Source organism: Cannabis sativa, chromosome 9, assembly GCF_029168945.1.
Source record: "Cannabis sativa cultivar Pink pepper isolate KNU-18-1 chromosome 9, ASM2916894v1, whole genome shotgun sequence".
NCBI classification, from domain to species: Eukaryota; Viridiplantae; Streptophyta; class Magnoliopsida; order Rosales; family Cannabaceae; genus Cannabis; species Cannabis sativa.
In genome coordinates, this window is record NC_083609.1 from 32,562,391 (window position 1) to 32,634,479 (window position 72,089).

A 72,089-nucleotide genomic window follows, 5' to 3' on the forward strand; every position below is an offset into this window, starting at 1 on the left:
ATTCAACATGACTCTCGCATGCACGTTGTTTCTCGTGCAAGAAAGATCACAGGGGGTACAATACGTCTTCCACCCTCCTTCCCGGACATGGAAGGACTGCTTGAAGTCTATCTTACTCCTCGTGATGCTTTCCCTTTAATATTTTCAAGGGAAGTCTAAGCTTGAATTTTTATACAACTTTAGCCTTCCTTCCCGGAAGCTGAAGCTTATTGCATAAAAATTCATATGACTCTTGCATGCATGTTGTTTCTCGTGCAATAAAGATCACTGGGGTACGATACATCTTCAACCCTCCTTCTGAGACTTGGAAGGACTGCTTGAAGTCTATCCCACACCTCATGATGCTTTCTCCCTTGATCCTTTTATGCAAAGTCCAGGCTTGAACTTTTAGGGGACTTTAGCCTTCCTACCCAGAGCTGAAGCCTGCCTCACAAAAGTATAGCATGACTCCTGTGAACCTAACAATACTTCACCCTTTGGTGTTTACTAGCAAAATCGATGTCCCAGCTCACACACACTTTCTGCCTTTCTTAGTGAAAGCCAAAAGCCTACTGCCACGAGACTCGACATGATTTTTGCTGAAATAAACCCCTACGCAAGGACGATTGTTTATGGGTGCAAGCCCAGCTTTCCCCTGGGAAATCAACAGCTGGCCTAGAGTCTCCCTTACAAGATTGCGCCATAGAAAGGGTTGTTGGGATATACAATCAGGTTCTCACCCTGAACTTATCTTGTACCTTCCCAGAAGGATGGTGCGAAGCAAAGATATACCTGGTACTCCTCTTCGGAAATTGGAAAGAGACACAGTCAGACTCAAAGCAAATGACCGAGAATCTGAGCCCCAGAATTTCCAACTCATTTGGGGGTATGATATGTCTGATTGTAAATAGCTACAACATCCTACTTCCATTTGCCAAAATCATTCGGCCCAACATGTAAGAAAAAAAATCAAGGAACGTACTCAACTAAAGTCTCCTCAAAGAGAAATACGCTTGAGTTCTTCCCTCAAAAGCTAAGCTCAAAAGCAAACGTAGAGATAAGAAGTACATTTGATTAAATTTTTTCAAAATCAAATAAACACGCATGAGTCCCTTCTTACACATCTCCACGGGCTCCACGAGGAGTTTAGCCCAGCAAGTTGCATAAAAGCTCAAAATGAGAAGTTGGCAAGGACCAAAGTAAGGAGAATACTTAAGGAAGTCGCAAACAAGGCTCTCGAAGCTTGACTTTGTGAAGACCATACCCAAAAGGGGACAGTGGAAGACCTCGTTTCATGGATAGAGGTCATTTCCTGGCCAGTTTTGAATAAGAAACCTTCTTGGAAGAGAGCCAAAAAAACATCGCGACCCCTAGAAATGAAGGGCCAAATCAAAAATCGTTCCTGAGGTCAACCTGAAGACAACCAAGGCTAAGGGAAAAAGGTTGAAACATTGGCTGTTGGAACCAAATATTTCAAAAAATATAACCAGCCCCTAGACAGTCTATCATAGCAAGTCTCTAAGAAAGGAACAACAAAAAATATCCTACCCAGCTATTAAAAAGCCCCCAGCGGGTAGGGTAAAGTTAACTGTCTCTGCAGCTAAAAAAGTTTAGTTAAGGAGAAGGATATACAAAAAAGAAAAAAAAATAAACAAACTTAATAAAAGATCGGCTGGAGGCTCATGGCTGAGCACCACCTGATGGAGAGGAAGGACCCGCGTTGGACATCTGCTCCACAGCTTCCATATAAAGGTCGTGAACGGACTTCATGTTCTTGATGAAGCAGGCTTGGCAGGCACTCTCCTCCTTCAACTGTTTATTGGCCTATAGCAGGCCCTTAATCTGGAACTTGGTGTTCGTGAGCTCATCCTGGAAGGTGTCCTTGGCAGCGCCCAGGTCACGGTTTGATGCCCTGACCCGCTCTAATTCTGTCACCCGCGCGCCAACCTCCATGGTGGCCCTTTCTGCCAGCAAGGCTGCCTGATAAGAAATAAAGCCAAGTTAATAGGTTGAAACACCAAAATGGAGGATAGAGAAAAATAAAAATCAAGCCTTCTGAAGACTTAGCCCAATGGCTTGACGTTTTGCGAAATGAGCCAGCGCAAAAGCATTCGTGCTGTTGTAGGCTGCCCAGGTCTTTGTGGGCAGTTCAAAGGCACTCCTGGCCACTTGGTCCAAGAGGTCTGTGACGAAGGGAGTGGCCTCTTGCCCTAGCTTGTAGGTCAGCCGGCTCTCCTGGGCCTTAACCTCTACAATTTGCCCCGTCGGGGGCATGAGATGCATATCCTCCGTAAGCTCCACCTTGTGGACTGTTGACATCACGGTTGCCTGCCTGTGGATTTGTAGCCTCTTCGTCTCCAGACGCCCTCTTAGGGCCCGATTTGCCTCTTTCTCCCTCTACATTTCAAGAGGGTTGAAGGGAACCGCCCTCCTAGGGAAGGCAAACCCCACAATAGGCATTCTAGATGGAGTCGTGGGGAGGGCCCTGGGCTAGCCCAACCTCAGTTAGGCGTAAGGGGGCCAAGGGTGATCCCCCAATCCCCCCATGCCAAAGTCTATTACCACGAGTTTTTGCCTCTACCTGGTAGAGGAACTGCGTTCTGCCGCCTTAAAGGGACCAACCTATTTAGGAGAAGACATGGTGTACCTGTCCACGGATTAGCACAACAAAAAGAGAAGGGTCACTGCTTAACCCGATCATTCCCAAGAATGACGCCACTGGGAATCAGTGTCCCAAAGTGAATACACCATTGTGGTTCCCTCAAAAACTTTCAAGTAAACAAAGAACTTACCAGTTGATGAGGTAGGCAATTTCAGTGTGGCGTCCTTGGCAAAAAACCAGTGTCCAATGACCGCAACATTTGAATGTGACTAGGAAAAAGGGAACTTGGATGGTTATGACTTGATGGGCAAGAACAGTGAAAAATGGGTTGACTGTTGTAAATATTTATGGGACGATGCGAAGGGGCACATTTCACACAAAGTAGACGCTTCGGTTTGCCCCAAGAGATGTCCAATGATCGGATGTGAGAAATTGAAAGAATACCTCACTTCCCAACAGACGGCTCCTATCATTACATGCATCGTAGAAAACGCTCGAAGAAAAAACTACCGAAGTCCAATCGCTGCCATTTTGAGTTTCCCAGAGATACGCACCCAGCACGCGTGAAGGAGTCCAAAAGTCAGCATTTAAAACTCTGACAAAAAAATGGGAGGAATCATGCCTCCCACATAATGACGCTTCGATTTGACGGCTGCTGACATAGGCTTGTCAAAAAATCCACGTGCGCGAAAGATCTCCCAGAAGAAGATACTATAAGCTCCCGGACCATGGCATGTCTCGGAAGCTCGGGGGGAAATGCTATCCGCATTTTTGCCAGCATGACATGTGGAAATTAATCAAGAAAAAGTCAAGAAATCATTAAGGTTGCCCAAGTGCCTCGGTCCGTGCTCTGAGAAGGTACGAGCCCTAATATCGCGGAACAAATTCCCGCACGAGAAGCTTTCCCAGATGCGAGCCCCATGGAAGACGCCTGTGAGCCAGAGACTCACTCGACTATAGAAGCTGGGACCCTATGCTCCTGCAAGGAGAATGGATCTTCAACCAAGGAATGCTAGCCCGGGATACACCTTAAACCCGCAGAAGCTTCGCGCAGGCATCACAGACTAATGACCCAATGGCAGAGCTCTTTTTGGTATGATGTCAGAAGTTATCCCCCACGCCATGCCACCATGCAAAGCATGCGTGTCCTTGTGTACTATGCGATACGATCCAACGACTAGGGACTAAGGTAATCCGAATGAGAATATCCCTAGAGTGACATGCGTCCAAAGCACCGCCAGTATAGCCAATACAATCTTACATCGGTAAAGGCCACATGGATAATATACCACCTACCTGTTGGAAATATTTTACCAGGATCTACATTTACTACCAAGTATGTTTTATTAACATCCTAATATGAATTCTAAAACAATGAAAATAAACACATAAGAGTTTAAGAAAACCTTACATTGGGTGCAGCAGAATATTATGACTCATTCCATTCAGATCTCTAGCCCTTGATTCCTTTCTGTAGCAAAGCATAATCAAGATCTAAATCTGGATCTCTTTCTCTCCTTCTTTGATGCTGATTTTCCATAGTCTTACATACTATGATTGAGGTACCACTTGATGTGTGTGGGCACTACTCATTCACTCAAGGGATTTCGAAATTTAGAGAAGAAAAGAGAGAGGAAAGTGGCGCTCAGGAATTCTCTCTGAAAAGAATGAGATGCAATTGTGCGTTGTTTCCTGAAGCCATTACTTTCTATTTATAGAATGCCCTCTAGGTTTAGGTTAGAATTGTGTGGCATTAAAATAATGGAAAAATAAAATGGTAAAAGCCTATGCATAGTGGGCAGCCCATAAAAGGAAATTGGGCCTCACTTTGCAACTTTCCCATTTTGTTATTTCTCATTCCCATTTTCTCAAAAATGCCAATTTTCCAATTTAACCTTTTAAATGCCAATTCTAATTATTTAATAACTTAAAAAAATAATTATTAAATAATATTTCCATTTAATATATTTATTAATTTAGACATATAAAGTATCTTAATTAATAAATAAACCTAGAATCTCTTTTCTTTACAATTTCGCCATTGCTTAGAGAAAATTCATAAAGTATGGTCTCAACTAGTATGGGGACCATGAGTCTATATAATCGAGCTTCCAATAAGTCGAATCGAATTTACCAAGTAAATTCTCTAACTTATTAATTCCTTATTGAATCCACTCTTAGAACTTGGAATTGCACTCTCAGTCATATAGAACGCTCTATATGTTCCACGATATAGACACGTCATTAGTTATCCATTGTTATAATCCTAATGTGATCAATGATCCTCTATATAGATGATTTACACTGTAAATTATCGTAACACCCTACAATGTATTTTATCCTTGAAACACTTAACCTTGTATAAATGATATTTCAGCTAAGTGAAATGAGTACTCCACCATTTATCTTCGTTTGGTTAAGCTCGAAGGAAATCATCCTTTACTTTCTATTCGCCAAATAGAAGCTATAGATTCCATATTTATGTTAGCGCTCCCACTCAATTGCACTACCGTGTTCCCAAAATGTACGTATCACCCTAACCCAAAAGTAGGCTTTACTAACAAATCAAAGAACACGAATAACACTCTTTTGAACCTAATCATATCAGGATTAAGATCATTTGATCTAGGATCAACAGGTGATATTGAATTGAATAGATATTACGGTAAATTTAATATATCTAATCAAAGTTCAATATCGGTCCCTTCCGATATATACTCCATACATCCGATACTGGTAAACTTTGCCAATGTCCTGGAAAGGACATAACACTTTTCCAAGGTGTAAGAATACCTATCTTTGATTATACCATGTCAGTCTAAATCCAGTGTTCTGACAAATAAGGGAATAAACTTTCGAACATATTGTTAAGATTATATTCCACTGTGCTGACAACACTATAATCATTAACAAATTCATATGTTTTGGACTTAAATAGAATTCATACATTATATATATAATCATGAAATAAATAATGTGAACCATGCAACATAAAATGTTATTTCTGATCTTTATTAATAAGTAAATCTAATTATATTGAAATGGGTTTTATTTAGGGCACAAAACCCAACACTACCAATCCAACGGTGGGGGTTCATCCTTGAGAAAATCCACCCAAGATGGCCCATGCAAGGGGATCGACCTATAATTATACCTGAAGGCACACAGGGCAAGGGATTCGGATTCCAATCCTTGACTTCTTCTTTTTCGAATTTTCTCCTAAAAACTAAAGGGGTATTCTCTGTAAACACATTACTGTAACTCCATTATCAACTCTAGAATATTCCTACTAAGCTTGTTCTTCTTCAAGAGGAACATAGTAAAGTGGAGTTAAGTCCATCTCGTTGTATTTGTATGCACAATCACCAGCCTAAGAGCCTAATAAAATGGACTCGTGGACTAAGGATAATTAACGCGTAAACCACGTAAAAATGTCTTGTTTGTTATTTTTTTATTTACACCTTCATTGCTTTATTAAGCTCTAATATTATTTTGTTGCTAAAAAACTTGATAAACAATGTCTAATAGTTTGTTCAATTTAGTGGTTTTTGGTCATGTGTCTGATATAGACTAGTGGTTAGTCCGATGTGAATACAATGTGTTATTATTTTATATTTATATTTTTGTTCATTTTTTGTTATTTTCTTATAATTGTGTGTTTATTTTTTTTGTGGATGACAGGGTCAACTATCTTTAATGTATAATGGTGTTTGGCAGCGTGAAGGTAGATATTGGAGTTTTAATGGAGTAGAAAATTTGACATTCAAGATTTATACGAACATAAATTACTCACATTTGGTTGAGCTTTTGTATAAATAACTCGAGGTTGAAAAAGTATAGTATGACTTGAAATTAGAAGTGAATGTCACTCAGCCATGAGATTGACAATGTCACTCATCCTTGAGAGTGACAATGTCAGCTGACCATTACATTAAGAAGTCACTCGGCAACGACATTGAGAAGTCACGCGGCTTTCATGCTTGAGAAGTCACTTGACATGCACCCTTGAGAAGTCACTCGACCATGCTTGCATGCAAAGTCACTGGCCATGTTTTCATGCAAAGTCACTCGACCATGTTTGTATGCAAAGTCACTCAGCCATGCTTGCATGCAAAGTCACTCATCCTTGTTTGCTTGAAAAGTCCCTTGGCCATGTTGGTATGCAAAGTCACTCGGCCATGCATGCATGCAAAGTTACTCGGCCATGCTTACATCCAAAGTCACTCGGCCATGCTTGCATCCAAAGTCACTCGACCATGCTTGCATCCAAAATCACTTGGCACACATCCATGAATATCACTCGGCAAGGTCATTCACAATGTCACTTGGCAAGGAAATTCACAGAGTCACTCGACAAGGACATTGTGAATGTCACTTGGCATGCATTCACAATGTCACTCAACGTGCACTCTTGATAAGTCACTCGAAATGCACCCTCGAGAAGTCACTCTACCATACCCTTCTCGAGGTCACTCGGCCATGCCCTTCCCAGATGTCACTAAGCCATGACCTTCCCAAGGTCACTTGGCCATGCCTTTCCTGAATGTCACTATACCATGGCTTTGCTAAACTTAGTGGAATTTCCTCAAGTAAGAGGAAGGTGAAGCAACAAAGGTACAGTCACAAGGATAAGGTACGCACGCGAGGAATGCACGACCACACCTTTTGCAAGCTTTGAAATCTAAAGGGAACAAGTAGTTGGAGCATCATTTCAGCATAACCTTGAAATCCAAGCAAGGGTACACTGCAACCACTACCCTGTAACCCGGGACACCTAACACATGACAAAGGTACAGGGCATGAGGATTCCACCTGCAACCTCCAGCTCTTGTTTGCCAATTTGTTCCTTGGAACCACCGTGTACTCTAGGCCATTAGAGCCTATAAATACCCCTTCCTTAGATGTGAGAAGGGGTTGGAAAATTATTCTTGTAACCACCATATTGCGAGTAATAGAAGGTTTTCATTTTCTCTCTACATTGAGAAATCCACTTGAATTTATATTTCATATTTTTCCCTCATCTTAGTTCTGAGCTTAAAGTAGAGTTTGATTTTTTGTCGAACAAGTTAGTTAACGAGTTCTCACCATCAACAATTTGGCACCATCTATGGAACGATAAGCTTAGGCCAAGTCATTCATTTATACTCTATTACCTTAACATGTCTGGGCGCCCCCATCCTCTTTAAGATACGAAAGTTCATCTTGACATGGTTAGCGAGGTCCTCCAACACCCTTTGCTGGAGAAGAAGGTTTCTCTGGTCAAAGAGCACGGGTGTAGGAAGGGAATCTTCATCTTGAAGGACCCCTAGGGGGGCCTACAACAAAGTGGATCCACCACATCCATTGTACTAGAGGGTCAAGGCGAGTTGAGGCTAGATAAACCATCACCAATAAGGTACCCTACACCACCTGGGAGGAGGGAAAGAGCCGAGAGAAACCTGGATAAATATTTTCAATACCATGTGGGTATCACACGTCTCACAAAAGAATGTGAGCATCTTAAGACCAAGATTGAAAAGTTAGTGCATCATGTATACTTGGAAAATGCGTACAAGAGGATCAGAGACCTAATGAGTATGTGAAGGAGAAGTACACAATGAGGCACCTAGAGAGGTGAGAGACATTAGATCCATTATTGGGGGACTTGGCATAGAAGGCAAAAATTGCAAGGGGAGAGATAGGTATGCTCATGAAGCAAGGCGAGATCCTCAAGTCTTAAGCTTAGAACAAGAGCCGCCAAGGAGCTTCAAGGAAAAGAATGACTCAATCACTTTCACAAGGGAAGATGCAAGGGGTGTGCATATTCCCCACAATGATCCTCTGATACTTCAATGTTTTAATGAATGTCGACAGTTACCCATGATTATAGTAATTGATTCATAAGCCTAAAGTGCTAGTTCATGTGTTGGTGAGTTTATCAAGTTGATCATACCACACGTCCAGATTATATCTGTACCTGAAAAAATTTTAGAGGTCACCATGGCTACATGATAACAAGGCACCTACATTAGATTGACTAAAAAAACTAAACTATAAAAATAAAATAGAGGATAACCAAGTCCTAAGAAGCTATCAACTATCTGTGTCAAAAATGGCATCGACTGTAGCCTCAGTCTCTCCTAGTTATTTTTGCACACTTCAATTAGTATTTTTACAATTGCATAAATTTTTGTGGTCACCTGTGATTTTTGTGATCGAGTTTATAAATCTATAGTGCTAGTGCTAGTGCAATTGGCCCTCCATGCAGTACACAAATCAAAAATAAAAGAAACACATCAATCATAGAAAACTCTTTGGAATCAAGACACTGCATCCACCAGAGTTTTTCTCCATGATCGCAGGAATCCTTCTAGGAGTGGGATGTTGCCCAAGTTGTGGTCTTCCTTTGGTTGCTATACTCCTCCTAAGTATGGGACATTGTATTTGGCACATGTTTACCCTAATCCATTATATCTAATCCAAAAATTAAAGATTTGATTATGTAATTCTTTCCAAGCTTCATCATCAAGAGGAGTTAGACAAGATTATGGACTTTCAAGTAAGTCTATCAAAAAAATTATAGGGATTGATTAAAGTTCTATGTAGACCATGTTGAGCATCATCAAAGATAGGGATCGATTCAAGTTCTGTGCACTGCCTGATGCTGCAATTTTCCCTGTGGTTATGGAGTTTTATGCCAATACAATCAATCATGTCAAATAGAAAGTCAAGGTCTAGGGTAAGAAATTGTCCTTTTCATGTGAAGAGATAAATATATTCTGTGACATTAAAGACATTGATAATGTTGAGTATAGCCAAATAGTTCAATAGCCTTATTATGATTTTATCATCCAATGTCTTTGCAAGCTAGGTACTCAATAGGTTCATGGTGATGATGGGGAGTTAAAATATTTTTTCTAGCATGATATGGAATATGAGTCCCGTGTTAGGCTTCAATTTATTGGTGCTAAGCACCTTCCCACAAAGCATTTTTCTACTATTGATACAACTTCTACCAAACTCCTTTATGATATACTTCATGAAAAGTCAATTGATGTCGGCAGAGTCATACAACATTCCATCATGGACCATGTTCAAAATGTCAGGAAAGGGTTTGCTCATCCAAATTTGGTTATGGCACTTTGTGTTAAAACTGGAGTAATGTAATCTAAATCGAAAGAAACTTTGCAACCTCAACATATCTTTGATAAAAATATTATTCTCCGATTTGATGACACCAAAAAGAAGAAGAAGACAGTGGTATCATAATCTAGGGAAGAGGGTAAGAAGATGAGTATGTCAGAGCAAATGGAGTTAATGGAAAATGAGTTGGCTATTGATACTCAAGAAATGAAGCAACACCTTAAAGAGATGATGTGGTGGGCTATGTATCAAGATGCATGTGCCGAAATGAATGACATGAGTTTTGGGATTGACGTGTCCACTTATCCTCAACCACCAATGTGGATGCAACAACCTAATCCATATACAACACAAAAAGATGATGAGGATGCTACAGTTAACATGGATGATGAGCAAGGCACTCAAGTTCTTAACGATGAAGATGGCATGGATGAATGTCAAGGAGGTGCGATGGGGTGATGGAGTGCATGTGTTTAGGGAGTTTTTCTTTTCTTTTCATTTTTTTTGTTCAATAGATTTTATTTGGACAAGGTCATGTTTAAGTGTGGGGGGTGGTGTGAACTCCTTTTGTTTTTTTTTTTCCTATTTTGTTATGTCTCTTATATTTATGTATGTTGTATTTGGTATTTGTAGTAGTTATATTTAACTGTTATGTCTAGATGTGTTTTAAATAATAGTTAAGTTAACAGTGATGGTCGATGATGAGACTTCTAATTTTAATGGAGATAATACTAGGAAGGTGATGAACTCTACAGTGTACTTAACTTTAAGGTAATGACTTCTCAAGCTTGATTTTTAAATTTTTGCACAACAATTGAATCATTATATTTGCTAATATTTGAAAGATAATTCATGTTTGATTGTTGATATTTGATCTCAACCGCTCTAGAACTTATTTGAAAATTATTTTAGGCAAAATTGATAAATTACACATGATTTTGTGATATGATATAGGCAATTTCCTTAGATCGATTAAGCTTTTCAAGCCTACCCTGTTTGTAAATTCTCTAATTTTACCCAATTTGAGCCTAAAATATTGAAATCTTATTTTTCTTTTGACCCTATAGGATAACCTTTTGAGCCTTAACAAAGAAATTTCCTTCTTCACACCATAGTACACTGATGTTTATGTTTGTGTAAAGGTGTGAGAGTTTTATTGACGTGAAAATATTGATGGGTATGTATAAGTTGTGAAAAAATACTATTCCCTTAGAATATATATTTGTAAGTTGCAAGTATTTCATTAAAAAACTAACTAAAAAAATAAAAAATTCCTTGAGAAATATATGAATACTTGCAACAATTTAAGTGTGGCAGAATAGTAAGTTTCATGCTGAAAGGAAAAAAATAAGATACGAGATTGAATTGTTAAAAGAAGTGATCGGAGAATATAAACAAGAATTATTTGAGATAATATGTTGTATATGTATGCTATGTGTGTGATTTGAGCCTAAAGTAACCTTCTGATCTATCTTTCACCCTAGCATTACATTATAAGTCTTATTAATTTTTGGATGGTGTGTAATTATATTAGTGGAGAGTATTTTGATATCTAAGCTTATGGAGTTTATTTTCATTCTAAATACACATTTATTTTGAGATAAGTATTGATTGTTGACATGCATGAGTTGATTTAAATATTAGTAATAAGATGAATTAATTGAGCACAAACACACAAAAAAATTGAATTTGAAAAGTTATTATGTTGAGTTGAAATTCTAAAGATTGTGGAATTAAGAATCTTTATAGTATTATCTGTTTGACCAATTTTTGAGACTAAAATTACTGTCGATGAAACCATTATTTGATTTATTTGTTTGTTTGGTTGTTTATTTGTATGTTGAATTTAATTAGTATTTTTGCTAAGGGACTAGAAAAATTTAAGTGTGGGGGAATTTGATAAGAGCACTTTAGGCTATAAAATTGTTGATCTCTTCATATTTAGAGGGTGGTGTTTCTTAACATTAGTGTTTTTCATCATTTTATGAATTTTTTGAGTTTTGAAAGTAAATTGAATTTTATGAGAGAAAATTAATGAATTTGTTGTTTTAATGACTATGTGATGTTAGAGGATTGAAAGACTCATCAAAATAATATTTTCTTAGAGTATGAAAATCCATGAAGACCCAAAACCCTAGCTTTGGGGTTGTAGCGAAGGTTAGAGTTTCGTCGTAGCAAACAAATGAAAATTGTGCTTGCAGGGGGTCGTGGCCACGACAAAGGGAGAAGCTTGCTGCAGCTAGGACTCGATTCCATCTTTTTAAATTTTTATCTTTTTTTTTTAAATTGCTAATTTTTGAGGGGATATATATAGGACCTTTAGGGTTTGATTTTGAGCACTTTTGAACTATGTTTTTGAAAGAGAAGTCCAAAAGAGAAAGAGAAGAAGAAGGAGATTGCAACACCAATTGTTCATCATCATTGTTTCTTTTTCTTCTCCTTAATCTCGTACTTTTTATTATGATTTTTATTAAAATATCTAGTTTAAAGTAGTTTCTATTTAGTTAAGGGTTATTTCAAAACCCAAGACATGAATTCCTAATTTCTATGATGAATGTTATTAGTTTCCAATATAATGAGTTTCTTCTATTTTTCTATTTTCAATGCCATGGTTATTGTTTTAACCTTGTTTAGATGATCACTAAATTAGGTTTTACTTTAATCTATTATCATCTTAGGATTAATATTCACCTAATAGTCTATGATTCTAAGTGTATGTGATTAATTACAATTTTTATTATTATCAAAAGTATTTTTAATTGTGATGAAGAATAGAACTTAGGTTAAATGAATTATATGCTCCATTAATTTATTGTCTAGATTAATCTATCTCCATTGAATTCAAAGCTTTAAATAAGTCAAATAAATTATATGCTTCATAATTAGATAAAAAGTTAATTATAGAGTGCTTCGCCTTGATTACTTGCAATAGATAGATTAGAATAATTGACTGCTTTAGCATTTTTTGCAAGATTAATAATTTGATTGAAAAATTGAAATAACATTCGTTATAAGAAATTAAGGATGATTATTGAGGGTAGATATTAACCCTTAACTATTTCTTTAATATCATAGTATAACATTTTATTTTCCTTCTAGTTTATGTTATTTAATCTTTATATTACAAACCCCCTTTTTAATTCTTGTTACTAATTTTTGAATAATCGGATAATATAGTCCTCGCGGGATCGACCCTTACTTGCTTTTATACTAAAATAATTTTAAGTATTAGAATCAAAATAATTAGTAAATTTGATACGACACACGACATACATCAGGAATATATTTTAGCACCATATTTTTGAAGTTGATCCTCTATCATTTTGAACTTTCGTTCCATAAAATTATTATGGCACTGCCTTTGTTTTGTTGCCATCCTATAAAAATTAGATTTTTTAAGTTTGATACCTAAACCCGTCTCTTCAACAATAGAAGAAAAATGAAGGTCCAAAAACACCCTTGTAAACTGAACTTCGTCCACCCTTAGAACGTTTCACTTAAGTACCCCTCTCAAAACCAAACTCAGATTGCGGAGAAAACACAACAAGGAAAATGTTGGTACCTCTCTCAAAATAAAACTCTAATGGTGGGGTAACAATCCCCAACGTTTTTTACTAGCCATACCCACAACACCGACCACCTAACACCACCACATGCATTGTTCTTTGGATAGACTTGAAAGTAGCAAATTTTCTACTGAGCATTCACTGTGGCATTGGTCGAAGATCTTGAGAACTAGAACTACTTAGGCAAATCCTATAAGTGGAGATCGATATGCATCTAGCTCTAGGCTTGGGTCTCAAATGGTAAACCCAGGGGTTGAATTAAAAACTGGGCCGTTGTAATGATTGAGTGATGGGCCCAATTTATTATTTAATTAAACTGCCCCATGGATCAAGTCGAAGGAAAGAAAACCTATGCTTAGGGCCCAAAATGGATTAAGTAGAGAAAAAGACCCATGTGTGGGGGACCCATAACCATAGGAGATGAGTGGGACCATTTTTTTAATTGATTGGGTCTGTAATGACCGCATAGTTAGATTATGGATTAGTAAAGGTAATTTGAATTAGCTATTGGCATTTTATGATTATATACGATTGTATAATTATTGTGGATCCCACTTTTAGAAATGGGCATAAGAGTTGTAATTTCTCAGTTTTATAGATTTTATTAAACTGTAAGTGTACCATTTATGTCATATGCAAATTTTCAATTTAATGATTTTTCCTTTGTGACGATGGAAAATGCAACGAATGGCCAATTTAATCACATGGGTTAGCTTAGAACTTTTATATTTAGCGGGGTATTCATAAGTTGATATTTGAAATTTCAGTATTAGGCGGTATTATGGTGTTGGACCATTTTACCCCTAAGCAACTTTATTAAATAAGCTTTGATGTGAGTGTATTTTAGACATTTTGACTTTGTAGATAGGTGGATTGTCCATTCAGTGGCTGGCCACTAAGGAGATAAGAAAATTTAGATTTATCTTTGTGTTTAGGAAAATTAAGAAATAATCAAAGAAAAAGACAAATTTGAAAATTCATATTCTCTCTCTCTATCTCTCTCTCTCTCTCTCTCTCTCTCTCTCTCTCTCTCTCTCTCTCTCTCTCTCTCTCTCTCTCTCTCTCTCTCTCTCTCTCTCTCTCTCTCTCTCTCTCTTGCTTCAGCTCAACCAAAATTAGGGGAGAACTTAGCTTTCTTTCATCAATTCTGCAGTTTTTAGCAAGATTCCAAGTAGTGAAAACCTAAGGTAACAACCCTAATACTTTTCCCTTTTGTTTTTGGTAGTTTCTCTTTGGTTCAAACCCTAGCTGTTCTTGGACTATGTTCTGAGTTAATTTTGATGTTTCATAAGCTTTTTTGAAGTTATTTGATTGGTTAATTCTTGAGTTGGGCAAGTTTGAGTTCAAGAACTCAAACTTTGCCCATTAATGGTGGATTGTGTATTTTTGTGTGATACTTGGTTTTACCACTTGGAAATGGTTCATAATGATGATTTTACATATTCTAGAGCTTATGGTAAAGTTTGGGGTAGTTTTGAGTTGAATTGGAGACTCTTTGTTTTTCTACAGTAAAAAATGGTACACTGTTTCTATACAATTTTTACTGGTGCAAACCCAGAAAAACAGCCTGCCATTTTCAGGTAGTTTCCCTATTTTGTTGATTTTCTCGTGTTTCCTCAATAATTAAGGCTTTGCTATGCTATTTATCGATAGAGAAACTTTTAATTTCAAGTTTAGACCCCAAAAAGGTTTTAGAAAGTTGTTTACCGATTTACGTGATTGTGGCATAGGGCCTTCATTCAGCATGTAATTTTCCATTCAAGTTAACCAGCACACTTGAATTTGGAAATGAGATAAGACTAGCATAGAATGTATATGTATATGTGTATGTATTTTATATGCATGCTATTATATGATTCATACGCTACCAACACTAGTACGGTAGCGGTATGGAGTGCATGTGGTGTAGCATATGATGTTTAAGAGTACATTCTGGTGTTACTAACACTAGTACAGTTAGGTACGTGGTGCATGTGGTACAACACTCAGTGGTACTCAGAGTACAGTTCAAACCCTACCAACCCTAGTACAGTAGCATTACGTAGTGCATGTAGTATAGAGATCGTACCTTTGTTAAGAACGTTCTTAATCATCTTGCAAGTCCTGTGGATAGGTGTATGGGCGCCTAAATGCAACTCGGTAATATATTTTATGTTATATATTTTTCTTACTGAGTATGTTGACTCACAGTTATTGCTTGCATGTGTAGGTAAATAAAAGGCTAAGGCTAAGCAACAATGAGTCCGGAGCTCGAAGATGATTATACATGTCAAGATGGTACGACCTGGAGATTTCAGTCTCGGGACGACTTGGTCTTATTGGAGTCGTTGTGCGACATATTTATAAAGTTCATTTTAGTTGTATAAATGAGTTTAAAAAGGGGATCCCGGCCCTTTTGTATAAATATATATTTATTATTATAAAAGTTTAATGTTAATTATAAGTTAAATTTATCACAATTTTTGATAAAACTCTTTGATTAGCAAATGTGTGCACTATAATTAAAAAGTCACTGTAGTATGCCTAATCATTAGGGCATTACAGAGCCTTTTTATAAAATGGATTAAAAGAAAAAGGGCTTCGAGAAACACTTTCGAGAATCCATGCGTCTAATGCTTCTCCACCAGTGTCCCCGTTCTTTTTTGGCATGATCTCCAACTAGTCAACCTTCTCCGTCGACGTCTCCACCTATTGTTTATTCTCTGACGTGGTCTTCAGTGGCTGGTTTATCTTCACCACCGTCTCTAACAGCCTTTCTGGCATCAATTCTAGTAGAAAAACCGAGTCAGCCTCTCCTGTAGCTTCTATGTAAGATCTCTGACTCTTATTTCAGTGTTCCAGCATAGGTGATGATGATGGAGCCACCTTCCCATTACTGCCAAAGAGTCTCAAATTTACAAAGTCGTAGTCACTGTCACCCACCACCATTTGTTCATGAGTTTGAGCGGAATCCATGGAGGGACAATTGACATTCTGATTGCAATTTTTATTTTGTACAACCAGAAGAGAGCATCGATTCAGAATCCAAAGTCACCTTAGTCGACTCCAAAAGTGATTGCTCAACCAAATTGATCGAAGCATTATTACTTCCATTAAATTTCTGCAGTGATGTTTTAGTACCACGGAGGAGTCTGAGCAGCAATGTTTGTTCGTAAAGAAGCTGATCCATTTTGTCTATCACGAAGTAGATTTCCATGGCGGATTAATTGCTATGATACCAATTGATGTAACCCGATGGATATCACTTAAGAATTATAGAGACTAACAAGAACAACAGAGAAATCTTTGTATTATAATTTGATATTGCAACAAGAAAATTCCAGAGGAATGGACCCTAGGGATAGCAAAGGCCTAGGCTCTCCATTATGCAAAGAGAAAACCTCTAAATTCATTGGATAACCCTCTCATCTTAGTGTCTTATATATATTATTCTACTTTCTTTCCAAACACTACCCCTAATAGAAGACCAATTTACTCTTTTATTTGCTATTCTCTCTCTAACCCTATTAATCCTGGGGTCTAACATATTACTTGTTATTTGAGACAAAATCCTAGGTAGTGTGTGTGCTTAGGAATATGATGTAGACAAGTTTTTTTTTGATTCATTTGAGCCTTTCTAGTCAATCCAAAAAAGTTGTATCATTAGCTACCCTATTTGAGTCTAAGCCTATTTGTTGTTTGAAACCCCAAATTGTTGAACTTTAACGAAAATCTTATCAATTATCCTACCTAGGGTTGTTCATATAAACCAAAAAATCAAGGTTTAAATTCAAACCGCGAAAATCTAAACCACTATAGACCGTAACCGAGGAAATCATTTTTGGTGGTTTGGTTAATTCAGACCATTTACGGCGTAATAGTTTGATTGCGGTTTGTAATAAATAGTTAACTGTTGAACTAGACTAGACCGTTTATAATGAATAATTGATTTATATATATATATTTTATATATGACTATGTGTATAATTTTAAACTTTTTTGTATGTCAAATTTTTTATTGCATGAATTTTAGATTTTTATGTTATGTTTGACTTTTAAGAATGTTTATATATTGTTAATTATATGTTATAGATCTATTACTTATCATGTTAAATATATATTTTGAAAAATAAAATTAAAAACTTAGTAAAAATAGTACAATTACTTAAAAAAATATAAATAATTATGAATTTCAACTAAACCGTGATTTCGAACCAAACCAAACCGTTCTTAAGGGTTTGGTTTGGTTTGAGAAAGTTATTGGTCTGGTTTAGTTTCCAATATTCAAAAGACTGTTATACAGGTTTGGTTCCAAAACTATGAAAATTTAGACCAAACCAATCCGTGAACTGTTGGAATATGTTTTACCAGGATCTAGATTTACTACCATGTATGTTATACAACATCCTAAATATGAATTCTCTAAAACAATGAAATAAACACATATAAAGTTTAGGAAACCTTACATTGGGTGCATCATAATATTAATGTCTGCTTCCGCTCAGATCTCTAACCCTTGTATCCTGTCTGTCGCAGAGTATCACCAAGATCTGAGCCCGAATGTCTTTCTCTTGAATTTGGATTCTTTACAGCCTTACACACTATGATTGAGATATCACTTGATGTGTGTGGGCAGTCACTCTATCACTAAAGGTATGAAAATTTGAAGAAGAAAAGAGAGAAAAGGTGGTTCAGCTATGGGTATAGAGTAGATGGCTCAAGTTTTCTTAAAGGCAAGAAATTTCATCATCTTTAAGTGTGAGCCATCACTATCTATTTATAGGAAACCACTAGGTTTAGGTTAGGAATTATTAGAAATTAAAATAATGAAAAAATTAAGTGGAAAATTCCCTTTAAGTGGCCGGCCATAGTTAGTGGGCCCAACTTGGGTATTTTTCCAATTTTGACAATTTTCCCTTATTTTCTCAAAAATACTATTTTTCCAATAATAACCATTTAAATGCCAAAAAAAATTATTTAATAATTAAAATTAATTATCAAATAAAATTTCCATTTAATATATTTATTAATTAGACATAATAAAGTCTTCCAATTAATAAATAAAGCATAGAATCTGTTTTCTTCACAATTTAAGCCCGTGCTTAGTAAAAATTCATAAACTAGACATAATCTAATTTTAGAATTATAATTGATTAATTAAAATCAATTATCTGAGTCTTATAAGCAGTATGGTCTCAACTAGTATGGGGACCATGGGCCTATCCAACCGAACTAGAATTTACCAAGTCAATTCCCTAACTTATTAATTCCTTATTGCATCAAGTCATAAAACTTGAAATTGCACTCTCAGTCATATAGAACGCTCTATATGTTCCACGATATAGATACACTATTAATTATCTATTGTTATAATCCCAATAATCAATGATCCTCTATAGATTATTTACATCGAGTAGGGATAAATTTACCGTTTCACCCTCAATGTATTTTATCCTTAAAACAATTAGCTTCCTGTAAATGATATTTCAGTGAACTAAAATATAATCACTGAAACAAGAGCTCTTCTATTTACCTCTATTAAGCCAAGCTCAAAGGAAATCATCGTTTCACTTCTATGTCTTGAAAGAAGCTATAGATTCCATATCTACGTTTAGCACTCCCACTCAATCATACTACCATGTTCCCAAAATGTACGCATCACCCTGACCAGAAAGTAGGCTTAACTAACAAATCAAAGAACATGAATAACACTCCCGAGATTGAACCTAAGCATGTATGGATTAAGATCTTTTGATCTTAGATCAACTAGTGAGATTGACTTAGAAAGATACAATGGTAAGATTATAATATCTTTACCAAGATCAAGATCGGTTCCAGTCCAATGTATACTTCATACATTCGAAACTAGCATACTTTGCCAATGTTCTCGAAAGAACATAACACTTATTCAAAGTGTAAGTACACTTCCTCGCTGATTATCACATCAGTGTAAATCCAATGCATTGATGAATCAGGGACTTTGTCTTTTGAAGCATATAATCACAGTCACATTCCACTGTGTTGACATCACTATAATTGTAAATGACTTTATGTTTTCGACTAAACAAATTTTGTATATATATTAAACCACTAACATGAAAAATACATGTAAAGATTAGATTGAAATGGGTTTTATTTAGGGCATAAAATCCCAACATGAACACCCCTAATCCTACCCAAAATAATATCGTAAGCATATAAAGAAATTGGGGTTGAGGCTTTGTAATGGGAAAAAGTTTCTTCTTCAAAAGAAAAAAAATATGGAAAAAAAAAGTAGAAATAAAATCATTTTTGAGATACACTCCCTTAGAAATATATACGTATTGAAGACAAAAGAAGTATTTTGAGAGGGATTAACATGAAAAACATAATTAGGCCTCTTGAAGGTATGAGATATAGAGAATTGAGAGGTGAAGAAGATAGAGTCTTATTAATCTTTGTTCACTTAAATGATTTTTACAAGAGCCAAGGTATATATAAGCAACAAAGTAAAGTCGGCAAATGAAGTAATAGGCCTAACAACTAATTGAATCCTAACTCGCTTTACAACAGAATCTTGATATAAAGCTAATGATCTAATAGCCCCCCTCAAGATGGAGTATAGATATTGATAACACCCATCCTGAATACAATTTGATTAAAATGAGTAGGAAGTAGAGCTTTTGTAAAAATGTCAGCTAGGTTCTATTATGAGGAAACATGCGTTAGTTGAGGTAGGGCTTGTTCGATCTTCTCTCGAATGAAATGGCAGTCTATTTCAACATGTTTGTTAGAATTTATTTTACCAGGATCTTGGATTTACTAGCAAGTATGTTGTTTAACATCCTAAATATGAACTTCTAAAATGATAATAAACACATATAAAGTTTAGGAAACCTTACATTGGTTGCAGCGGAATAATATGTCTCCTTCCAATCAGATCTCTAACCCTTGTATCCTTTTTGTCGCAGAGTATCACCAAGATCTGAGTCTGAATGTCCTTCTCTTTAATTTGGATTCTTCACGATCTTCCAGACTATGATTGAGATACCACTTGATGTGTGTGGGCACTACTCTATCACTCAAGGTTTTTGAAATTAGAAGAAAGAAAGAGAGAGAGAGGGAGGTCGACTATAGAAGGATAGTGAGAGGCTCAATTTTCTGAAGACAATCTCTTGAATCTCTTATTTTGGTGTGAGCCATCACTATCTATTTATAGGTAACAACTAGGTTTAGGTTAGTAATTATTTGTCATTAAAATAATGAAAATAATAATTGGAAAAAGCCTCTCAAAGTGCCCGGCCATGGTGTTAATGGGCCCCACTTGGTATTTTGCAATTTTTACAATTTTCATTTCTATTTTCTCAAAAACGCCAATTTTCCAATTCTAACCATTTAAATGCAAAACTAATTATTTAATAACTAAAATAAATTATTAAATAATATTGTCATTTAATATAATTAGTAATTAGACATATAGAGTCTCTTAAGTAATAAATAAAACCTAGAATCTCTTTTCTTCACAATTTTGCCCTTGCTTAGTGAAAATTCATAAACTATACATAGTCTAATTTTAGAATTATAATTGATTAATTAAAATCAATTATCTGAGTCTTACAAGCAGTATGGTCTCAACTAGAATGGAGACCATGGACCTATATTACTGAGCTTCCAATAAGCTGAACCGAAATTACCAAGTAAATTTCCTAACTTATTAATTCCTTGTTGCATCCACTCTTAGAACTTGGAATTGCACTCTCAGTTATATAGAACGCTCTATATGTTCCACCATATAGATACGCTATCACATTTAACTATCATTATAATCTCAATTGATCAAGGATCCTCTATATAGATGATTTAGACCGAGTAGAGATAAATTTACCGTTTCACCCCTCAATGTATTTTGCTCCTTAAAACACTTAGCTACCTGTAAATGAAGTTTTAGTGAACTAAAATATAATCACTGAAACAAGATCTCTTCTATTAACTTCTATTTAGCTAAGCTTGAAGAAAATCATCACTTAACTTCTAAACACCTAAAGAAGCTATAGATTCTATATTTATGTTTAGCGCTCCCACTCGATCATACTATCATGTTCCCAAAATGCAGGCTTAATTAACAAATCAAAGAACATGAATAACACTCCTGAGATTGAGCCTAAGCATATCAGGATTTAGATCTTTTCATCTAAGATCAACTAGTGATATTGACTTGGAAAGATACGACGGTAAGTATTATAATATCTTAGCTAAAATCAATATCGGTCCAGTCCAATGTATACTCAATACATTCGAAACTAGTATACTTTGCCAATGTTCTGGAAAGAATATAACACTTATGCAAAGTGTAAGCACACTTCATCGCTGATTATCACATTAGTGTAAATCCAAAGCACTGATGAAACAGGGACTCAGTCTTTCGAATCATATAATCACAATCACATTCCACTGTGTTGACATCACTGTAATTGTGAATGACTATATGTTCTAGACTTAACAGATTTTGTACATATATTAAACCATAAACATGAAAACTACATGTTAATAGAAATCACTTCTATTCTCTTATTGATAACAAATCAGATTAGATTGTAATGGGTTTTATTAGGGCATAAAATCCCAACAAACTCCCACTTGCACTAACATAAAACAAGTTGTGCATTCCAATCAATTTGTTGTCTTGATCTTCAGATCAAGTGTAGTATATTTGACTCAACCCAAGTTTCTGGAACCAAGTTTATAAAACATTACGAAACATCCTTTACTATATGCATTACTCATCAAGGGATACTGAAATCCTTACTGCTTATTAAGTACATCTAAATAAAAGGAAGACATATCTCTCATTCTTTAAAGAATGAAACAGAGATAATACAGTGTAGAATTTTCTTCAGTTGAATAACTTTCTGGTAATTTCGAATTTACAAAGTTATATATCTTCACTGATGGAGCTTGAATTATTATAGATGGGTTCTTGCACTCTTCTAGAATAACTCCTCCACCCCTTGAGTAACCACCATCTCGAATTCTTAATGAGTTTGTGTAGATACAAGGATTACTAATATATAGTTCCTTATTGCTAACATATAGGTCACTTTCATAAATCTTTCTTGACTACCCCTTAATGTTCCTTATGTGATTACATCTCAGATAGCTCCCACTCAACAATAGGTGTCTGGTTAAATTATACATTTAACCTCTTACTATAGTTTTGAGGGATATCTAGTTGTGACATATTATCTTAGTCTGAAACTGTAAGTTCCTTTAAGACTAAGTCATCAACATAGCTATCTAGTATTTTAAATGAAGTATAAAACACTTGCTAGAGATTAAGTAATCAATTTTGAGATACCATAAAATTTTATGAGGATTAGAAATCTTTGCTCAAGTCATTCGAATAGACTATGCAAGAATTCTTCTATCTTATTCTCATAATTCTGATAAGTTATTTCTATCCACATGAATGGTTAGATTTACTTTCTCAGTAGTGTTCTTTAGTTCCTATCACAAGTGTCAACCAAATGAAGATGGGTAATGAATTTTAAAATTCTCCCACTCAAATAAGGTAGTGTGATACATTGTCAAAGAACTTTATTGGTATCAATTTCTATTACAGCAGTAAATATAAACTGAAACATAAATTAAGATCAAGAATTTATTCTGATAATTGCTAATTCATTATATTACTTCCATGTTTGAAATTATGTGTGACAAAGAGTACTGTGGTATATAGTCCACCCCTAAGTATATAGAGATTATGATCCACCCCAAAGGGATATAGAGAGCACGGTTCTCTAAGTGTTATAGAGATCATGTGGAGTTACGAATATAATCCAGAGTTCAATAGATATAAAAGATCGTTGAAATGCATATTATTTTTAACTTTTTCTCCACCCCTATCAGATCAAAAGATCTTTCTATTAAACAAATTTTTAATAATTGTTTTAGAATTAACAATTATTCATAAACATAGAAAATAAATTCTTAATGTTTATGTAGTATTAACTTTTTGAAGAGTTTAAGATACTATAGAATTTGTATCAATAATAAAAACACATACACATACAATTATTAAAACACATAAATATAATTGGTATTGGTTACACAAGATAAAGTAAATAAAGCTCAATTCATAAATTGCAATTTATTTTCAAAATAGAAAACTTTATTATAAAATCTTCCAAAATTAAAGGAACTTTTTGCAACAATATGAAAAAATAGGGAATAAAATCCCAAACTAATAATTGAAATCCAAACTGTTCTGAAACTAAAACAATTAATTCAAAAAAAAAAAAAAATGAGCTTCATCTTCATCTTGGACGAACTCCACCCCTTTGTCCAACTTTCCGATTCAACTCGCTAAGATAGCATCCGAGTTCAAGCAACTCTGTAATAAGAAGAAAAACAAATAAACATAGTTAGTAGGTCCAGAATTAATAATCCAAATGGATAATAATTCACTCAAACACATCAGTTTATAGGAAAAGAAATACCTTGTTTCTTTGCAAGAACTTTAGGACATTGGGGTTTCCCGTGTCCCTTTTCATTGCAATAGAAGCATTTTCCTTTTAGTGCATCACCAGGAGTAGCAGCCTTTTTCTTTTTTAACTGTTTTCACAGCTTGAACAGGCTTCTTGCTATTCTTCCACTTCTTCTTTCTCTTGGGTTTGGAAGTAGAGGCAAAGTTTGCCTCAGCTTTAATCGTCCCATTACCATTTCCACAATTATGAGGTTTACTTCCTTTTCTTCTTGGGTCCTCCAATCAAATTTTCATATGTCTTAAGGTCATTGACTAACGTGTGAAAGTCTTGTTCCTTTTTATTCATGACATAATTTGATGTGTAGGGCAGACAAGCTGGAGTCAGAATATTCAAGATAAGACTCACTTGAGTTGTCTGATCCATTTCAGCTCCATGATTCTGGGCTTCCTGGAAATAACTTGCCATCTGGAGAAGGTGATCACGCACATTCTGATGCGGTTCAATCCGTGCATTGATAAATTTCTTTGTCGCATCAAAGCGAGACTGAATTGATGCCATTCCGAAAGCTCAGTTAACTGCATCATGATTTCTACAGCCGTGACAGTGTTTTCAAACCTTGTTTTCAAGGTGTCAACCATGCTGGAAAGCATGAAGTATCGAGCTTTGTTGTTAGCATTCTGCCAACGCTCGTACTTCTCTTTAACAGCTTTGGTTACATTTTCACCCGGCTGTTCAGGAGACGGTTGTTGGAAATTATTTTACCAGGATCTTAGATCTACTCACAAGTATGTTGATTAACACCCTAAATATGAACTTTCTAAAACGATGAAATAAACACATATAAAGTTTAGGAAACCTTACATTGGGTGCAGCAGAATATAATGACTCCTTCCGTTCAGATATCTAGCCCTTGATTCCTTTCTGTAGCAAAGCATTATCAATATCTGAACCTGGATCTCTTTCTCTGAATCTTTAGTGCTGAAACTCCTTCTTGCTGAAAGTCTTTCTTCACGATCTTCCTCACTATGGTTGAGGTATCACTTGCTGTGTGTGGGCACTACTCATACACTAAGAATTTCGAAATTCAATGAAGAAGAAAGAGGAGAAGAGTGGTCGGCCAGATAGGGAGAGAGAAGGCTCAGTTTTTTCTGAATCAGAAGTCAGAAGAAAAGTCTAGAAATTTTAGTGTAAATTTCCTGAAGCCTTCACTATCTATTTATAGCATTCCACTAGGGTTAGGTTTGAATTATTTGGCATTAAAATAATGAAAATATCAGTTTAAAAATTCAAACCAAGTGGTCGGCCATGTACAGTAATGGGCCTTACTTGGATTTTGCAGTTTTCTCAATTCTGCATCTGATTTTCTCCAAAACGCCAATTTTCAAATTAAACCATTTAAATGCCAATTCTAACTATTTAATAACTATAAATAATTATTAAATAATATTGTAATTTATCATATTTATTAATTGAACCATACAAAGTATTATAATTAACAAATATGCCCCTAAAAACTCTTTCTTTACAATTTCGCCCTTACTTAGTGAAAAATTCACAAATAGACATAGTCTAATTTGAGAATTATAATTGATTAATCAAAACCAATTATATGAGTCTTACAAGCAATATTATCTTAACTAGTGCGGGGACCATAGGTCTATATAACCGAGCGTCCAATAAGTAGATCAAGAATTTATTACTAAAATTCACTAACTTATTAATTCTTCGTTGAACCCACGCATAGAACTTAGAATTCCACTCTCAGTATATAGAATGCTCTATATGTTCCACCATATAGACACATCATTAGTTATCCATTGTTATAATCCTAATTTGATCAATGATCCTCTATATGAATGATCTACACTGTAAAGGGATTAGATTACCGTTACACCCTACAATGTATTTAATCCTTAAAACACTTAACCCCGTATAAATGATATTTCAGCTTATGTGAAATGAGATCTCCACCATTTATTTTCATTTGGTCAAGCTCGAAGGAGATCATCCTTTACTTACTATTCGCCAGATAGAAGCTATAGATTCCATGTTCATGTTAGTGCTCCCACTCAATTGCACTACCGTGTTCCCAAAATGTACGTATCACCCTGACCCAAAAGTAGGCTTAACTAACAAATCAAAGAACACAAATAGCCTCTCGAGATCGAGCCTAATCATAACAGGATTGAGATCATTTGATCTAGGATCAACTAGGCGATATTGACTTGAATAAATATTAAGGTAAGTTTAATAAATCTAAGTCAAAGTTCAATATCGGTCCCTTCCGATGCATACTCCATGCATCCAACCTGAGCTTTACTTTAACCAATGCTCTGGAAAGAACATAGCATTTCTCCAAATGCAAGTAAACTCTGTTGTAGATTATCATATCAGTAAAACCCTATGTCTGATAAATCTAGGAAACTTTATTCACGTAGTCATGTTTACTTTCCAATGTGTTGACAGCACAATAAACAGAATCAAGTATGTGAAAAGGGTTTCAGATGAATTCATACATTATGTACATATAATCATGAAATAAATCATGTGAACCATGCAACATTAAATGTTATTTCTTATCTATATTAATAAGTAAATCTGATTATATTGAAATGAGTTTTATTTAGGGCATAAAACCCAACAACGGTTCAGTTAACACAAAGAAGGCACTTTCACCTATGAGAGCAATGTTAATGTTCTCTCTCCATTTTGGGAAATTAGATCCACTCAGCTTATTATCAGTCAACAGTGATAACATGGGATTGGTCATGGTCATATTTGATACTACAAATAACAATAAATAGAAATCAATTAAGGTTTAACACAAAATCTCATTCAGAAATTATTAGCACATAGCAAGTAGGAATGACAAGTGAAAATACTAAAACATACAATCCTAAATAATTTCCAAGGTTTTCAACAAACTGATATCAGTGTCCCGTTTAGGCGAGAGTCAAAGCTACCATCCATTGAATAGAGTTGTCAGCTCATCTAAAATGATAAACATTCTAGCAACCTTTTATTCGATCAAGATGTGAATCCAGCGTTGTCCCGTTTAGGCGAGAGTCAAGGTTATTCTATCTTATGAGCTTCCACCATTGTTTCATACTTTTGTAAGCCTTATTAAAGTCGCCACCATTAGGGTGATCCATACTAAAATAAAACGCTTACAAAGAGTACTTATCTTTCGAGATTCTACGGCGCTAACTTGCTAATGAACGTTCCTCCATTAGGGAGGATTACTCACTAAAACAATAACTATATAAAACCAACAATGGAGATCGAATATTCTAATAATAATAAAGCTCATTATTTAAAATGTATTTTCTTCTATTATTTATTTTAAATATATATCTATTTTATTAAAATTTTCAATTTAGAATAAAATTCTAAATAAAATTTAATTTAATATTTATAAAATTATACTTAGATGGATATGAAAATAAAATGAATTATTTCCATCTTAGTAATAATCTTTCAATAAATATTAAAAAAAATATTTAATTTAAGTTGTATTAATTTAAATTAATTTGCAACTCAAATTTAATTTTCTTTAAATATATATTGCATTTCGAAAAATTAAATTATATAATAATACAATTTTCGAAGTGCTCTAAAATAAAATATAAATAAATTAAACACTTCTAGAAACAATACTTCAAGCAAAAAAAAATATCTATCTAGATTTTCTTTGACTAATTAATTTATTTTCTAATCATAATATATTTTAGTTCAATTATTAATCATTAAATGAAAAAAATCATTGATTTAAGTTGGTTCAAAATTAATTAAAATAAATAATTAATTTAGAACTTTAATCTATTTTTCAAGAAAAAATTAAAAAAAAATATCTTGCATAATTAAATGCAATTTCAAAAATTGATTAATAAAATAAATATATATATATTGAAAATTATTCAAATTTAAGTTGTTATGAAATTAAAAAAAAAATCTAACTTAAAATAATTCTCTATTTAATTAAATATCATGAAAATAATAATATCTAAGTATCATGATGAAAATTAACTTAGATATTTTATTTTCAATTTAATCAAATGTATTAAATTCAAGAAATAAATAATTAAGTATAAAGAAAACTTAATTATTAATTCTAGTTTAATACTAGGAAAATATACTGTGTTGATCCAAAAATCAATTATTAAATAATTAATTTTCAATCTTAAATATTTTTCTATTATAATATTAGAATTAACTATCTAGAATATATTTCAATTAACTAAGTGTTTTTCTAAAATTTGAAAAAAAAAACTAATTTAAGTTGTTATAGAAAAAATCTAAAATATCCAACTTAAATATTTTTCAAATAAAATTTAATTAAATATCAAAATTAAGTTGTAATCCACCTAATTTAAAAAAAATCCATTTTAAGTTGTTTTAAAAAAAACACTTAAAAAATATCTTAAGAATCTTCAATAACCAATTCCTAGAATTTTTCAACTTAATTTTAAATTCCAAAGATATTCAAATTTAAGTTGATAAATAAAATTAGTTAGAAATAACTAATTTACAACTTAAATAGGAATATTTAATAAAATAATTAAAATAAGCTTCAGAAAAAATCTAGTTAGTTATAATTCTTTATTTAATTAAATACAAGAAAAATACAGATAGTTTATTTAGAAATAATTTCATTAAACTAAGAGTGTTTTTCTTAAAAATTAACTTTAAAATATTAAAATGAAAAATAAATTTCATATATTTTATAAGCTAATTATGTTGCTAATCAATTCTATTAGGTTAAACTAATTTGATTAACCTAGTACAGTTATCCAAATCAGGCAAATGGGCCTTCACAGTTGGGGTAGTTCATGTGAGGGAGGGCTGGGTCCAGTATGTCGTTGAAGAGGTCCCCTAACTCTCACACAAGGCCCAAAAGAGAGGAATTTAACCTTAAAATGAACAACTGTTATTAATTGAATAGGTCCAAAAACTAAACGGGCCTAAATAAAATCTATCATGGTGTGACATTTTATTTAGCAACCTAGTTCATTAAAAAAATGAACAACCTATATGCATCTATAACATAAAATAAACATATAGGCTCACACATGCACACAGATTTGGATGGATCCTATCATACTAGGTCATACACAGATGAAAGAAGAATGTAAAATTTACCTGTTACAAATTATTTACTTGACCTATTGACAATTGAACCATGGGTTAAAATCAGATCATTGAATCTGTCAACAAGTTAACCATGGTAATTTAGATCAAGCAATAATAGGTTTTATTAAACTTACACACAAGCTAAAACACATACTCCTAACACAAGTTGAATTGGATAGTTGGATGTAGGATTTATTTAATTTTAACATAATTAATTTAAAAAAATTTCGAAAATAATTTTTTTTCGGTGTTAAATAAAATAAATTAATATTTAAAATTAAACCTACAATTTTGAAAAATTAGATTCAACTAACCTAAATATCATTTCAAAAAAAAAAAATTACTAACCATCTTATAAATTTCATGTTATTTTATAAATTAAATATTCAATAAAATAAAATGATAATTAAATATCCTTTTCTAATTTTATAATTTAATTTAAATAAAAAAAACTAACAAAATTTAAAAGTTGGCAAAATATCTTATTTGTTTTCAAAATATCATGATTATAGTAATCTTATTTTAAATTTAAATAAGTTGAAATAATTTTAAAAAAAAAATTTAAAAATATTAATATCTGACCTTAAATTTAAAAAATAAGATAAAATAATCAAATTTAAAAATAAGATAAAAAATTAAGCAAAAAAAAAATAAATTTTTACCTATTTTCAAGTTCAAATTACTCTAATATCTTAAATTAATTTTAAAAAATTAAAATTAATTTATTTCTGATAATTAGATTTGAAATATGAAAAGTAAAAATCAAAATACAAAACTACACAAAAAATCGGAAGTTAATTCCATGAAACAGCATGAAAAATCGAAGAAAACGAAAAAAAAATTGTAAGTGGTACGGGAAGTATGCACGGACATTATGCATTGCATACTCTCCCTACGCACATTCAGGGGTGCTTTACCAAGAGGACACAGTGCAGAAGGCTGCATACAGCCTCTCCGCGCGCGCTTAGGTGGTCATCAGACAAGGCGCCCATGTCCTGACCGAGAAAACTCAAACACAAGCTTGTCTAAGCGCGTGCATTCGAGGAAATCACCCTTGTCCCCGCGCGTAGCGAGGGTAATGCCACCCTAATTTTTCTGATTTTCAAAAATTCATAACTAATTCAAATAAAATCGAAATTAAGTTCTGTAAAAAAAAAAAAAGAATTGCTTAATTTTTTCCAAACTATCCAAAAAAAATAATTCCAGAAACGAAAATTCAATTATTTTTCATAAAATTTTACAAACATCAATCAATCATCATATAACAAATAAATCAACATGAAACCATCCAAATCACACACAAATCATTTTAAGTCGAAATTTCTTGAAAGTAAATCAATTACCATGGCTCTGAGGCCAGTTGTTGGAATTTATTTTACCAGGATCTTAGATTTACTAACAAGTATGTTGTTTAACATCCTAAATATGAACTTCTAAAACGATAATAAACACATATAAAGTTTAGGAAACCTTACATTGGTTGCAGCGGAATAATATGTCTCCTTCCACTCAGATCTCTAACCCTTGTATCCTTTCTGTCGCAGAGTATCACCAAGATCTGAGTTCGAATGTCCTTCTCTTCAATTTGGATTCTTCATGATCTTCCAGACTATGATTGCGATACCACTTGATGTGTGTGAGCACTACTCTATCACTCAAAGTTTTCGAAATTAGAAGCAAGAAAGAAAGAGAGAGGGAGGTCGGCTATAGAAGAATAGTGAGAGGCTCAATTTTCTGAAGACAATCTCTTGAATCACTTGAATCTCTTATTTTGGTGTGAGCCACCACTATCTATTTATAGGTAAGCACTAGGTTTAGGTTAGTAATTATTTGGAATTAAAATAATGAAAATAATAATTGGAAAAAGCCTTTCCAAGTGGCCGGCCATGGTGTTAATGGACCGCACTTGGTATTTTGCAATTTTGACAATTTCCATTTCTATTTTCTCAAAAACGTCAATTTTCCAATTCTAACCATTTAAATGCCAAAACTAATTATTTAATAACTAAAATAAATTATTAAATAATATTGTCATTTAATATAATTATTAATTAGACATATAAAGTCTCTTAATTAATAAATAAAACCTAGAATCTCTTTTCTTCACAATTTTGCCCTTGCTTAGTGAAAATTCATAAACTAGACATAGTCTAATTTTAGAATTATAATTGATTAATTAAAATCAATTATCTGAGTCTTACAAGCAGTATGGTCTCAACAAGAATGGGGACCAGGGACCTATATTACTGAGCTTGCAATAAGTTGAACCGAAATTACCAAGTAAATTCCCTAACTTATTAATTCCTTGTTGCATCCACTCTTAGAACTTGGAATTGCACTCTCAGTTATATAGAACGCTCTATATGTTCCACCATATAGATACGCTATCACATTTAACCATCGTTATAATCTCAATTGATCAAAGATCCTCTATATAGATGATTTACACCGAGTAGGGATAAATTTACCGTTTCACCCCTCAATGTATTTTGCTCCTTAAAATACTTAGCAACCTATAAATAATGTTTTAGTGAACTAAAATATAATCACTGAAACAAGAGCTCTTCCATTTATTTTTTCTAGCTAAGCTCGAAGGAAATCATCACATAACTTCTAAACACCTATAGAAGCTATAGATTCCATATTTATGTTTAGCGCTCCCACTCAATCATACTATCATGTTCCCAAAATGTACGTATCACCCTGACCCAAAAGTAGGCTTAACTAAGAAATCAAAGAACATGAATAGCACTCCTGAGATTGAGCCTAAGCATATCAGGATTTAGATCTTTTGATCTAAGATCAACTAGTGATATTGACTTGGAAAGATACAACGGTAAGTATTATAATATCTTAACTAAGATCAATATCGGTCCAGTCCAATGTATACTCCATACATTCGAAACTAGTATACTTTGCCAATGTTCTGGAAAGAACATAACACTTATGCAAAGTGTAAGCATACTTCATGGCAGATTATCACATCAGTGTAAATCCAAAGCACTGATGAAACAGAGACTTAGTCTTTCGAATCATATAATCACAATCACATTCCACTGTGTTGACATCACTGTAATTATCAATGACTATATGTTCTGGACTTAACAGATTTTGTACATATATTAAACCATAAACATGAAAACTACATGTTAACACAAATCACTTCTAATCTCTTATTGATAACAAATCAGATTAGATTGTAATGGGTTTTGTTTAGGGCATAAAATCCCAACAAATTTATCATCAACAATTGTAAGAAAGAATTTATATCCTTTAGTGTTGATTATCTGGAATGGACCCCATATGTCCATATGGAATAAGTCAAATATGGTTTTTGCAAAGTTGTGATTGGCAATAAAAGGTAGTTTTTTTTTTGCTTTGCTAATTGACACACATGACAGTAAGTAGAAGAGGGAATAACAAAAGATGGATCAATCTTTTTATTGACAATATTAGAAATGTACATAGATGGGTGACCAAGGCTGTTGTGCCAATGGTCAACATTGTTTTTATTGAATGGAAAAAAACATTGAGAAAGAGCAGCAATGGGGGTCTTCTGTTGAAGAAGATAGAGCTTTCCATGCTTTCTAGCTATCCCAATCTCCACATTCTGAGAAAGATCCTAGATTACACAAGTTTTTTGTTAATATTGATGGTAAATGAAGTGTTGTCCAATAGTTCAGTAATGGACAATAGGTTTATTTTGAAACTAGGAACGAAGAGGACATTATATAAAGTGAGGAAGAGTTTATATTAACAGTACCTATGTTTACCACAGGGATTTTATGACCAATAGGGAGAATAACATCTTTCGGATACGCAATATTAGAAAAAGATTTGAAACATGATCTGTGTGCACACATATGGTGTGTTGCACCAGTATCAATAATCTAAGTAAAATCAGTAAAGAGGGGATTATTACCAGCCAAGTTGGAGGCAGCAGCAAGAGTTTGGTTAGAATCAACACGGGCAGTGGTGTTGCTGAGCTGCTGACTGAGAAGCGATATCAATTGTTGGCACTGGACAGATAGATCAGTGGTGTTGGCAGGGGTATCAACAGAGGATGAAGAAGAGGCCTGGTGAGCTTTAGCTTTGCCTTTGTCCTGCTTCTTTTTGTCTCCATAACTGGGGGAAAAGTTGTTGATGAAGAAGCATTTATCGACCAAATGCCCAGGCTTACCGTAATTGGAATAAGAAGGTCGAGGCTTCTTGTTTCTTGGAGGATTGGTAGAAGGGGGTTTGACAGATGCCGCAAATGGAGGATTGTCATGAGAACCAAGAGAGCGTTGTCTTTCTTCTTGGATTATCATGGAAAAAGCCCTAGAGAGGTTTGGTATAGGCTCATTGAGCAAGATTTGTGCATGGACAGATGCATATGACTCATTCAAACCAGTCACGAATTGAAGGACTTGGTTTTAATTGTAATAGTAGTCAAGAAAGTGTTTCATTGCACCACATGTGCAAGTTGTGTTTGGTTAAAATTCTTTCAATTCATCCCATAGGGATTTCAGTTTTGTGAAGTAAGAAGTGATAGATCTGGCACCTTGTTGCAACCTGGTGAGTTGGGTTTAGAGTTAGAAGATTCGAGGGCCATTGCCCTCGTTAAATCGCTCAGCAAGATCTTGCCACATATCGATAGCTAGGTCAACGTACATGACACTTTGAGCTATTTCAGATGAGACCGAATTGACTAGCCAAGACATCACAATGTTATTACAGCAAAGCCAAGAGTTTAGGAGATTGTTACCAGGTTCAGGCCGTGGGAGGGAGCCATCGATGAATTGAAGCTTGTTCTTCACAGCCAAGGCCATTGTGATTCCACGTTTCCACGACTAGTAATTGGTACCGTTGAGGACTGTAGAGACAAGAACAAGAACAGGATGGTCACCTGAGCTTAGGAAGAAGGGGCTGGAGACATCATCGTTGATATGGCGATTGTTACTGGTTCTCTGATCTTGAGCTGGAAGCTGGGGTTCGATTCTTGGAGATTGGTTCTCGATATCATCATGAAGCTGAGATCTGGATAGTGCAATAGTTGCTTGACGATTTGTTGGTATAGATTGGGCAAGAGGGGCTGAGGTAACATCAAGAGGAGCATCAGAGTTGATGTTGTCGTTTGTTGATGGAGGAACACCATCTTGAGATCTTGTGGAAGGTCTTGCCATGGAAGCTGTGGGCAAGGTTACTTCTGATACCATATGAGAAACATAGACTTGAGAGGTGAAGAAGACAGAGTCTTATTAATCTTTGTTCACTTAAATGATTTTTACAAGAGCCAAGGTATATATAAACAACAGAGTAAAGTCGACGAAGGAAGGAATAGGCCTAACAACTAATTGAATCCTAACTAACTTTACAACAGAACCTTGATATAAAGATAATGATCTAATAGAAGGAGAATGGAAGATAAAAGATCAAGCTTAAACCATTATCAACCTAGTTCTTATTCCTTTTCTCTTTTATCTTTAGTTTGAAATTATGAACTTCATCATTAGAATTTCTTCAATTATTCCTATGTTCTTTTTGTTCATATATATATATATATATATATATATATTCTTTTTTTAATATTTATTATATTGATGCTTGATCACTATTGATGTGAATTGAAATCTAAGGTTTATGCGTGAGAAAGATTACTTTAGGTTGGACTTAGGATTATGACATAGGATGATTGTGAGATTGAGAGATTTTATAAATTTTATGAAATTCATTTAAAGGAATCAAAGTGCTTAATGAATTATTGATTGATTAATTGGGAATAAAAATATCATATTTATTGATTGAGTTTGATTGCTTATATGCATGATTGATACATGCAATATTTTTCGGTTCTTGAAATTACAATCAAGGCCAGGAATTGGTTTGAACGATTGGGAAATTGTAGTTCATGATTTAAAATTGTAAAGTTAATGCTCTAGTATGTTCTTTATCTTGAAAGTTAACAATCTGAAATCTTGTTCTTTATATTAAATCTTATTTATGTTTATTTCTTTTTATAATTCATATCCAATTGAGTTTAATTAGAATTGGTAGACTTAAAGTGTAGTTCTTAATAAAGTTAATTATTTAATCTTTGTAGGTTGGACATCCCTTAAAAGTAAAAGCTATATTGCAATACACAATATACTTGCATTAACAAAAATCTATATTAATAAAAATAAAAAATCAAATGTAAGAGGTTTATGAAAATTTTAAAAGTAGCATATAAAATCAGTTCATTTATAATGTAAATTTTCATATTATAATTTAAATTTTGATTAATTTTTGTTATGTAACAAATTTAAATCAATTTTTAGCACACCATTCAAGAATTTTTTTACAAGATATGCTTTAACAATAAATCATCAATTTCTGTTAGAGATGCACTTAGGTTATATAGCCAAACAAAATGATCATCCATATCAAGTAAAAGCTTTGGTACATAAACTTTTTGCACCATATACAAAAAATGCAAAAAATGCAAGAGAACAAATGTATTTAGAGAGAGCAAAACATATTAAAAATAAAAATATATAACAAGACTCTATACAATGATGAACAAAATCGAATCATACTAAAAGATTGTCTTAAAAAATCATTTGCATAAACCAATAAAAATACTATTAATTTTGGATCAAAATTTTATCAGAACTAGTGATGCTAATATCTTCAATTGAAATAATTGGCTGAATTGGTTCATGAAGGAGTATAGACCTGGCAGGGCTGACATTGTCTTTGAAAGCATTTGAAAAGAGAGAAATTATGTTATCTATGATGGAAAATCAATTCCTCTAACCGTTATTTTGAATCACATCAGTGGAAGGCTTATTGAGCTTGCCGAGGTTCAATTACCAGCTGCTGCTACATTGTCTAGGTGGCTCCTGCCTCCTGCACACTGGATGATGTGCAACACTGATGTAGCAATTGGGGAGGCTCAGTCGACAGGGGCGGCTGTGTTTAGCAATGAGGACAGAGTTGTCACAAAAATTTTTACTTCTTGAATTTGTCATTTTAATCCTCTGGCAGGTGAAGTAGTTGCTCTTTGCTGGGGTGTAGAGGAAGCATTTAAGCAAAGCTTCAAGAACGTGATTTTCCAATGTGACTCAACCAATGCAGTGTTTGCAGTGCAAAGGAAATGCCATGAGGTTCAAACCTTGCATCACAACATCTAGGACTTAGTGAACAAGTTCCATTTATCAGTTGGAAATCTTAACCTTTGGGAGGTCAATTGGATTTTTAGAAAATGCAATTGTGTGGCCCATTTTTGTTTTCACACTATGTTGAGTATCTTTGCTTTGGAATCTTATTTAGACAAGAGTAATTTGTTTAAGAGAAAAACAAAAAGAATGAAAGAATGAAGAGCTTTGAAGTTTTAATATTTAAATATTTTTCAATCAATATTTTAAATTATGTTTACCATAATCATTTTCTTAATTCAGATCTGAAAAAGGCTGAGTAGAATAAATCCATAACAACACAAAAGAAAAAGAAATAAGTAGTACAATATTATTTATAAAATAGGTATGGAATCATTTAATTATTAGTATGTTGAATATAGTATTTGTCAATGCGGAAAGGTGAATCAACATTATTTAGATGTGTTTTTTTTAGAAGTTCTGAATGGTGATCAAGCAACTTTAGGAAATCTTATGCACTCCAAATTTACAGCTAGCTGCTTTCATACTTGATAAAATGAAAAAAAAAAAAATCTATATTATCTTGGATTTTTTTTTAGAATAATATTGTCTAATATTAGTAAAATATAAAATGACGTAAAATGTAGAGATTTCTTGTGCAATTGAATATTCGTAAAATCAACCTTTCTAGAAAATGTCTGCAGAAAATAATAAGGAAAGATTTAGATCTTAGAAATGTTATCACTTAAATAATAAAATTAATACAAGCCCCAATAAAAAATGTTGAAAAACAAAACCCAATTTTATAGTGAAATCAAACTATCGTTTAGATGTTTGGCAAAGAGAGACAGCACACAAACGCATCTATATAACATTACTTTAATTGATTGTTTGATATTTCTTTAAATGTAAGATTTCTTTTCTTGGTAATGCTGTCTTAAACAATAATTTTTAATTTGTAGCCAAACACTCTATTTTCTCTTGCTAATGCTAAAAGGTATTAGTATTCTCTAACACTTAGTGGTTGTTATATTACCTACAATTAAATATTATGTCTTATATAATTTTGAACACTACTAATATCTAATAACAATACTAATATGTACTATTACAAGTGAGGCGCCTCTTCAAAATAATTGATTTTTATACAACATTAGTTGAATTAAGGCGTCAACTTATATTACCTACCTTTAAGCCTAAAGCACCCTATTTTGAGCAATAGAAGCCATGTTACGAATTATTAATGATATCTACAATACGACATGCAAATGGAACTTAAAAATCATATTTAGTGAGCTGCTAACTGCTTTCTTTGCTTATTTATTTTTGGGAAAATTATGAAACAATCAAGGTTTGAATTTAAGATAAAGTAACAATGTATAGATTATAGAGTTGTTACCCATTGACATTTTATGAATTAGATTCCCTGTTTCGAGGCACACCATGCCTATAAAATTTTAATACCAAGTTGTAACAACTAATAAATTGACATTTAGATTAAAGTTCATCAATATATATTTGAAAAGTACTAATTACAACCTCATAATCATATTACAATTCTAAATCAACATCTACGTTTGAAAATACATGCTGAAATACTCTTTTTATATAGATAAATTATAATTACAATATAATCCTTGTAAACTTTTTTAAAAAAACTCAAAATAGTTTACTATAATGAATTAACACCTATCAAGAATCGAAATAAAACAATATTTGAAAAACTAGAATGAGTGAGGATATATGATCGATTTGCAATGTAACATAATGAAGACAAATCGAGTGTATATATAAACAACGAAAGAGATCGTAATACCTCTAACCATTGATTTTTGGGTTTCAATCTCAATGTTGCTTCAGATTGGATAATTGAGCTTCCAAGCTCTCTCTACTGTTTTAGATGGAATTTACTGTTTTTTTGCACAGAATGAGTGAGGAGTTCAAGGATCGAGACAATGTATCTATAGGTGAGATACTTCATCAGTGTCTGTGCCACATTAATTATCAGAATGTTTTAAAAATTAATTCGAAAAATGAATAATTCGATAATAAAAAATTGACCATATTTAGAATAATCATACTTATCACATATTGATTTGTGATCAAATCCAATCAGCAAGATAATGCAAAATAAATTTAAATGATTTTGTATTATAATATCCATCCACTTGGTCAGCATTTAGATTTACCACTTAAAATTAACGTTTCTCATTACATAATAAACATATGAATCATAGCGATAATTCCTCATTATATGATAAGTTTTATCTGGCATGTATTACGATATATTCAATACATATAACAATGTACTTTATGTGGCAATGTACTTAAGCAAATAAACCTTAAATCTTATATTGATTCTGGTCCCCTAAAATTTTCTCAAGTAAAAATTAAGATGCGCATAAATATGAGAATATATAAAAATAAAAGTTTCATTAATAATAATTTTATTATTACAAATTAGAAAAGGAAACCAAGTCCCATGCTCTCTACATGATCCTAGAATTTATGAGGTGGCAAGCCTTTTGTCATAGGATTTGCAAACATTAATTCAGTGATAATGTGTTGAATGACCACTTTATTTTTTTAACATGTTCTCCAATAGCTAAGTACTTAATGTAGATATTCTTTCTTCGGCTTCTACTTTCGTTGTTATTAGCCAAGAAAATAACATTTGAATTGTCACAGAACATTCTTTATGATCTTGATATCTCTAAGGCTTGAAATGAAACTCTATAGCCATACACCATGAGATGTAGTCTCAAAACATGAAACTAACTCAACCTCCATAGTAGAGGTAGCAGTCTTGGTTTGTTTGTTAGTCTTCCATGATACAGCTCCACCAGCAAACATAAACATGTAACTAGACGTTGATTTACGTGAATCGACACAACTAGCAAAATTTGAATCTGAGTAGCCGACTACTTCTAGATTGTCGGTTCATTGAAACATAAGTTTGTAGTCCTTAGTACCCTGAAAGTACCTCATAACGTTTTTTGTAATTTTCCAGTGGTCTATCCTCGAGTTACTTTGAAATCTCTCTAAAACTCTGATAGAAGAAGTAATATCAGGTCTAGTATACACTTAAGCATACATTAGGCTTTCGACAGCAGAAGCACAAGGAATATTCTTCATTTCTTCTCTTTCAAAATCATTCATTGGAGGCTGGCTCAAATTCATTTTATCACCCTTAACAAATGGAGCAATACTCGGTGAACAATCTTTCATCTGAAGCCTTTCTAAGACTTTGTTGATGTAGGCCTCTTGAGATAAACCTAAGATATCTTAGAATGTATCTCTATGAATCATAATGCCTATGACTTGATGCTTCACCCATGTCTTTCATCTCAAAGTTCTTTCAAAAAAATTGTTTCACTTCACGTAACAATCCATTATCATTAGATGTAAGAAGAATATCGTCCACATATAAAATAAGAATACAAATCTTACTCCCACTGACCTTCTGGTATATGCATTGATCCATGAGATTCTCTTCAAATTCAAATGAAGAGATGACATAATGAAATTTTAGAAAACATTGATGGGATGCTTGTTTTAATCTATAGGGTTGCTTGTTTTAATCTATAGATAGACTTCTTAAGCTTGCATACCAAATGCTCACCTTCACTAGAGGAGAATGTTGGGTTCATATGCCCTAAATAAAACTCATTTTAATATAATCTTATTTGCTAATAAATGAAAGATCAAAAATAATTTTATGTTACTTGGTTCACATTTTACTTTCATAATTATATGTTTTAATATAAAAATTTTGTTAAATCTCGAACATATTATTATTCATGATAATAGTATGGTTTATATGTTCAAAACTATTTAATCCCATGATTTATTAGTTCACTGGACTTACACTGATGAGATAATCAACGATGTGGTTCACTTACACTTGAATAAATGGAATGTTCTTTCCAGAGCATTAGCAAAGTAAACTTGTATCAGATGTATTGGCTATACATTAGATTGGAATGATATTGACAGTAGAAATTATAAACTTACTGTTATATTTTCTAAGTCAATATCAATTAGTTGATCTTAGGTCAATTGATCTCAATCCTGAGATGGTTAAGTTCTAGCTTAATGTAACATATGAGTTCTTTGACTTGTTCATTACCAGCTTACCTGTACGACTAGCCCATACTTACATCTTGTCAATTCGGTAGTGCAATTGAGTGGGAGTGTTAATCATAGATATGGAATCAATAACTTCTATAACTATTTAGAAGTTAAATGCTGGTTTTCTTAGAGCTTGGCTAAAACGATATAAATAAAAGAGCTCTTATTTTGGTAATTATATAAGTTTACTGAAATATCATTTATAAGTAGCTAAGTATTTTAAGGATAAAATATATTAAAGGATAAATGGTAAATTTATCCCTACTCGATGTAAACCATCCATATGGGATTAATGACTGTTAGATTGAAATAATGAATAATTAGCAGATAGGTATGTATTTCGTATATAGAGTATTTTATGTAATCAAGAATGTGATTCTGAATCTATAGTGGAGTCAGGAGAAATTAATAAGATAGGAAATTCGTTTAAAAACTTCGGGAACTACTTATTAATTCTCTTCAAATTTATGTTTAAAAATTTCCATGTAGAATTAATTAATTGGTTTGTTAAATCAATTAGAATTCTAAAGAAGACTATGTCTTTGTTGGAAATTTATTTTACCAGGATCTTAGATCTACTCACAAGTATGTTGATTAACACCCTAAATATGAACTTTCTAAAACTATGAAATAAACACATATAAAGTTTAGGAAACCTTACATTGGGTGCAGCGGAATATAATGACTCCTTCCGTTCAGATATCTAGCCCTTGATTCCTTTCTATAGCAGAGCATTATCAATATCTGAACCTGGATCTCTTTCTCTGAATCTTTGATGCTGAAACTCCTTTTGCTGAATGTCTTTCTTCACGATCTTCCTCACTATGATTGAGGTATTGCTGGCTGTGTGTGGGCACTACTCTAATCACTAAGATTTCGAAATTTCAATGAGGAAGAGAGAGAGAGTGGGTTTGGCCAAAGATAGGGAGAGAGAAGGCTCAGGTTTTTCTGATTCAGAAGTGTCAGAAGAAAAGTGTAATTTTCCTGAAGGCTTAACTATCTATTTATAGCATTCCACTAGGGTTAGGTTTGAATTATTTGGCATTCAAATAATGAAAATATCAGAGGTAAATTCCTATAAAAGTGGCCGACCCTATACTAGTGGATTTGGGCCTCACTTTTTGCAATTTTGCAGTTTTATTTTTTCTGCATCTGATTTTCTCAAAAACGCCAACTTTCTAATTCAACCATTTAAATGTCAATTCTAACTATTTAATAACTATAAATACTTATTAAATAATATTGTCATTTATCATATTTATTAATTGAACCATACAAAGTATCATAATTAACAAATATGCCCCTAAAACTCTTTCTTTACAATTTCGCCCTTACTTAGTGAAAAATTCACAAATAGACATAGTTCAATTTGAGAATTATAATTGATTAATCAAAACCAATTATATGAGTCTTACAAGCAATATTATCTCAACTAGTGCGGGGACCATGGGTCTATATAACCGAGCTTCCAATAAGTAGATCAAGAATTTAGCACTAAAATTCACTAACTTATTAATTCTTCGTTGAATCCACGCATAGAACTCAGAATTGCACTCTCAGTATATAGAATGCTCTATATGTTCTACCATATAGACACATCATTAGTTATCCATTGTTATAATCCTAATGTGATCAATGATCCTCTATATGAATGATCTACACTGTAAAGGGATTGAATTACCGTTACACCCTACAATGTATTTTATCCTTAAAACACTTGACCCCGTATAAATGATATTTCGGCTTATGTGAAATGAGTACTCCACCATTTATGTTCGTTTGGTCAAGCTCGAAGGAGATCATCCTTTGCTTACTATTCGCTAGATAGAAGCTATAGATTCGATGTTTATGCTAGCGCTCCCACTCAATTGCACTACCGTGTTCCCAAAATGTACGTATCACCCTGACCTTAAAGTAGGCTTAACTAACAAATCAAAGAACACGAATAGCCTCTCGAGATTGAGCCTAATCATATCAGGATTAAGATCATTTGATATAGGATCAACTAGGCGATATTGACTTGAATAGATATTACGGTAAGTTTAATAAATCTAAGTCAAAGTTCAATACTGGTCCCTGCCGATGCATACTCCATGCATCCAACCTGAGCTTTACTTTCACCAATGCTCTGGAAAGAACATAGCACTTCTCAAAAAGCAAGTAAACTCTGTTGTAGATTATCATATCAGTAAAACCCTATGTCTGATAAATCTAGGAAACTTTATTCACATAGTCATGTTTACTTTCTAATGTGTTGACAGTACAATAAACAGGATCAAGTATGTGAAAAGGGTTTTAGATGAATTCATACATTATGTACATATAATCATGAAATAAATCATGTGAACCACGCAACATTAAATGTTATTTCTAATCTATATTAATAAGTAAATCTGATTATATTGAAATGAGTTTTATTTAGGGCATAAAACCCAACAAACTCCCACTTGCACTAATATAAAACAAAAAGTGCGTTTCAAATAATCTCAACACCTTGATATACAAATCAAGTGTAGTAGTAGTAAACTCCTCGTAATAGGATCTGAAATGTTGAATTAAACACAACCTTTTCTCCACCATTACTCTTCCTTAATCACAAAATCATTGATAATGTGAAATTCCTCTCTATATGTCTACTCTCTTGGGATACTGGATTCTATATCTTTGGCAACTACTTTCGGTTAATCAGGAAATTAACACTAGTAGTTTAAGGCAATTTGGAATGATGCCAAAAATGTATAGAACTTTCCTTAGACTGAATAAGTACCTTTCCTGCAGCTTTAACATTCAGTGTCTCTCTGGAAGACCTAGAGACTTCAGATAGGTTTTTACACTTCTCCAAAATCACTATTCCACCCCCAGAGTAACCACCATCTTATCAGAAAGATTTACTAGCACAAAGGCAAATTTCAAAATCTGATATGGTGTAGTCTAAGAGTTTTAAAAACACCCTTAAAGACTAACATATAGTTCCTCTTCTTAATCTTAGGATTTACTTGATTGTGTTCCAATGTTCTTGTCCTGGATTAATCTGATACCTACTCATTACTCCCACTCAACAGCAGGTGTCTGGTCTAAGGCATACAAAAGCATATCTAAGACCTCTCACTGTTGATATAAGAAATTCTTTCATGGCTTTATCTTTTCTGGAATAGTTAAGACTTTTCCTTAGATAAATAAAATTTATACCTAAGAAGTTGTGAAGTTTCTATAGATTGCCATTAGAAAGAAAATGCTTCAGCATCTTACTAAAGTAAGTTGCTTGCATTAGAGTAAGTAATTACCAGGTATACCACAAGCCATAGGTTTAGATAAACTCAAACCTATAATACTAGGAACAGGAAGTTTCTTAAGTCCATTGAATAGACTTATTAAATAAAATTTCCTTTTATGTCCTTGTAATAGAAAACTTTAGGTTATTCCATGTGAATGGATTAAACCATAGTTCTATAGGCTTTTCTTCTTAGTTTCTTATCTTGACAATCCATTACTTGTTTAAACTCACAATGGATTTTAATCACTAGTGTCTCCCAAGTCATAAGAAGCTGAGTTCCTAGAAACTCTCCCACTACGACGAGGTACCGTGAATTATGTCTAAGAAAACTAAATGGTATTGACCTCTTCGGTTGTCACAAGACAACAGAGGCAGTGGGATCATCATATGTTATATAAGATGATAGAACACTTTTGGAATCAAGAAAAATATCTCCTTTATTTGCTACTTGTTTTCAGACTTAGTCATTATCTTAGAAAAGTAGTATTTGTTTGAACAAACACTTTCTTATCTATTGACAATGGGATGGTCCACCCCTAATCACTTAAAATAGCTAACAAACCATAGTTAATAGTTCTAGCTTTTCTTAAGATTTTGATTAGGTCATCCATGAATCTAGTAATGACTTACATTAAGTATACAACCATTACATCATTCTGAAATTGTATTACCATAGAAGGAATTAGGCAACGACTAGTAACAAATCATCAACATGCAACTCGAAATTTCTTGGAGGTAAGTTTGGATAAAATTCAAAAATCAATTTAATGATCTTTGAACTGCATATCTACTAACTATTTCTCCACCCCTATCAGTTCGCAAGATCTTTAACCACTTACCTTAATGGTTTTAACCATTGCTAGAAATTAATGAAAATTTTCAAACATTTCAAATTTCTTGCTAAAAGGTATAATCTAGAGTTATCGTTTTAAGAATACAACGAAAAACTCATATCCACCCCTGAATGTACATCCATTTGCGAATGAGATGAACTACTTTCAGTGGATATAGGCATATTAACTCTTTGCAGAGATTGATCTTGTCAAAACCACTATGAACAAGATACAAATGCCATAGATTAAAAAAAATGTGGTAGTGTCTTTTGATGACTTAGGTTTTGTTACATCAAAGAATTCTTAGAATAGTGCAAGTGGATCCTGGTCACAGAATACCTAACTCATATTCCATACAGTTTTAATCCATTAATAGAAGATGGATATTAAACACTTGAGAAAGTGTAACTGTATTGTATTTTGGAATTAGAAATATAAGAAATTTTCTATTTGGAATTTAAAATTAAAGTCAAAGACTTAAATTTTATACCAAATATAATGAGTAATTTTATCTTGGACCACCACTACTATTTAATTCTAAGTCTGATTTGCCCATACAAGTAGGAGATTTCTAAGATTGAGGATTTATATCAATTGGAAATAGAATTTCGGGATTATAATCATAAGCGTCATTTAATTTTTTAAGAGAAAATATAGAATGACATGAAATGATTTATAGACCATTCATCCAATGATATGTTATTGAGCTAATTCGAAATGAATAAGCTAAGAGGAATTAGGATAATTTCGTTTAAAATAAGAATCCAACGATGCTTCGATTAGCGAAAGTCAAAGTAATCTTATTTATACAATCTTCTTGTTTCATATCGTAAAAATACTAGTCTAAGGTGTCATCAATTGATGAACAGCTAGATGTCGCATATACAATATTTATCTTTCGAGATCTAACACTATTATGTATGTCTAATGGTGAAAATCCACTAGGGATTTATCTCATTAGATAAACAAGCCAAGTTAGACAAACAATGAAGATTCGAAATTAAACTACAACTTAATAACAGAAAATAACTGAAACAAGAGCTCTTCCATTTACCTCTATTTAGCTAAGCTCGAAGGAAATCATCACTTAACTTCTAAATACCTATAAAAGCTATAGATTCCATATTTATGTTTAGCGCTCCCACTCAATCATACTATCATGTTTCCAAAATGTACGTATCACCCCCACCCAAAAGTAGGCTTAACTAACAAATCAAAGAACATGAATAGCACTCCTGAGATTGAGCCTAAGCATATCAGGATTAAGATCTTTTGATCTAAGATCAACTAGTGATATTGACTTGGAAAGATACAACGGTAAGTATTATAATGTCTTAACCAAGATCAATATCGGTCCAGTCCAATGTATACTCCATACATTCGAAACTAGTATACTTTGCCAATGTTCTGGAAAGAACATAACACTTATGCAAAGTGTAAGTACACTTCATCCCTGATTATCAAATCAGTGTAAATCCAATGCACTGATGAAACAGGGACTTAGTCTTTCGAATCATATAATCACAATCACATTCCACTGTGTTGATATCACTATAATTGTGAATGTCTATATGTTCTGAACTTAAAAAATTTTGTACATATATTAAACCATAAACATGAAAACTACATGTTAACATAAATCACTTCTAATCTCTTACTGATAACAAATCAAATTAGATTGTAATGGGTTTTATTTAGGGCATAAATGTTGGGTTTTGTGCCCTAAATAAAACCCATTTCAATATAATAAGATTTACTTATTAATGAATATCAGAAATAACATTTTATGTTGCATTGTAACGCCCTAAGTCTAAGGCACGCTACAGTGCTTTTTCAATTATTGTGCAATCTTTGCTAATCAAAGAAATTTCTCGAAAAACGTGTCAAATTAAAACTTTTGCTTTAAATATTAAACTTTGTAATATAATATAATATTTACAAATTTCGGGATCCCGATTTCAAGCTTTGTAAAATTTACTGTTTAAACTTTACATTTCAAAATACATAATTTTCACGTTGCACAACGACTTTCAAAATACAACTCCCAGATGTCCCGAGACCGAACACTCCAGGTCGCGCCGCTTGACATGTACAATCTCACCCGAGCTCAGGTTCATTCTTGTTCAGCCTTCGCCTTTCCTTTACCTACACATGGAAGCAGAAACTGTGAGTCAACAGACTCAGTAAGAAATGCATATAACCTACCATATAATTTCCGATCTGTAAATAGGCGCCCATACACCTATTTACAGAGCTTAACAGATGAGTATGAACGTTCAATACCAGGGTACAACCACTATACCACATACACATCGTACCTCACTGTACGAGTGTTGGTAGGGTTTACCCCGATCACTGAGTAACACTAAGTGATGTACCACACACCTTAGCATTTTTTCCATGCTTGTGTTGGTATCACTGTATCGTACTCACAATCACAATAATCACTATACCAATGCACTCTATAACTTATTCATACAAGTGTTGGTAGTGCTTAACATAATTCAAGCATGCATATATAAACACATACACACACATTCAGATAATCACATCATACATTATACACAGTTCTTACCTGTTTTCCGAATTCAAGTGTGCTGGCCGACCTGAACGGAATTCACGTGCTAGATGGATGCCCTAATCACAATAATTGCAACACAGATGAGTGACTCGCTAAATCACTTTCCGGGACTTAAACTTGAAACTAAAAGTTTTCCTATCGATAAACCTCATGGCTATACCCTAAATATCACAAAATTGGCCAAAACTAGGGTTCTGGAAATTCCCCCAACAGGCAGACCGGTTCCCAACCGGCAATCCAGTTCTGGGTCACCAACCTAGGTCGGCCAGGTTGCCCTTTGGTTCCCCGAGCCAGGTCGGGATTACATCTTTGGGAACACAAAAAATATCCCCCTTAATTAAATTTAACCCCAAACCTTACCAAACTCTCCAGTATACCTATACAATGCATAAACATCCATTTCCAACCAATAAATCACAGAACAAACCAACAAATCAAATTATGCCATTAAAGCTCAAAGCTTGAGTTTCAAAACTCAAGCTTGCTTAGAATCATTATCAAGCATCAAAACCAGCAGCTAGAACCTTAAATCAATCAATATTGAGCATAACAACTAAACCCAAATCATTTCTAAACTTAACAGCCACTAACCTAACAAATCACCTCTTAAAACTAAGCAAAATTGAGAAAAAACATAACTAGAGAGCAACTAAAGTTACCTTGGTTAAATCCTCCTTGATTCCTTGCTAAATCCCAGAAAAACAAGATGAAAACTCTGATTGTTTACCCTTGTTCTGCCCCAGCCGAAAGAAAGAGAGAGAGAGAGAGTTCAAGAATAACTCAAATTCCACTTTCCTTCTTCCTTAACTTTCTTTTCTTCAAAGTAATCTTTTCTTTCTTTTTTTTTTAATCACTAACTAAAATAAGCTAGGTGTCATCACCCATGGCTGCCACCTACTCCCACCAAGGAAAAGACTAAAATACCCTTTAAACTTAAAACTAGGGTATTTCTAAAGCTAGGGGTAAAATGGTCAAAATCCATAACCCCGCTCAATCCCGATAATTTATTTTCTCTAAAATATTTCCCACTATAAAATAGGGTTCTAAACTTACCCATGTGATCAATCTAGCCATCCATCGCATTTTCCGTTGTCGCAAAGCAAAAATTACAAAATTAACATATTTCACATATAAGCTAAATAATACCCCTAGAGTTTAATAAAATCTCCGGAATTGAGAAATTATAACTCTAATATTTATTTCTAAATATTGGGGTCCACATTTAAAATTAATTCACAAATAATAATAAAATAATAAAGATTAGTGCTAATTGCCTTTACTAATCCACATTACTAGAGCGGTCATTACAATTATCCCCCCGTTAATAGGATTTCGTCCCCGAAATCTAACCTGAATAGCTCTGGATGTTGAGTCCTCATATCTGACTCCAATTCCCAGGTGGCTTCTTCCACCTTACTGTTCCTCCAGAGCACCTTAACCAGTGCAATAGTCTTGTTGCGAAGAACTTTTTCCTTTCTATCCAAAATCTGAACAGGTTGCTCTTCATAGGATAAGTCTGGTTGTAGTTCAAGGGCTTCATAACTCAAGACATGAGTCGGGTCCGACACGTATTTCCTTAACATAGAGATGTGAAATACGTCATGAACAGCTGATAATGCTGGTGGTAAGGCTAGCCGATACGCTACCTGCCCGACCTCCTCGAGTATTTGAAATGGCCCAATGAACCTAGGGCTTAACTTGCCCTTCTTCCCGAAACGCCTAATACCCTTCATTGGTGAAACCCGCAGGAAAACATGTTCCCCTGCCTGAAATGTAACATCTCTGCGCTTCGAATCAGCAGAACTTTTCTGCCTGCTTTGAGAAGCAAGCATCCGAGCCTTGATCTTATCAATAGCTTCATTGGTCCTCTACACTAACTCTGGACCCAGGTACTTCCTTTCTCCTGTCTCGTCCCAATGAATAGGAGAACGACATTTTCTACCATATAACTGTTAGGTTTTATGCCCTAAATAAAACTCCATTTCAATGTAATCTATTTTATTCAACATCAATAAAGAAACAGAAGTATTTTTCATTCATTTGCGTATGTTTTGGCTCACTTTATCAATTGCTTGTCTAATTGATTTATAAATTCATCTTAAACCCTTTTCACATACTTGATCATGTTTATTGTGCTGTCATCACATTGGAAAGTAAACATGACTATGTGAATAAAGTTTCCTAGATTTATCAGACCCAGGGTTTTACTGATATGATAATCTACAACAAGAGTTTACTTGTATTTGGAGAAATACTATGTTCTTTCCAGAACATTGGTTAAAGTAAAGCTCAGGTTGGATGCATGGAGTATGCATCGGAAGGGACCGATATTGAACTTTGAATTAGATTTAATTAAAGTTACCGTAAAATCTATTCAAGTCAATATCGCCAAGTTGATCCTAGATCAAATGATCTTAATCCTGTTATGATTAGGCTCAATCTTGAAAGGCTATTCGTGTTCTTTGATTTGTTAGTTAAGCCTACTTTTAGGTCAGGGTGATACGTACATTTTGGGAACACGGTAGTGCAATTGAGTGGGAGCGCTAGCATAAACATGGAATCTATAGCTTCTATCTGGCAAATAGTAAGCAAAGGATGATTTCCTTCGAGCTTGACCAAACGAAAATAAATGGTGGAGATCTCATTTCACATAAGCTGAAATATCATTTATACGGGGTCAAGTGTTTTAAGGATAAAATACATAGTAGGGTGTTACGGTAATTTAATCCCTTTACTGTGTAGATCATTCATATAGAGGATCATTGATCAAATTAGGATTATAACAATGGATAACTAATGATGTGTCTATATGGTGGAACATATAGAGCATTCTATATACTGAGAGTGCAATTCTAAGTTCTATGCGTGGATTCAACGAAGAATTAATAAGTTAGTGAATTTTAGTGCTAAATTCTTGATCTACTTATTGGAAGCTCAGTTATATAGACCCATGGTCCCCCCACTAGTTGAGATAATATTGTTTGTAAGACTCATGTAATTGGTTTTGATTAATCAATTATAATTCACAAATTAGACTATGTCTATTTGTGAAATTTTCACTAAGTAAGGGCGAAATTGTAAAGAAAGAGTTAACAGGGGCATATTTGTTAATTATGATACTTTGTATGGTTCAATTAATAAATATGATAAATGACAATATTATTTAATAATTATTTATAGTTATTAAATAGTTAGAATTGGCATTTAAATGATTGAATTAGGAAATTGGCATTTTTGAGAAAATCAGATACAAAAAAAGTGGTAAAATTGCAAAATTGCAAAAATCAAGGCCCAGTCCACCTAGCCTAGGGCCAGCCACTTATGTTATCTTTTTTAAATGATTTTTTCATTATTTTAATGCCATATAATTCAAATCAAACCCTAGAGGAATGCTATAAATAGATAGTGAAGGCTTCAGGAAAATTACACTTTCTGAATCAGAAAAACCTGAGCCTCCACTCTCTTCTCTAGCTGCCACTCTCTCTCTCTTTTCTTCCTCAAAATTTCGAACCTCTCTTAGTGATTAGAGTAGTGCCCACACACATCAAACAATACCTCAATCATAGTGAGGAAGATTGTGAAGAAAGATCAACAGCAAAGGAGATACAACATCAAGGATTCAGAGAAGAAGATCCAGGTTCAGATCTTGATAATACTCTGCTACAGAAAGGAATCAAGGGTTAGAGATCTGAACGGAAGGAGTCATTATAATTCCGCTGCACCCAATGTAAGGTTTCTTAAACTTTATATGTGTTTAATTTATCGTTTTAGAAAGTTCATATTTAGGATGTTAATAAACATACTTGTGAGTAGATCTAAGATCCTGGTAAAATAATATCCAAAAACTGGCCTCAGAGCCATGGTAATTGATTTACTTACATGAAATTTGGACTTTAAAACGATTGTTTGTATGTTCTTTGGATGGTATCATGTTGTATTGAGTGTTATTTGATGAATGATTGATGTTTGTGAAATTTTCGTGATAAATAATTGTGATTTCGATTCTGTAATTATTTTTATTGGATAGTATGGAAAAAATTAAGCAAGTTAGCCTTTTACAGAACTCAATTTGGATTTTATTTGAATTAGTTATGATTTTTTGAAGATTTGACAAAATCGGAAATTTGTCTTTGATATTTTCTGCGATCGCAGAACTGTCCGTACAGTTTCGGTTTTTTTTCCCTTTTCTTCAATTTTTCATACCTTTTCATGGAATTAACTTCCAAATTTTTGTATAGTTTTGTATATATACTAATACTATTCCTAATTCAATTCTAATTATCATTTTGAATTAATTTATTTTTTTAAATTAATTCAAGATATTAGTGTAATTTGAATTTGAATAGAATTAGTAATTATCTTTTCTTAAAAACCTATCTTATTTTTAAATTTGATTATATTTTTTAAATTTAAGGTCGGATTTTTAGATACTTATAATATCTTTTAAGATATTTATAATATCTTTTAAGATATTTATAATATCTTTTAAGATATTTTTAAAAATATCTTTTAAGATATTTATAAAATCTTTTAAGATATTTTAAAATATCTTATCTTTTAAGATATTTAAAAATATCTTATCTTTTAAGATTTTTTTTTAAATCTTTTTAGATATTTTGACCTTATTTAAAATAAGATATTTATAATCATGTAATTTTAAATAGATATAAGATAAAAAGTAGGTTTAATTTTTTAAATTTTTTTTAAATTTTCGAAAATTATTTTTTAATTCCGAAATTTTTTTTTCGAATATTAAATTTTTATTTAATTATTTATTTATTCGAAATTTATTATAAAAAAATAAAAAAATAAATAAAAAAAATAAAAAATAAAATAAATCCTACTTCCAACTCTCCAGCTAACCCTGTTGCAGGAGTATGTGTTTTAACTTATGTGTAAGTTTTCAAAACCTATTATTACTTGATTGCAAATAGCCATGGTTACCTTTTGCCAGATCTAATGATACGATGGCTCCCTTAGTCAAGATAATAATTTGTAACGAGGTATAATTTACAATCTTCTTTCATCTGTGTATGACCTAGCAACATGATAGGACCCATCCAAAGTGTGCTGTGTGAGCCTATGTGTTTAATTTTATTATAGATGCATATAGGTTAATGTTGCTAAAATAAATTATCATAATTATTGATAGGATTTATTTAGGCCCATTTAGTTTTTGGGCCTATTCAATTAATAACATTGTTCTTATTAAGGTTAAATTCCTCTCTTTTGGGCCTTGTGTGAGAGTTGGGAGCCATAGAAGTGGGTACGACATACCGAACCCGCACCCCCTCACACAAACTACCCCAATTGTGAAGGCCCATTTGCACGATTTGAATGATCGTACTAGGGTTAATTACACTAGTTTAACCTAATTAAAATTGAATTAGCAACATAATTAATTTCATTTATTTTGAAATTAATTTAGAAAATCATAGTTTAAAGAATTTAATATTCTAAGCTAAACTATATGTATTTTCTTGTATTTAATTAAATATAGAATTATAACCATCTAGATTCTTTTCGGAACTTATTTTAAATTTTTCATTAAATATTCCTATTTAAGTTGATATTTAGTTATACATAACTAACCAACTTAAATCTGAATATCTTTTGAATTCAAAATTTTAAATTAAGTTGAGGAATTTTAGGAATTGGTTATTAAGATTCTTTAGATATTTTTTAAGTTGATATTTTTCAAATATTAACTTAAAATGGAATATCTTAGATATTTTTAGGTTAATATCTTTTTTGAATATTTAACTTAAAATATCTACAAAATTAAGTGGTTACAACTTAATTTTGAATTTAATTAAATTTGATTTGAAAGATATTTAAGTTGATTTTTTTAGATTCTTTCTAAAACAACTTAAACAAGATATTTTCAAATTTGTTCCATTTAAAATTCAAATTTTTGAATTTAATTAATAATTGAAAATTAATTAAAGTTGATTTTTTATTTAAATCAATTTTGATTTTTAATTTTTCATTATTATATTATGGAACTTATTCGATATTTATTTGAATTTATTTTTCAAATTTAAATAATAATTGAAAATTAATTAAAGTTGATTTTAATTAAACCAACTTTAATTTGTAATTTTTCATTATTATAATATCGAATATTATGATTATACAAAATACATATATATATTGTTTAAATAATGAGCTTTTAATCAAAAGATATTCGATCTCCATTGTTGGTCTTACAATAGTTAAACTTATTCAATATAACCTCGAGGCCCATTTAGACTTCGTCCCCTATGGATGGTTATTCGTTGAACACTTTTAACACCGTAAGATTTCATTTGATAAGTGTTTTGTGAGTTTTCGTCTCTATTTAGACTCTCCCTACGGTGACTACTTAGAGATAAACTCATAGAACATGAAACAATGGTGGAAGCTCATAAAATGAGAATAACCTTGACTCTCGCCTACGGGACAACGTTGGATTCTCATTTTGATCGAATAAAAGGTTGCTAAAATGTTTAATTTTAGATGAAGCCGACAACTCTATTCAACTAATGTTATCTTTGACTCTCGCCTACGGGACACCGCATTTCATTATGTTGGAAACCTTGGAAAATAAACTATGTTAGATTTAGTATTTCTATAACATATGTCATGACTGTTATTTTCTGAACTTGTGTATGAATTTTGAACCAAAATCTTACTTCTGTTTTATTGATGTGTTGTAGTGTCTATAATCCCCTTCTCATTCCACTCCTAGTTAATATCTTAGCAATTGAACTTGAAGTTATAAACTCCTTGTCAGAGTAATACTTCACATATGCTCATGATGGACTTTAAATTCCGAAGCGAGGTAAGCCGGGAATTGTTCACTCTGACGAGCAAATAGTTCATAACTCCATAAATCCTACTACTTCAAGCTTAGTTGAGAAGATAAGAGAAAGTGATTCCACTTCCTCAAGTTATACTTCACAACAAAATGAACAAGCAAGAACAACAATTAACAAACGAATAAGCAGTAATGCTTTAGTCTTCGAATCATGTGTGTTAGAGAATGATAAATCCATTTGGATTCTTGATTCTGGGTCTACAAACCATGTAAGTTGTTCATTGCAATTGCTTGAGAATTGGAATTATTTGAAATCGGAGAGTTGAAACTTAAAGTTGGTAATGGCGAAATGGTTTCGGTTAGAGCTAGAGGAAAAGCCAAACTCAAGTTTCAAAACAGAATTTTGGAATTAGACAATGTCTTATACATTCCAAATTTCAGTAGAAACTTAGTTTCTGTTTCATGCTTACAATTGCAACAATACAAATTAGATTTTTCGGATTACGGTTCTACCATTTCTCGAAATGACATTCGGATTTGTGTTGCATCCATGGAACAGGGGCTTTATGTTCTTAGACCAGAAACACCATTTGCCCTACATAACGAACTTTTTAAAGTAGCTAAACCTAGAAACCACAAAAAGCAAAAGATCGATGATGATAATGAAACATATCTATGGCATTTACGTTTAGGTCATATAGGCTTTGATAGACTCAATAGGCTAACCAAAGACGGTCCATTGAAAAATGTCGTCTTAGGTGAATTGCCAGTTTGCGAGTCCTGCCTGGAAGGAAAAATGACTAAACGTTCTTTCTCTCGCAAAGGGAGAGCGTGCCAAAATCCCTCTAGGGTTAGTGCATTCGATGTACGCGGACCTTTGAATGTCAAAGCCCGAGGTGGTTATGAGTACTTCGTCACTTTCATGGACGATTACTCTAGATATGGACATATTTACCTTATGCATAAGAAATGCGAAACATTTGCAAAGTTTCAAGAATTTCATGCTTTGGCCCAAAACCAATTAGGTAAATCATTAAAGATCTTGCGAATCGATAGGGGTGGAGAATATATGGATATGCGGTTCAAAGATCATTTAATTGAACTTGGAATTGAATCTCGATTAACCGCCCCTAGCACTCCACGGCAAAATGGAGTTGCGGAAAGACGGAATCGCACGCTTTTGGAAATGGTTAGGTCTATGCTTAGTTTTTCAACTCTACCTACGTCCTTCAGGGATATGCAATTCGGATGGCAACCGACATTTTAAATGGTGTTCCATCTAAATCAATCCCCAAGACACCTTTAGAACTTTGGAATGGTCGTACACCTAGTTTACGCCATTACGAATGCGGGGGTGCCACTGCTCATGTCTTAAGAAAGAAAGACGGCAAACTTTAGTCACGTATTGAAGTTTTCATGTTTGTCGGTAATTCTAAAGAGACTAGGGGTGGACTATTTTATAGTCGCAAGGATGATAAAGTGTTTGTTTCTACAAATGCCACTTTCCTTGAAGATGACTATATTAAGAATTTCAAATCACAAAGTAAAGTAGTGTTGGAGGAAATGCTTTCAGATATAAGTCCTTCCAATGTTCCGTTCTCTTCCACACGTGAAGAGGACAATCCCACTCCCTCAGTTGAACAAACTGAGCAATCTACTACTAAAGTTTCTGTTCAGAAGACAACCGTACCTCGTCGTAGTGGGAGGGTTTCAACAAAACCTGCTCGTTATGGCTTGGATGGTGAAATCAATATGGTCGTAGGTGACGGTATTGATGACGATCCATTAACCTATAAACAGGCAATGGCTAGTCCGCAACGGAAACGATGGTCGGCGGAATGGATTCGAAATGGATTCCATGAAAAAGAACAAAGTACCGGGAATATGTAGACGCACTCGACGACTATCATCCGATAGGATGCAAGTGGAGTTTACAAGAAGAAAAGAGGAGCCGGAGGCGAAGTCGAAACTTTCAAAGCTAGACTTGTAGCCAAGGGTTATACCCAAAGAGAAGGCGTGGACTATGAGGAAACTTTTAGTCCCGTTGCCATGCTCAAATCCATCCGAATTCTTCTCTCCATAGGCTTGCTTTTGATTATGAAATCTGGCAGATGGATATCAAGGCTGCCTTCCTTAATGGGGTACTTGAAGAAACCATCTATATGGAGCAACCAGAAGGTTATGTTCTTCCTGGGCAGGAAAAGAAAGTTTGCAAGTTAAACAGGTCTATCTATGGACTTAAGCAAGCTTCTCGCTCATGGAACAAGAGGTTTGATGAAATCATCAAGACCTACGGCTTTCTTCAGAATGAAGATGAACCTTGTGTTTACCAACTCAAGGAAGACCAAATAGTAGTATTCCTGGTCCTTTATGTTGATGACATTTTGATCATTGGAAACAATGTCAAGAAAATGACTCACATTAAGGAATGGCTCAACACTCAATTCGATATGAAAGATTTGGGTGAAGCAGCCTATGTTCTTGGTATTCAGATTATAAGAAACCGGAAGAACAGATCTCTTGCTCTCTCTCAAACGACCTACATAGACAAAGTCTTAGAGAGATTCTCCATGAGCAACACCAATGGGGCAAACATGCCTTCTAGATATGGTATTCGTCTATCTAAGGAACAGTCACCGATCGATCCTCAAGAGATAGAGGACATGGCGAAAATTCCCTATGCCTCTGCGGTTGGAAGTCTAATGTATGCAATGTTATGCACTAGACACGACATACGGTTATCTTTGTTGGAATCGTGAGCGAGGTATCGGTCTAATCCGGGACAAGAACATTGGAATGCGATTAAGTATATTCGAAATACTTAAAGAGTACAAGGAATCTTGTGTTAGTCTACAAGGGTGGTGCTTTAAATCCCATAGGCTACACCGATTCGGATTTCCGAGCAAGTCTTGAAGACGGGAAATCAACATACGGGATGGTGTTTACTCTTGGGGGTGGAGCGAGTGGTTTGGAGAAGTGCTAAACAAACCGCAATATCGGACTCAACTATGGAAGCCGAATACATAGCGACGGCGAAGGCTGCTAAAGAACTTGTACCGGCTAAGAAAGTTCTTCACCGGCATAGGAGTTGTTCTGGAATGGAAAAGCCTCTGGTACTACTCTGTGATAACAATGGAGCAATAGCAAACAGCAAAGAACCTCGAAGCCACAAGAGAAGCAAACACATTGAAAGGAAGTATCACATTATCAGAGAATACGTGGCAAGAGGGGATGTACTAGTTGAGAAAGTTGACACAGAGGACAACCTAGCTGATCCATTTACCAAAGTCTTGGCCGTGACAGCCTTTGAAAAGCACCGTCAGAATATAGGATTAATTGATATGTACTAATTAGTTTTATATTAGTGCAAGTGGGAGTTTGTTAGGTTTTATGCCCTAAATAAAACTCCATTTCAATGTAATCTATTTTATTCAACATCAATAAAGAAACAGAAGTATTTTTCATTCATTTGTGTATGTTTTGGCTCACTTTATCAATTGCTTGTCTAATTGATTTATAAATTCATCTTAAACCCTTTTCACATACTTGATCATGTTTATTGTCTTGTCATCACATTGGAAAGTAAACATGACTATGTGAATAAAGTTTCCTAGATTTATCAGACAAAGGGTTTTACTGATATGATAATCTACAACAAGAGTTTACTTGTATTTGGAGAAATACTATGTTCTTTCCAGAACATTGGTTAAAGTAAAGCTCAGGTTGGATGCATGGAGTATGCATCGGAAGGGACCGATATTGAACTTTGAATTAGATTTAATTAAAGTTACCGTAAAATCTATTCAAGTCAATATCGCCAAGTTGATCCTAGATCAAATGATCTTAATCTGTTATGATTAGGCTCAATCTTGAAAGGCTATTCGTGTTCTTTGATTTGTTAGTTAAGCCTACTTTTAGGTCAGGGTGATACGTACATTTTGGGAACACGGTAGTGCAATTGAGTGGGAGCGCTAGCATAAACATGGAATCTATAGCTTCTATCTGGCAAATAGTAAGCAAAGGATGATTTCCTTCGAGCTTGACCAAACGAAAATAAATGGTGGAGATCTCATTTCACATAAGTGAAATATCATTTATACGGGGTCAAGTGTTTTAAGGATAAAATACATAGTAGGGTGTTACGGTAATTTAATCCCTTTCTTGTGTAGATCATTCATATAGAGGATCATTGATCAAATTAGGATTATAACAATGGATAACTAATGATGTGTCTATATGGTGGAACATATAGAGCATTCTATATGCCGAGAGTGCAATTCTAAGTTCTATGCGTGGATTCAACGAAGAATTAATAAGTTAGTGAATTTTAGTGCTAAATTCTTGATCTACTTATTGGAAGCTCGATTATATAGACCCATGGTCCCCCCACTAGTTGAGATAATATTGTTTGTAAGACTCATGTAATTGGTTTTGATTAATCAATTATAATTCACAAATTAGACTATGTCTATTTGTGAAATTTTCACTAAGTAAGGGCGAAATTGTAAAGAAAGAGTTAACAGGGGCATATTTGTTAATTATGATACTTTGTATGGTTCAATTAATAAATATGATAAATGACAATATTATTTAATAATTATTTATAGTTATTAAATAGTTAGAATTGGCATTTAAATGATTGAATTAGGAAATTGGCATTTTTGAGAAAATCAGATACAAAAAAAGTGGTAAAATTGCAAAATTGCAAAAATCAAGGCCCAGTCCACCTAGCCTAGGGCCAGCCACTTATGTTATCTTTTTTAAATGATTTTTTCATTATTTTAATGCCATATAATTCAAATCAAACCCTAGAGGAATGCTATAAATAGATAGTGAAGGCTTCAGGAAAATTACACTTTCTGAATCAGAAAAACCTGAGCCTCCACTCTCTTCTCTGGCCACTCTCTCTCTCTTTTCTTCCTCAAAATTTCGAACCTCTCTTAGTGATTAGAGTAGTGCCCACACACATCAAACAATACCTCAATCATAGTGAGGAAGATTGTGAAGAAAGATCAACAGCAAAGGAGATACAACATCAAGGATTCAGAGAAGAAGATCCAGGTTCAGATCTTGATAATACTCTGCTACAGAAAGGAATCAAGGGTTAGAGATCTGAACGGAAGGAGTCATTATAATTCCGCTGCACCCAATGTAAGGTTTCTTAAACTTTATATGTGTTTAATTTATCGTTTTAGAAAGTTCATATTTAGGATGTTAATAAACATACTTGTGAGTAGATCTAAGATCCTGGTAAAATAATATCCAACAATAACATCTCATAGGGAGCCATCCCTATTGTACTTTGGTAGCTGTTGTTGTAGGAGAATTCAATTAAGGGGAAGTACTTACTCCATGAACCCTCAAAGTCCATGACACAGGCTCGCAGTAAGTCTTCTAAAATCTGGATAGTTCTTTCTGACTGACCATCAGTCTGAGGGTGAAAGGCTGTACTAAACTTTAACTTGGTACCCATAGCCTTCTGAAGACTCACCCAAAATTTCGATGTGAACTTTGGATCCTTCTCTGAAACAATAGATTTAGGGGCTCCGTGGAGACGAACTATCTCCTTCACATACAATTCATCATACTGATCCACTGAATATGTAACTTTCACTGGTAGAAAGTGAGCTGATTTTGTAAATCTGTCCACGATGACCCATACAGAATCATACATCCCCGTAGTTCTAGGCAAACCAGTTACGAAATCCATTGCAATGTCCTCCCACTTCCATTATGGAAGGACTAAAGGTTGCAATAATCTTGCCGGCCTCTGATGTTCAGCTTTAATCTGCTGGCAGGTTAAACACTTGGACACATAATCCACCACATCTCTTTTCATCCCATACATCCAGAAGTAGGGTTTCAAATCCTGATACATCTTGGTGGTGCCCGAATGCAACGAATAAGGCGTGGTGTGAGCTTCATCCAATATTTCTTTCTTAAGCTCATCAACACTAGGAACACAAACTCGAGCTTTATATAACAACATTCCACTGCTCGAGACTGAAAAGCCTTTAGGCCGACCAGCCACTACTTCGTCTCGAACTTTAACTAGTTCGGGATCTTCCAGTTGTGCTTTTCTGATTCTCTCCAACAGATCAGATTGGAGTGTTAAATTATGTAATTTCCCGGGGTGATACAGTATTTCACAATCGTAATCCTTAACTAACTCCAACCACCTTCTCTGCCTCATATTCAGATCTTTCTGGGTGAAAAAGTATTTGAGACTTTTATGATCAGTATAAATCTCACACTTTTCACCGTAAAGATAATGTCGCCATATTTTTAAAACAAAAACCACAGTAGCGAGCTCTAAATCGTGAGTTGGGTAACACTGCTCATAATCCTTCAGTTGACGAGAGGCATAGGCTATGACTCTGTCAGCTTGCATCAGAACACATCCCAGACCCTGTCTGGATGCATCATAATAAACAACGAATTTCTCTTGATCTGATGGCAAAGCTAACACCGGAGCTGTTATCAAACGTTGCTTCAACTCCTGAAAGCTTGACTCACACTTATCTGACCACACAAATCTCTGATTTTTCTTGGTCAATTCGGTTAGGGGCATAGAAAGTTTAGAAAATCCTTCGACGAAACGTCGATAATACCCTACTAACCCGAGAAAACTTCGAACTTCCGTCACAGACTTGGGCCTCGGCCAATTATTCACTGATTCCACCTTGTTTGGATCGACCATAATTCCATTCTTCCCAACAATATGACCCAGAAAGCACACCTCGGACAACCAGAATTCACACTTTTTGAACTTGGCATACAGCTTGTGATCCCTAAGTCGCTGTAACACCATTCGAAGATGATGCTCGTGCTCCTCTTCTGACTGAGAGTATACAAGAATGTCATCGATAAACACTATAATGCAGTTATCGAGGAAATCCTTGAATATCCTATTCATGAGATCCATAAAGGCCGCAGGAGAATTAGTCAATCCGAACGACATTACCAGAAACTCATAGTGCCCATATCTGGTTCTAAAAGCAATCTTCGGTATGTCCTCCTCTCGAATTCTGAGTTGATGATAACCAGACCGTAAATCAATCTTCGAAAACACTGTCTTTCCCTGAAGCTGATCAAACAAATCATCGATCCTGGGCAACGGGTACTTGTTCTTAATCGTAAACTTATTTAGTTCCCGATAATCAATACACATTCTGAGGGAACCATCTTTCTTTTTCACAAAAAGAACCGGAGCTCCCCAGGGCGATACACTGGGTCGAATAAACCCAATGTCAAGCATCCCCTGAAGTTGTAACTTAAGCTCCTTGAGTTCCGCTGGAGCCATCCTATATGGAGCTTTAGAAACAGGTTCGACTCCAGGTGCCAAATCAATTACAAAGTCAATCTCTCGCTGTGGCGGCAATCCCGGAAACTCCTCGGGAAACACATCAAGAAAATCTTTCACCACCCGGACTACCTCAGGCCCAAATGTTTCAGGTCTGCTGGAGTCAAATACCACCGCTAGAAATCCTACACAACCATTGCATAGTAAATCCCTAGCTCTCAGCACAGAAATAACTGGGATCCGAGACCCCTGAACTGATCCAACATAAACAAATGGATCTTCACCTTCCGGCTGAAAAGTCACCATTTTACGCCTACAATCTATACTGGCCGAATACTTGGATAGAAAATCCATTCCCAGTATAATATCAAACTCAGTTAATTTCAATTCTATGAGGTCAGTACTCGATTCCCTATCTTCGATCCTAATTGGCATAGACCTAATGCGCCTATTAGAGATAACCAATTCCCCGCTAGGCATTAGGGTTCCAAACCCTCTTTCTAAAATATCACAAGGCCTACCCAAAAGGTCAATCACTCCTGTAGCCACATATGAACGTGTAGCTCCCGAGTCAAATAATACTGTAAATAATAAGTTGTTGACGGGAAGCTGACCTGTCACAACAGAAGGACTGGCTGCAGCATCAGCTTGGGTAATAGAAAACACACGAGCAGGAACCGGATTCACCTCAGCTTTCGGCTCCTCTTTCTTTGCCTGGGGGCAATCTTTCTTGAAATGCCCCACCATGCCACACAGAAAGCATGTCTTCTGGTTACACTCTCCCGGATGATGTTTCTTGCACCGTGGACACTCAGGGTAAGAGTAACCCTGGCGTCCTCCTCTACCTTGGTTCCCACGGAACCGCTTGCTTTGCCCCGAGCCACCAAAAGCTGGAACAACTTTTCTTTTCTGCTCAGTGGTGGAGTCACCACCATCCCTACCATAAACAGGAGTAGGAACAGTGGGGGTTCCACCAACACTCGGAGTCACCCGGGGCTCCTGAAGGAATTTCACTGCCCCCTCAGCTCTCAAAGCCTTTTCAACCATCTCTGCATATGTGGTTGCTTCAGTAGTAGTAATAACCAGATCATGCCGGATCTTTGCACTCAAACCCGCTAAATATTTTTCTTTCTTACTGAAGTTAGTTGGCACAATTCCTGCTGCCAACTTGGCCAATCGATCAAACTTCGTCGTGTATTCAGTGACTGACATTCCCTCAGTGTGAACTAGATCAGTGAACTCTTTCCACTTTGCACTGCGGACTGCTTCGTTGTAATACTTGGAGTTAAATAACTCCTTAAATTCTTCCCAGATCATCAGCATGACGTCCCGAGTGAGGGTTATCAACTCCCACCACACGAGAGCATCTTCCTGAAACTGGAAAGTGGCGCAGGTCACTCGGTCATTTCCAACCACTCCCATGAAGTTGAGTATACGCTCGATCACCGAAAGCCACTGCTCGGCCTTCATCACATCAGGACCTCCCAGAAACACTGGAGGTGCGTGTTTCCGAAATCTTTCATACAACGGCTCCATACGGTTGCTCTGCTGGCACCGCAGGAACTGCAAAAGCCTGAACCACTTGAGGAGGCACGGCAGGAGGACCCTGCTGCCTCAATCTTTGGATCTCTTCATCTTGCTGGCAGATTCTATCTTGCATCTCAGCAAATCTTTGCTCCCAATCAGGAGGAGCTTGAGGTGGATTTATAGGGCGACCACCCTGAGCTCTGCCACGGCCACGGCCGCGACCACGAGGATTTTGAGGATTCCCCTGACCGCCTCCGGTCTCAACCATGCCACCCTGACTTCTTAATAGGACTTAGCCTGCGAATCGATAAGCCAGGCAGGTTAGACAGCGATCAAAATTAACACCGCTCTTAATAACTTAAAGGCAACACACTTTCTTTTCTTTTTAAAGAAATATATTTAATTTAAATCTAATATGCTTCCTAACATGCTTTCACATTCATATTTATTTAAAATACTAAACAAGTACGGACTTACTGAACCGTGAACCGAGCTTTCTCTAATGAAGATTGTACATGTCATAGCAAGCTTCGGTAGACAAACCTGGCGCCTCTGATACCAAAATTGTAACGCCCTAATGCTAAGGCACGCTACAGTGCTTTTTCAATTATTGTGCAATCTTTGCTAATCAAAGAAATTTCTCAAAAAACGTGTCAAATTAAAACTTTTGCTTTAAATATTAAACTTTGTAATATAATATAATATTTACAAATTCCGGGATCCCGATTTCAAACTTTGTAAAATTTACTGTTTAAACTTTACATTTCAAAATAAATAATTTTCACGTCACACAGCAACTTTCAAAATACAACTCCCAGATGTCCCGAGACCGAACACTCCAGGTCGCGCCGCTTGACATGTACAATCTCACCTGAGCTCAGGTTCATTCTTATTCAGCCTTCCCCTTTCCTTTACCTACACATGGAAGCAGAAACTGTGAGTCAACAGACTCAGTAAGAAATGCATATAACCTACCATATAATTTCCGATCTGTAAATAGGTGCCCATACACCTATTTACAGAGCTTAACAGATGAGTATGAACGTTCAATACCAGGGTACAACCACTATACCACATACACATCGTACCTCACTGTACGAGTGTTGGTAGGGTTTACCGCGATCACTGAGTAACACTAAGTGATGTACCACACACCTTAGCATTTTTCCCATGCTTGTGTTGGTATCACTGCATCGTACTCACAATCACAATAATCACTATACCAATGCACTCTATAACTTATTCATACAAGTGTTGGTAGTGCTTAACATAATTCAAGCATGCATATATAAACACATATACACACATTCAGATAATCACATCATACATTATACACAGTTCTTACCTGTTTTCCGAATTCAAGTGTCTTTGGCCGACAATGAACGGAATTCACGTGCTAGATGGATGCCCTAATCACAATAATTGCAACACAGATGAGTGACTCGCTAAATCACTTTCCGGGACTTAAACTTGAAACTAAAAGTTTTCCTATCGATAAACCTCATGGTTATACCCTAAATATCACAAAATTGGCCAAAACTAGGGTTCTGGAAATTCCCCCAACAGGCAGACCGGTTCCCAACCGGCAATCCGGTTCTGGGTCACCAACCGGTCGACCGGTTGCCACTGGTCCCCCAGAACCAGTCGACCGGTTCTGTGCTGGGAACACAAAAAACATCCTCCTTAATTCAATTCAACCCCAAACCTTACCAAACTCTCCAGTATACCTATACAATTCATAAACATCCATTTCCAACCAATAAATCACATAACAAACCAACAAATCAAATTATTCCATTAAAGCTCAAAGCTTGAGTTTCAAAACTCAAGCTTGCTTAGAATCATTATCAAGCATCAAAACCAGCAGCTAGAACCTTAAATCAATCAATATTGAGCATAACAACTAAACCCAAATCATTTCTAAACTTAACAGCCACTAACCTAACAAATCACCTCTTAAAACTAAGCAAAATTGAGAAAAAACATAACTAGAGAGCAACTAAAGTTACCTTGGTTAAATCCTCCTTGATTCCTTGCTAAATCCCAGAAAAATAAGATGAAAACTCTGATTGTTTACCCTTGTTTTACAAGTAGAAAGAAAGAGAGAGAGAGAGTTCAAGAATAACTCAAATTCCACTTTCCTTCTTCCTTAACTTTCTTTTCTTCAAAGTAACCTTTTCTTTCTTTTTTTTTTTTAATCACTAACTAAAATAAGCTAGGTGTCATCACCCATGGCTGCCACCTACTCCCACCAAGGAAAAGACTAAAATACCCTTTAAACTTAAAACTAGGGTATTTCTAAAGCTAGGGGTAAAATGGTCAAAATCCATAACCCCGCTCAATCCCGATAATTTATTTTCTCTAAAATATTTCCCACTATAAAATAGGGTTCTAAACTTACCCATGTGATCAATCTAGCCATCCATCGCATTTTCCGTTGTCGCCAAGCAAAAATTACAAAATTAACATATTTCACATATAAGCCAAATAATACCTCTAGAGTTTAATAAAATCTCCGGAATTGAGAAATTATAACTCTAATATTTATTTCTAAATATTGGGGTCCACATTTAAAATTAATTCACAAATAATAATAAAATAATAAAGATTAGTGCTAATTGCCTTTACTAATCCACATTACTAGAGCGGTCATTACATGCATGGTTCACATGATTTATTTCATGATTATATATATAATGTAGGAATTCCATTTAAGTCCAGAACATATGAATTTGTTAATGATTATAGTGTTGTCAGCACAGTGGAATATAATCTTAATTATATGTTCGAAAGTTTATTCCTGATTTTTCAGAACACTGGATTTAGACTGACATGGTATAATCAGCGATAGGTATTCTTACACCTTGGAAAAGTGTTATGTCCTTTCCAGGACATTCGCAAAGTTTACCAGTATCGAATGTATGGAGTATACATCGGAAGGGACCGATATTGAACTTTGATTAGATATATTAGAATTTACCGTCATATCTATTCAATTCAATATCACATGTTGATCCTAGATCAAATGATCTTAATCCATATATGATTAGGTTCAATCTCAAGAGTGTTATTCGTGTTCTTTGATTTGTTAGTTAAACCTACTTTTGGGTCAGGGTGATACGTACATTTTGGGACGGTAGTGCCATTGAGTGGGTGCGCTAACATAAATATGGAATCTATAGCTTCTATCTGGCGAATAGAAAGTAAAGGATGATTTCCTTCGAGCTTAACCCAACGAAAATAAATGGTGGAGTACTCATTTCACTTAGCTGAAATATCATTTATACAAGGTTAAGTGTTTCAAGGATAAAATACATAGTAGGGTGTTACGGTAATTTAATCCCTTTACAGTGTAAATCATCTATATAGAGGATCATTGATCAAATTAGGATTATAACAATGAATAACTAATGACGTATCTATATCGTGGAACATATAGAGCGTTCTATATGATTGAGAGTGTAATTCCAAGTTCTAAGAGTGGATTCAATAAGGAATTAATAAGTTAGGAAATTTACTTGGTGAATTCGGTTCGACTTATTGGAAGCTCGGTTATATAGACCCATGGTCCCCATACTAGTTGAGACCATACTTCTTGTAAGACTCAGTTAATTGATTTTGATTAATCAATTATAATTCTAAAGTTAGACTATGTCTACTTTATGAATTTTCACTAAGCAAGGGCGAAATTGTAAAGAAAAGAGATTTTAGGTTTATTTATTAATTAAGATACTTTATATGTCTAAATTAATAAATATATTAAATGGCAATATTATTTAATAATTATTTTTAAGTTATTAAATAATTAGAATTGGCATCAAATAGGTTAAATTGGAAAATTGGCATTTTTGAGAAAATGGGAATGAAAAATAACAAAATGGGAAAGTTGCAAAGTGAGGCCCAATTTCCTATTTTGGCCACCAACTATGCATTGGCTTTTACCATTTAGTTTTTCATTATTTTAATACCATACAACTCTAACCTAAACCTAGATGGCATTCTATAAATAGAAAGTGTTGGCTTCGGGAAACTCACTGACTTTGTACATTGTTTCCTTCAGAGAAAAGCTATGCCGCCCCTCTCTCTCTTTTCCTCTCTAAACTTTCGAAATTCCCTTGAGTGATAGAGTAGTGCCCACACACATCAAGTGGTACCTCAATCATAGTATGTAAAACTGTGGAAAATCAGCATCAAAGAAGGAGAGAAAGAGATCAAGATTCAGATCTTGATAATGCTCTGCTACAGAAAGGAATCAAGGGCTAGAGATCTGAATGGAAGGAGTCATAATATTCTGCTGTACCCAATGTAAGGTTTTCTTAAACTCTTATGTGTTTATTTCATTTTTTAGAATTCATATTAGGACGTTAATAAATCATAGTTGGTAGTAAATCCAGATCCTGGTAAAATAATTCCAACAACTGGCACCAGAGCCATAATAATGATTTACTTTCATGTAATATGACTTAAAATGATGTTTTATTTGTTTTGTGTTGATTTAGATGGTTTCATGTTGGTGTATGTGTTTATGTGATGAAAGTTTGTGTTGTACGAATTTTTTCCATGGAAAATATTTTTCTATTTTTGAAAATATTTTATTTGGATTTCTTGTAAAAAATTAAGCAATTTTTGTTTTTACGGAACTTAATTCCGATGAAAAACGAAAAAGTTATGATTTTTGGAAAAATCAGATTTCGGGTGTCCATGGATGCTCAATCACACGCGCAGACCCTTCGGTCAAGGAGGATCCGCGCGCGCATGGGACATTGCATCTGCCCGTGCGTCTCGCCCAGGGAACCCTGCAACCCGCCGAGATTTCTCGGCAGATGGGGCTGCATTCCTTCCTGTCCGCGCGCGTAAAGGGCATTTTGCAGCCTCTGGAGGCTGGCGTGCAGCCTTCTCGGCAGCCAACCCAAAAATTGCGATTTTTGGGGTTTTTTCCCCAAAAATGCAATTTTTTACGGGATTGTTTCCCAAAAATCATTTTTCCAATTTTATATATTTCCAATTTGAAATATTTCCAATTTTAAAATATTTTCAATTTGGAATTTTTTTTTTCAATTTAAAATATTTTCAATGTTAAATATTTCCTATTATGGTCAGATTCAAAAATTTGTTAACTTCTTTAATATTTATATATTATTTAATTATAAGATTATATATTTTGATATTTAACATATTTTAAATTAAAAGATAATTTTGTCTTTTTCTTTAAAATATTATATTAAAATTATCTTATACGACAAATTAAATAATTAATAAATTTTAAATTAACATAGATATTTTTATAGATATACTTACCATAATATTTTCAAATTCAAAATTTTTTATTTTGTTAAATATTTAATTATTTATAAATTATAAGTTTAAAAATGATATTTTTCTATATCTATATATATATCATTTTTTTCCTTATTGGAAATTTATAAATCATATGTTAAATATTTAAATAACTTAGATATTTTGTATAAATTTGAATATTGCTTAATTTGAGATATTTTGACATATAACTATGGTAATTATTATTTATTTATTATTTTATTCCTAAAATAATAATTATCTAACCAAATCTATTTTAAAATTGGTTTATTTATTAAATTATAAGATTTGAAAGTGATTTTGAAGATTCTTTCCTTTCAAATCATTGATCTTATTTGATATTTAATTTAATCTGATTAAAATAAACCTAGATATTTTAAAATTAGTTTCTTTTATTTTTGAGATATTAAGGTTTGTTTTAACAACCCTAAATTTTTAAAATTTAATTGGTTAGTTTAAGAATAATAATTTAATTATATTAATATCTTATTTCACATCTGTTACATGAACAATGTTTGTTTATTTATTTATATTGATTATTCAAAAATAAAATAAAAATAACAAACCTATTATTTATTTGATCTAAATTGCTATGATTAACTTGTTGACAGATCCAATGATCTGATTTTAATCATAGTCCAATTGTCAATAGATCTTATAAATAATTTGTAACAGGTAAATTTTGTACTTCTTTCATCTGTGTAAACCTAGTAACATGATACGGCCCATCCAAATCATTTGACCTGTGTGAGCCTATATGTTTGCTATTGGGCTTAGATGCATATAGAAAGCCCATTTAAGTTTTACTAAGTAAATGGACTAGGTTGCTAAAATAAAATTTGACATAAGTAATTTTATTTAGGCCCAATTAGATTTGGCCTTATTCAATGAATAACAATTGTTTATTTAAAGGTTAAATTCCTCTCTTTTGGGCCTTGTGTGAGAGTTGGGGGCCAATAGAAGTGGGTACGACATACTGAACCCAGCTCCTCCTCACATGAACTACCCCAATTGTGAAGGCCCATTTGCCTTATTTAAATAATTGTATTAGGTTAATTATATTAGTCTAACCTAATTAAAATTGAATTAGCAACATAATTAACTTTTAAAATATATGAATTTTTTTTTTCCATTTAATATATTAAAGTTAATTTTAGAAAAACACTTAGTTAATGATATATATTCTAGATAGTTATTTCTAGTACTAATTATTATTTCTAATATTAAATAGGAAAAATATCATTGATTATGAAATTAATTGTTTAATAATTAATTTTGGAACAATCTAAGTTTAGAAAATTTTCCTAGTATTAAACTAGAATTAATAATTAAATTTCCTCTATACTTAATTATTTATTTCTTGAATTTAATACATTTAATTAAATTGAAAATTTCAATATCTAAGTTGATTTTCATCATGATACTTAAATATTGTTATTTTCATGTTATTTCATTTAAGTTGAAAATTATCTTAAGTTTGGAATCTTATTTCAGAATAACTTAAATCTGAATAATTTTCAAAATATATTTTATTTTATTTTATTAATCTTTATCCCACAATTTCGAAATTTGATTTCTTTAATGCAGAAATTTCGTATTTTACTTGAAAAATAGATTAAAGTTGAAAATTATTTATTTTAATTTTGGACCAACTTAAATCAATGATTTTTTCATTTAATGATTAATTAAAATAAATGAAGTAAAATATATTATAATTAGAAATTGAATTATTTAGTCAAAGAAAATCTAGATAGATATTATCTGTTTTGCTTAAAGTATTTTTCTAGTGTATTTAATTAAATAGAAAATTAATATTTAAGTCGATTTTCATCATGATACTTAAATATTTGAAATTTTCCTTTAGTATTTAATTAAATAGGAAAATTATATTTTTGTTGTAAATTAATTTTATTAATTAATTTTGGGCCAACATAAAATTAAGATAATTTTTCCAGGATTTATTTTTTTATTTTATTTTAAAGCATTTTCGAAAGTAGTATTCTTATACACTTCATTTTTCGAAATGCAATATATATTTATAGAAAATTAAACTTGAGTTGTAAATTAATTTAAATTAATTTTGAAACAACTTAAATTGCATATTTTTCTAAATATTTATGGAAATTATTACTAAGATGGAAATAATTCACGTTATTTTCATATCCATCTAAGTATAATTTATAAATATTAAATTAAATTTATATTTAGAATTTTTCATTCTAAATTGGAAATTTTAATTAAATAAATATATATATTTAAAATAAATTGATTAAAATAAATATTAGGAGAAAATACAACTTTCATTAAATAATGAGCTTTATTATTACGATATTCGATCTCCATTGTTGGTTTTACATATCTATTGTTTTAGTGAGTAATCCTCCCTAATGAAGGAACGTTCATTAGCAAGTTAGCACCGTTTAATCTCGAAAGATAAGTAATCTTGTAAGTTTTTTATATAGTATTGATCACCCTAATGGTGGCGACTGTATAAGACTTGCAAGAATATGAAACAATGGTGGAAGCTCAAAAGATAGAATAGCCTTGACTCTCGTCTAAACGGGACAACGCGGATTCCAATCTTGATCGAATAAAAGGTTGCTAGAATGTTTATCATTTTAGATGAGCTGACAACTCTATTCAATGGATGGTATCACTGACTCTCGCCTAAACAGGACACTGATATCAGTTTGTTGAAGACCTTGGAAATTATTTAGGATTGTATGTTTTAGTATTTTCACTTATCATTCCTACTTGCTATGTGATTAATAATTTCTGAATTGTGTATGAATTTATATTGAACCATGTTATTTTCTGTTATTAAATTGTAGTTTAATTTCGAATCTTCATTGTTGGTCTAACTTGGTTTGTTTTTCTAATGAGATAAATCCCTAATGGATTTTCACCATTATTCTAACATAATAGTGTTAGATCTCGAAAGATAAATATTGTATATGCAACATCTAGCTGTTCATCAATTGATGACACCTTAGACTAGTATTTTACAATATGAAACAAGAAGATTGTATAAATAAGATTACTTTGACTCTCGCTAATCGGAGCATCGTTGGATTCTTATTTAAAACGAAATTATCCTAATTCCTCTTAGCTTATTCATTTCGAATTAGCTCAATGACATATTATTGGATGAATGGTCTATAAATTATATAAAGTCATTCTATATTTTCTCTTAAGAAATTAAATGACGAATTGTTGGGTTTTATGCCCTAAATAAAACTCATTTCAATATAATCAGATTTACTTATTAATATAGATCAGAAATAACATTTAATGTTGCATGGTTCACATGATTTATTTCATGATTATAAGTACATAATGTATAGATTCATCTGAAACCCTTTTCACATACTTGATCCTGTTTATTGTGCCGTCAACACATTGGAAAGTAAACATGACTATGTGAATAAAGTTTTCCTAGATTTATCAGACATAGGGTTTTACTGATATGATAATCTACAACAGAGTTTACTTGCATTTGGAGAAGTGCTATGTTCTTTCCAGAGCATTGGTTAAAGTAAAGCTCAGGTTGGATGCATGGAGTATGCATCGGAAGGGACCGATATTGAACTTTGACTTAGATTTAATTAAACTTACCGTAAAATCTATTCAAGTCAATATCGCCTAGTTGATCCTAGATCAAATGTTCTTAATCCTGTTATGATTAGGCTCAATCTTGAAAGGCTATTCGTGTTCTTTGATTTGTTAGTTAAGCCTACTTTTAGGTCAGGGTGATACGTACATTTTGGGAACACGGTAGTGCAATTGAGTGGGAGCGCTATCATAAACATGGAATCTATAGCTTCTATCTGGCGAATAGTAAGCAAAGGATGATCTCCTTCGAGCTTGACCAAACGAACATAAATGGTGGAGTACTCATTTCACATAAGCTGAAATATCATTTATACGGGGTCAAGTGTTTTAAGGAATAAATACATTGTAGGGTGTAACGGTAATTTAATCCCTTTACAGTGTAGATCATTCATATAGAGGATCATTGATCACACTAGGATTATAACAATGGATAACTAATGATGTGTCTATATGGTGGAACATATAGAACATTCTATATACTGAGAGTGCAATTCTAAGTTCTATGCGTGGATTCAACGAAGAATTAATAAGTTAGTGAATTTTAGTGCTAAATTCTTGATCTACTTATTGGAAGCTCGGTTATATAGACCCATGGTCCCCCCACTAGTTGAGATAATATTGCTTGTAAGACTTATGTAATTGGTTTTGATTAATCAATTATAATTCTCAAATTAGACTATGTCTATTTGTGAATTTTTCACTAAGTAAGGGTGAAATTGTAAAGAAAGAGTTTATAGGGGCATATTTGTTAATT